Source organism: Cryptomeria japonica, chromosome 5 (assembly GCF_030272615.1).
Source record: "Cryptomeria japonica chromosome 5, Sugi_1.0, whole genome shotgun sequence".
Classification (NCBI taxonomy): Eukaryota; Viridiplantae; Streptophyta; class Pinopsida; order Cupressales; family Cupressaceae; genus Cryptomeria; species Cryptomeria japonica.
The window spans coordinates 535167342-535239430 of record NC_081409.1 but is presented as its reverse complement, the minus strand read 5'-3'; positions in this window follow the sequence as shown (position 1 = coordinate 535239430).

Sequence of the window (72089 nt, the reverse complement as noted above, 5' to 3'; positions counted from 1 at the left end):
GACAAACTTGGATAAGGGGCTTGAGAATGATTGTAGAGTAAGAGAAGCCCTCTTGTGTGCACTTGTAGATCAGCAAATAATGGTATTAACTGACAAATCATCTAGAAAAGCTATATGGGATAAGTTGGAGAATTTTAATGAAGGTGACCCTACAGTGAAGATTGCTAATCTTGATGGTTACCGAGTGAGATATGAAAACCTAAAGATGGAAGAAGATGAAAGGATTAGTGCATTCATGGAAAGGGTAAATGAGATTGTTATGGGAATTCAATGTTGTGGTGGAACTCTGAGTGAAGATGAAATAGTTTCTAAATTTCTAAGAGCCCTACCACCAGCTTACAAGAGGAAGGCTACTACAATTAATTAATTGAGAACAATGGCTAATACTATTGTCAATAGAGATACCTTGGCTGGGAAATTATTTTCTTTTGAGCTTGAAGAATTCGGATCTTCTAGAGCTATGAAGTTTGAACCTGCTTTTCATTCATTTGCATCATCAACTGGTAAGAAAGATTGGAAAGCTTTATATGCAAAGGAATTGGATGATATGAAGAGAGAAGATGATGAGTTTGAGAAACTTGAAGCACTATTTGCTAGAAGAGTACCCAAAGGACTGGTAGGAAGTAAGTATGAAGGATAAATACCTTTTAAATGTTTTGCATGTAATAAGATTGGTCTTTTTGCATCTAGATGTCCTGAAAGGAATTCAAGATTTGAAGAAAGAGTAAGAAGATATGTTAAGCCTAACCTTAGATATTAGAACAAGTATAAGTATAGGAAAAAAATAGATAAATCATGCTACATAGCAGATGAGGAAGGTGTTACTGATTCTGATGATGAATTGGCAGAAGACTCTACTAGTGGTTTCGACAATGGGAAGGAGTGGGTGTTCCTGGCTATCAAGGAAGATGTTTCGACACTGGAAGAGAATGTACCTAAAGAGAAGGCACTTGCTACTAAAATTGAAGAAAAGGATGAATGGGTAATTGGCAGTGGTTGTTCGCATCATATGACTAGAGATAAAGGGAAGTTTCTATCTTTGCAAGAATTTGATGGTGGTCTAGTTAGATTTGGAGATGACAAAGCATGTATGATCAAAGGAAAATGAACTATATCATTGGATGGTAAGAAAAATACTGATAATGTTTATTTTGTTGAAGGTTTGAGCCATAATATTTTGAGTGTAGGACAATTAGTGGATAAGGGATTTCAATTACAATTCAAGGATAGAAAATGCAAAATCAATAACAAATCTGGTTTGTAGATTGCAACCGGTACACAGACAAAAGGTAAAATATTTCATTTGAATTCCGGTGAGAAGACATGTTTGATTGCACAAATTGATGAGAGTTGGATATGGCATAAGAGGCTATGTCATGTGAATTTTGATTGCATTGTAAGGAGAAATTCAACTAAGGTAGTTAGAGATATACCTAAGATTGTGAAGCCCTATAGTCCGATATGTAAAGAATGTCAAATGGGTAAACATGTTAGAACCTCTTTTAGGAGTATACAAGATAAATCTAATGATGTTCTTGATCTTATTCATACTGATTTGTGTGGTCCTGCTAGAGTTAAAAGTTTTCAAGGTGATAGATATTTTATGCTAATCATTGATGATTATTCTAGAATGATATGGGTTACTTTTCTACGGGAGAAATCCGAGGCTTTTGAAAAGTTTAAAATATTTAAAGCTAAAGTTGAGAAAGAGACGAGATTGAAGATTAAATGTTTGAAGTCAGATCATGGTGGAGAATTTACATCTAGTGAGTTTAATAACTTTTATGAGAAGCATGGTATAAGGAGAATTTTCTACTCCCCAGACACGTCAGCAGAATGGAGTTGTGGAAAGGAAGAACATAAATATCTTGGATGCTACTAGAACAATGATGATGGAAGCTAGTCTATCTCATATCTATTGGAGAGAAGCAATGAGCACAATGATTTATACATTCAACAGAGTACATATCAAAGGAGAAACCAGTAAGACACCTTATGAATTATGGTTTGGCAATACACCTATGTATTTCATAATATTTGGTAGTAAATGTTATATCGAGAGAGATGATATCATTGACAAATTTGATCCTAGATGTGATGAAGGCATATTTCTTGGTTATTCTAATGAAAGAAAGGCATATAGATGTTATAACAAGAGATTGCAGAGAATTGTGGAGAGTGCTAATGTCAAGGTGGATGAGTTGAATAGAAGTCAAATTGGAGTTTATGAGCAACAATTGGTGGTGGAAATGATTATATCTGAACTAGTAGCACCTTTATCAGAATAGAGTGTTGAACTAGTTACTCCAGTAGTATCAAAAAATTCAACAGTAACTAAAGAACTGAGAAGAGGAACAGAGAGTTAGAAGACTCCTAGGTATGTGAGATTGAATCATTGGGGATATGAAAAATGGAGTGTTGACAAGAAGAAGACTGAGAACTAATGAGGTATGTTTAATTTCTCAAGTTAAACCGGTATCAGTAATTGAAGCATGTAAAGCTAAATGTTGGTTGAAAGCTATGGAAGAAGAATTAGATAAGATTGAGAAGAATAACACATGGACTTTAGTTCCTCAACCTAAAAATAAGAATGTTATTGGAACTAAATGGGTTTTTAGGAATAAATTGAATGAGGATGGTCAAGTTGTAAGGAATAAGGCTAGATTGGTTTGTAAAGGATATTCTCAGAAGGAAGGAATTGATTATGGTGAGACTTTTGCACTTGTAGCTAGGATTGAAGCTGTAAGATTATTTCTTGCCTATGCTGCCCATAAGAACTACAAGGTTTATCAGCTGGATGTTAAGTGTGCATTTTTGAATGGGGATCTTGATGAGAAAGTTTATATTGAGCAACTTGATGGTTTTTCACTTTTAGATGATACGAACATGGTTTGAAGGATAAGGAAAGCTTTATATGGATTGAAACAAGCACTTAGAGCGTGGTATGCAAGGTTGGATAAATATCTTTTGAAACTTGGTTTTACTAAGGGTAAAGCTGACAGTAATTTATATTATAAGGTCACTGATGATGATATATTAGTTATTGAAGTATTTTTTGATGACATCATTTTTGGAGGTGAAGATAAGTTGTGCATGGAATTTTATAAAAATATGGAGAAAGGATTTGAAATGTCTATGATTGGGGAAATGAAATTTTTCTTAGGTTTGCAGATTACTCAGATTGATAAAGGTATTTTAATTTGTCAAACTAATTATGCTAGGGAATTATTGAAGAAATTTGGTATGGGAGATTCTAAACTGGTAAGTACTCCTATGGTTACAAGTGAGAAATTGACAAGGAAAGATGTTTCTAAACTGGTAAATATTACAAGATATAAATCTGTGATTGGAGGTGTGCTTTATTTAACTTAAACTAGGCTTGACATAATGAATACTCCTAGAGAAAATTATGAGAGTGTGGTGAAAATAATCTTTAGATACTTGCAAGGTACATCTGAATGTGGTTTGTGGTACCCTATGGATGACGACTTTACTTTATGTGCATATACAGATGTTGATTGGGCTGGTGATGTTGATAACCAAAAAAGTACTTCTGATGGGGCTTTCTTTCTTGGAAAGAAGTTGGTTTCATGGATCAACAAGAAAAAGTCATGTACTTCTTTATCTACTGCTGAAGCTAAATATGTTGTTGCCGCTACTAATTGTACACAAGTTCTATGGATGAAGAAAATGTTGAAGGATATCAAAGTGCATTGCGCTGGACCGGTAGTTATTCACTGTGATAACTCTGCTGCTATTGACATATCAAAGAATCCAGTATTTCACTCTAAGACAAAGCACATATCTATCAAGTATAATTTTTTGAAGGAGAAGGTGGAAGGAAATAAAGTTAGACTAGTTTATGTGAACACTAAACAACAGATTGCAGATATTTTCACTAAACCTTTGCCTAAAGAACCATTTGAGTACCTAAGAGACAAGTTAGGGGTTTCTGCCTCTTTGACAGAGAATCAATTGATGCTTTTTGACATCAGTCTGGTACGTATTATCAGAGATATTATTCATTCCGACACTGATGTGGGGATGCTACTGCTCGGGGGGAGTAGTTAGCCTTGTGATTCAGTGGTTTATGTTTTTGCTTTGATATTTATGTCAGATTTATGGGATTGATGTCAAAGGGGGAGATATATGTGTAATTCAGAGCTTTATAGAGATATTATTCAAAGGGGGAGTTTGGTCTTTGTTTTAGAACTTCATTGCTGGCTGTATTTCATTGGGGGAGACTTGTTTGGCATTTCTTGGTACTTAGATGTTTTTCACATCTAGTGTTGCCATCAATGCCAAAGGGAGATTGTTGGCCATTTGGAGGAATTGATTATGTGTTGCATTGATGTTTTGTTATTGATGTCAACACTAGCTATTTTAGATTCTTTATCGACACCCTTCTGGTCTCGGTAGGTTGTGTGGTTTTTGGTTGGTTTGGATCTGGCATGATCCAGTATGCTCCGGTATGATTTTGTTATGGAATTGGCTTACTCATGTTCTTATTCACTTAGTTGGTTTTGGTTTGGTGATCAGATGCTATCTTGTTTGCTTGGAAGCTTGGTTTGTGGTTCCAATGAGGGTTTCATTGGTAGAGGCTTGATGAAGATCTTCGATGATATGCATAAGTGGTTTTGGTGTAGCTTCTAGTGGAGATTCAGGATGTTGATGGTGATCATGTGTTGAGACTTGGCGGATTTGGATCATTGCTTTAGTGTGTGGACCTATATTGGGTCCCGGTTGATCTAGGTTATGGACTGATTTAATGTAATGTGTGGATTGGACCTCTCGATGTGTTTTCGGGATGTCTTATGAGTTGGATATTATTTGTTTGGTCTAAGGCCAACATGTTTTGTAATTATATGATTGGTTTATTATCTGGTGGCCGACCTAATTGTTTATGGTCGAGGGTTTGTATATAAATGATGTAAGATCTCATTGTAGATCATCATGGAATGAGATATGGATATGTAATGTGCGAATAATGTAATATCATTCAAGCAGAGGATTTGGTCGATTATTGGAGATCGAATTGAGTTTATATAAGAGGATTTAGTCCTCCAGTATTGAGCTTAACCGAAACTGTACTCAGGCATAGGAGATGCTATCTTTGCAGTTCATTCATTCTTCTGGATTGTAGTCTGGATTTCTATGTAGTTAGTGAGACTCCTTTTGTGATAAGTAGTGTGCTCTAGGATGTTGACCTTCCTACAAGTGCAGGCCCCTATATTTTTTAATATCTCTTCATATGGCCCATGGATTGATATTGTGGGTCACAAATCCCACCATGGTTTTTCCTCTTTGAGGTTTTCCACATATAATTCCATGTGTTATGGTATTCATTTGTGTGATTGGCTTATTGGTTGCTTTATTTCTTTCAATTCTATATGTACGGGTATACTAGTTGGTGAATGCATGTTTTAATAAGGTTAAAATTAATCATTCTAGTAGAACACCAATTCACCCCCCTCTCAGTGTTCTTAGATTCCAACAAAATTCCCTAACGTGATCACGGGGATCACTCTTACCATTGTATTTGTCATACTTTGGTATATCCGAGTTTGGTGGAAAGGGTACCATGTTTAATCTTCTATCAAAAGGATAAGGACCCTTCAAAGAGTACCTTGTCGTGGACCCTTGTTGCATATCCTGCATTTGTCATTGAAGTGCTTGGAGTTGTTGTGTGATGTTGGCTAAGGGAATATTTTCTTCGTTGAACCTTTGATGATTGTAATCCCCTTGTTCACTAATGTTGTTGTGATTTTGAGTATTTAATGTGTAGGTCCTTGCCCTTGTTCTTGGGATTCTTTCATTGGTATTCCTTGAATTATCCATGTGAAAATCCTTGGGAATCTTGACTCCTTTACTATTTAGCATGAGGAGGTATTTTTGTTTGTCTGATTCTATAAGCCTTTCCATGAGCTTTTGGAAGGTGGCACTTTGTTGGCATTGTTGGATGAGATCCTCAGTGATATCCTCTTCCCTTATATGCATGCATTCATAAAAAGGATTGGAACCCCTATGAATCATACTTGATTCTTGTTGTGGGTCCCACTCTTTGTTTCTCTGAGATTGAGTGACAACGGGCATTAATATGCTTCTGAATAAGTGAGTTCTTCTTCTCTTAGTGGGGTTGATATTTCATCCTCTCTTATTGGAGTTGGTGGTTTTGGTAGAGCTTCGTTGTAAGTGATGAAAATGTTTGGAAAGAAGGTGGTATTATTTTTCCCCCTTTGTTGAGATGTTCGTTGAATGCTGACTTCTGAGTAAAAGTCCTACTTCTCAAAGGATCTTTGTCAAACTCGTTGGTTTTCCTTGAAGATATAATCACGTGATGTAAGAAGATACAATATGATATAAAGAGTTGACGGTTAATGTAGAGAAACATTCTCCTCTTGATAAGTTCCCTAGGACTAGGTTGTCTCTTCTTCAACTTAGTCTTTTGACGAAGACTTCATCTTCTGAAAATATAGGGAGTGGTCATGCAAATGATCAAAATGTTGATGTTGTTGGTTGATAGGGATCATTCATTTTGATAATCAAGCTTACCAGTCCAAATAGAGGGTTTGTTCGATAGGCCCCTATGACAAAGTACATCAAATGATATGGATTAAGTTTCCTGATGTGGAAACCAATTTTGACAAACTTGAATACCTAGCTAGGTATTGTTGTTGAGATAGTTTGGATGATAACTTGTGATCACTTGGTTTGGTACTCCTCTAATCTTCTTGGATGATAACTTGTGATCACTTGGTTTGATACTCCTCTAATCTTCTTGGATGAAATTCTTGCCTAAAGATAGTTGAAAAGTTGATAACCACCTCCAAAGGTTCTTTGTTGGATTTGAAAATCTCCTCCACATATGATTTCTCTTTGTTTGAACTGATTTTTGAGTTGATTGATTGGTATTTTTGCAAGATGTTTTAACATTTGTGACAAGAATACCTAGCACACATGAAGACTATGGTCATCCTAATGCTTAACATTTAGTGTATGTTCTTTGAGGATGTGTTCAAATCCCTGATGTTTTCACTAGTTTGGATACAAATAAGACACACTAGGTAGACTCTTTATTCAAGGATCATTGACAATACCATAGCCCATTGATCAATACTGCTTCAGCTCAAAAATCCATGTCACCCCCTAGAGGGTGCCTATTTTTTTGCCTTTTTCTAGAAATTAAACCAAAGTGGATTGCTCCTCAATTGGGTAGTTATCTTAGGAGTGGTGAGTGATATTGGGGGCGGATTCTTCCCCACCCTTCCACTATATTATTGTCAATGTATGGCAAATGACTCGGCTCAAAGTTTCTACTTCTATGGTTCATAGTAAAGGTTCCATTCAATGCAACAAATGATAAACTCAATTAAGAGGCTTCTCAACCTTTAAAGCAAAGGCTTTTCACATCACAAGGATACTAGGAGAAGGCTATCAAATACACACTTCCGTTGGAGGGGATTTTCATCAACCTCCACATTTTATTATAGTGGGTTGGTAAAATTTGATTTAGCTATTGCCCACTTGGGTCGTTCCCTTCTCACTAGGCCCCTTCTCAGTAGCCCCCTCAAGGCTTCGGGAAGGTAGGCCCTCTAAAGGTTTTAATAGATTGAAAGTAAATAAAGCATGAAAAGAATGAGAATGGATTTTTGGTCACCCAATTAAGGGGAGAGCATATACCTAAGACTCAAAACAAAGCATACAAAGTTCTTTTTACCTTTCAAAGCAATGATATCTAGGTCCTAATTGGAGATGTTGCTCCAATCAAACAGGGTGTTTATTTTAGTCCCACATAGCAATTATTTTCTAACTAGGAAAGTGAAATCCTGGTCAACAAAATGAAAGCACGTTTCTATAAAGTAAATCAATTTTGCAAAAAGGGACAAGTTGATTATTCTTTTTAACTTGCAAATAAAGATTGATTGTGAATTTTACCTTTGCAAGAAATGAAAGATTTGTTGTTCTTTTTAAGCCCAAATTGAGGTTTTTTTGCTCCTAACTTGCAAGAAACAAAGTTTGATTTGTGATACTTTTTACCTTTGCAAGTGATGTTCTTTTTAGAGCCCAAAAGACAAGTTTGATTTATTTTAGAGCACCAAAATGAAATTGTGAGGTTATTTGTACCAAAAAGGACATGCGAATTCTTTTTAACCAACTTTGAAAAAGCTAAAAAGAAATTAAAAAAACTAATTTATCTCCTCCAACTTGCAAGAAACTGTTAGAAACTTCTAAAAAAGAAGTTAGTGAAAATCCCAATCACTTGGTGGGCTAGACAAACATAATTTGCCAAACAAGATTATAAATTTTTTGCCTCTATGACAAATGCGCTATTAAAGAGTGCAAATATGTTAAAACAGAGAGTGGATGTGCTACAACGTACTACAAATGCGCTAAACTATCTAGAACTAGAAAAAGATAGAAGATGCAAATGTGCTTAAACAAAGAGTGAATGCACTGTTCCATACTTCAAATGCATTGTAATAGGGAGCATATGCATTATAATAGAGACCAAATGTGCTGCAATGTACCACATATGCGCTAGAAGATTCTGGAAAATTTCTTGGCTGGACTTGTGCAAATATGTTAAAAATTTGATCAAATTAGGGGTCTAGCCCCACGATAGGTACCAAAAATGTGTGCTGAGAAAGTATGGAATCTGAAAAAGAGAAGAAAACAACATCAAACACACACATGAAACATTATGTTAGATTTAGAAATACAAATAGAAACTAAACTAAGTTAGTTTAAAAATCAAGAACCCCAAGTGTGTCTCATATTCCTCTATCTCCAAGGATCTTCAAGACTCAAGGTGGCCCTCACTTGGAAGAGCACTTGATCTTTTAGATGTCAACCTAAAGAATGAGATTAAAGGATATGCCAAGATCAAAATGAACCCAACTAATATCCTAGCTAGATGATCAAATGATATGAAAAGATGAAATGCAAGATATGAGACTAAGATTGATTCCAAATTGAAAGCTTAGATGTGCTAATTAAACTAATATTGTAATGCCCACCAAAATACCCTAGAGAAACTAAGCATCTAACATACTAATGGAGATAATTCCTTTTTTAACATCCTTCAACAATTAATGCAACTCATATCATCTCCAACTAATTACATTCATTAACCAATTAACCATTATGAACATGAATCATTACACATTTCATTAATTTATGCAAGCGAAAATAAACAAAAACAACATTAATCTTTCCCTAGGGTACTTCAACGTCATTACTTAATTAACTATCATAATGATATCCTACTGATATGATAATCACATTCCATTATAACTTAGTGCATTATATCCATTTCCTAACCTTGAGATATGCAATCTACTATGATGTTTATCCAATATGATATGCATACTATTATAACATCTTTCTAGCATGATACATTTAACCATTTCAATGCAAGACTAACCCCCTTAGATCTACATTCTTTTAATGCACCAAATCCGAATGTGTCTTAGCCCAACAATTCCTATCTACATGCTCTTTATCCTTTTCCATGATAATGCAATCCTAATGCATAGGTATATTCCATATTTACTAATCCATTTAAACATACTTGAATTGCATCTAATTCCCTAACATGACCATTTATTTTAACATTAATTCCAAATGCATAATGCAAGATTCTTAATGCAATCTTCTTACTTAACAATCCCTTACATGCAATGCATAATTTCCTTTCTACCAATGCATCTACATGAATGATTCATCTAATCATATTATCTAACATTCTCATTAATAGTAATCCATTCATTAAGGTTCCTTCTCATTTCAATCACATCCTAATCATTTCATAGAATTCAATTTCAACCATTGCAATTAAGCCATAATATAAATCCATTGCATTTCATATACCAATACAGTTAAGGACTTTTCTTCCATTCTATAAGTACAATGTGATTCATCATATAGTCTTATTACAATCCATGACATAATTCTAAATTCCATCTACTACCTTCTTACAATTACAATTACATAAAATATGTGATGAGCATAGCTCTTCCTATTAAAAGATCCCAACTACTACATACAGGAATATTACATTACATGAATCCCATCATATTCATTACATAAATCTGCTACAAGGTGCATCCATAATCACCATGAAGAAGAATCCACATCCAGGCAAGAAGAATCCAAGAGAACATCCCAATGGCTAAAAAACACAAACCTCCCGACCATGTGGAACCAAAGGAACCACCCCCCGTGCTAGGAGATGAGACAAGGTCCCAATACACACTCTAAACCTAAGTTGGTACCTATAACCAAAGAGACTAATCACACAAGGACTCTCATATAAGAACCAACACAAAACAACAAGAATAAAATCCCAGATGCATACAACTCAACAAGATATAAATGCAACCAATAAGGCTTAATCATAAATCATCAAGCAAACACATGTAGGGGTGGAGTGTCATCACATGCCATCCTCAAAATATAACAACGTAAGGCACTAGCCTGATGGACATGTGGAGCCATCTCAACCTATGAGAAATCAAGGGAGAATGAAATGCCATAGCAATGTCCTTCTCATGCTTATCCTCAAACATCCTCCCTAGGATCCAGTCATGAGGCTCACATCAATTTTTATCTTTATTAATGAATCTAACTACCCAACCCATTAATTATTAGGTTATCACTTATTTATAAATCATGGTAAACTCCCAATGTGTCCTGGTGGTCTAGACTTCATTCATCCCTATGAGGAACCTCATGCAAGCCTATCTTTGTTGGCATTCTGGTGCATTTTTGTATGACCGGTGAATGATATGGTTATCATTACTGGCAACATCATCTCCCAAGTATTGACAGTCTATCAGAAATAAGTAAACCAATATACTAAGGTTAACTGGCTAAGCAATGAGTAAATAGGGTAAGCAGGGAGTAGAACGACACACAGGAGATCAACTAACAAGTGATGAGTAGACTGAAGCACAGAAGAGGTCAATCGACTAAGTAGAGAATAGATTAGTATACAGGAAGAAATCAACTAGGTAGATTCTGATCGGTACATAGGTAAAGTCTATAATTAACAGACTGGTAATGTTCAATTAGCATTCAGTTAACCAACAATCTTCTCCAATCAACTGACAGACTTATTGGTATGATCGACTGTCTTGACAAAGATTCCTGAAATGATTTCAAGAGAGTGATTTAAGGCATGGTAACATAATTTTGAATAGGATGTTTTGGAGGGAAAGTTTGTGACAAATTGATAGGAAAATAAATTCACATAATTCATTCTCGACAATGTTGTTGTTCATGTGAAGAGTGATAATGTAAAAGTGAACATAGGGGGAGTATAATAGAGTGTACAATCGAGTGAGAGATGATGGAAAGAGTGCAGAGCCGAAGGTCAGAGAATCGACATAGTGCAAAGCTGAATATATAAGTAGGAAACCGGTGTTGTATAAAGAAGATACAACCAGTGTAGATAGAGTTTATTTTTAGTGTGATCTGATCAAGCTATTGGTAGCTACTCCAACAGATCATCCTTCTGTTTCTTTCTAACCATTGCAACTAAAATCCCTTATTAGGGTGGACTTTAATAGGTCCCATTGTATAAATCCCTTAATAGGGTGTCATCTTAATTGATGATCTTAAGACCTTTGATAAGGCTACCTTTAACAAGGTAAAAAGCACTAACAGGCCTTAGACAAATCCCTTAATCGGGTAGCACCTAACAGTGTCCTTGTAATCTGCTAACAGGGATGGCTCCTCACTGGGTGTACTCCAGAAGAGTACAAATTTTGTGAGTTCCTACTCACATCATGGTTTTCTCCCATTTGGGTTTCCACAAGATAAATCTTGGTGTCACTATGTATATTTTCATGCATGCTTATTCCACTGCAATGGTTATTTATATTGATGAATGTTAAGTTAGTAAAAACTTGAGTTAATATTTTTAATTGAGTAAAACCGGTAAAGTTTTAATTCAACCCTCCCCTCTCAACACCGGTTGGGACTAATAATTGGTATCAGAGACAAGTTCCTCTAGAGTAAAGCTTGACAACTTGAGGATAAAGATCATGGATGAATACTGGTATCAGAAGCAGATTAATGAAGCAAATGAAATTATTTCTGAACTGAAAGAGATACAGAGAAAATTTCTTGCAAAAAGAAAGGAAATAGCTCAATAGCTAAATGAGAGTCAGGACATCATAGATCAACTCTCTGAATAGAGTGGATCTGAAGAAGCTGAAGAAACAACCTTAGAACTCATGGAAAAGAACAAGAAGCTGACCGAAGAAGTCACACATTTGAAAAGAGAACATGAAGGTCAGGCCCTAAGAATGAGTGAGATACTGGAAGCCAGCAGAAGTGCTAATGAAAGAAAGAGGGAGGCAGAAGAAGATCTATCAAAAGCTAAAAGAGCTAGGAGGCTTGCTGAAGATTCTCTGAGAGAAAATGATGCAATTATGATTGAGAAAGATGAATAGATCCAAATTCTCACTCAGGAGAATGAATATATACATAAGAATCTGCATGACAACACAAAAGAAAATGCGAAGATGATGAAAGAGATTGAACAACTCAAGAGTTAGTTGAAAACTAAAAATGAGAGAAATGAGAAGTTGAGGAAATTCAATGCAATCTCTTAGAAGGTAGATAAACAGTTGAAGGCTCAGAGAAGAACAAAGGAAACAACCGGTCTTGGTTACCTTGGTTCAGGTCCTATGGAAATTGGAGAATCATCTAAATCCAAAAAGATGAAGCATGATAAAAGGAACCATTCAGAAGTGAAAGGTATGAAGTTTTCCAGATCCTCTTGTAATTATTGTGTAAATCGAGTCATAAGACTAATGACTATAGAAATAAACCAGTTAGTCAAAAGAAGATTTTCACCTTTGATGGTTACCGTCATAATTGTCATAAGTATGGCCACACTGATTATAAGTGTAGATCTCAATCTAACAGTATGTGAAATAGAAAAAGATTCAATGGATATTGCTTCACATGTAATAAGTTTGGACATAAATATGAAGAATGCAGGTTCTAGTTAAATGGATCCAGATCACTGTTCAAACCGGTCAGTCCTAACAAAAGGAGTAATCAGTTCAATTCCACCTATTCCACATGTGGTAATTTTGGTCATGTTGCAGAAAATTACAGAATGAGAATGGACCAGAGAAATAACTCAGGACCATGGAGGACAACTGGTATGGCATGTTTCAACTTCCATAAGATCGGTCACTTAGCCAGAGAGTCCAGGAGCCGATCCTACAACCGGTCTGAAGACAAGAACCGGTTTAGCTAGAATAAAGAGAAAAATGACCTGAAAGGAAAGAAGACAATTGAAGAAGTAAGAAATGAAATGAAAAAAACGTGGATCAAGAAGGAAGAAGGAAAAGAACAAGAAGGTCATTCTAAAACCAAGTCATCATCCATCGGTGATGACAGTTCCTCTTCTAACTAGGCATACCGATGCCCAGGGGGAGCACATATGGTAAGATTACTTTTGAAACCACTTAACAAATATAAGGATATGTCTATCTACATAGTTGTGATGCATAAAAGCTAGTCTAAAAGTTCCTGGTTGAAGAATGTCTTGTGAGTTAGTTGTTTGTGTATCGATATTAGTAACAAACAACTGGTAAAGTCAAATCGGTGTACCTTAATTTGCAAGTTTCAAAACTAACTGTTGTATTATAACACCAATAAATCTCAATGGATAAATAAGGAAATGTCTTGAGCTCCTGTGCGATCAAAGGTGATTGGAATCTTGCTAAGTAATATTTGTGCGGTAAGTTCAAACAACGTGATAGTGGTGTTTGGTATTTCTAAGGAGAAGGTATTCAACTTCGTCTAAGAAAAGCTTGTTTGAAGGACATCATGGTAGCGCCAATATTGACTCCTGTGTTGGTTGAAGCTATCAAAGAACCCCAACCTGAGTTCAAGCTGCATCTGATGAAAGCCAGTGAGATTGACATGACTGGTGCTTTATCATCTGTGCCCTCTAGTGTATTGTTGGTAGAAGACATTTTATCCTACATTCATCGCAAGATCGAATAACTTGGAGACAAGTTCATCCAAAATGAGTTTAAAGGGTTCTGTGTTAATGATCAATTGAAGGCAGAATTTCTATCTCTGAAGACCAAGGGTTTGGATAATATTGTTGATTTTCCTGATCAGTTTCATGATGACTGGGTTAGGTATGTACTAAGCAAGGTTTAGGACAAATTTTTGTGGTTGGAATCTCAAGCACCGATCAAGATTACAAAGGAGGTGATTCAAAGAGTAACAGGGTTTAGTGCAACCAGTGAAGCATTAACCCTAAGAAAGATTTCATCATCTGAAGTCATCTAGTTAACCAAATCCTGATGTGATAGTAGAGAAATAACAATCACCCATATTGATGATGCTGAAGTAAGATTTGCCTCTACAGTGCTTGGTTACAGGGTTTATCAATCAAGCCAGATGAATAGTGTGCTTAATGGTGCCATACATGCTGGCTATCGACTTATCAAAGAGGATGCAACCTATGATATTCATGAGATGATTAAAAGTCAATTTATGGTAAACATGGAAAGAATTAAGAAGGACAAGAAACAATCCTTCAAATATGGCTCAATTCTGGTATGTATATTTTTCTATGTGCAAAACTTTTCCCCCAATAAGGGTAAGGTAGTATGGTTTGAAGATAAACCTATCATGGTTCATATAGGTGAAATGTCTAGGGATTTAGGAGATAAGTTTGGTGAAACAATGTGGGGATACTTTAAGGAATTCCAAATTAGGATACACAAGAGGGAAATAATTCCAACCAGAATAATACAAAAAGACAAAGACAACATTTGTTTTCTTGTAGACACATATTATAGTATCATTCAAGAAGTTCAACCAAAAACCTTTTGGGTTCCACCTATGGGCTATGAGGTTGCAGCAGATATTGTTAAAATTCATGTCAATATGCTACTGTCCAAACTAGTAGACTCAAAGGCAAAGAGATTTGGAACCTATGAGGAGGCAAGCTCCAAAATAAAACATGAACTTCAGGTGGCAATTATGAAAAGAAAAGTGAGAATTATGATTGATACTCTTGATAAGAAATATGGACGTGAAGCATTCGGTGCCACTACCTCCACCGATGCTAGTGTAAAATCCAGGGTCAATCCTAATAGAGATGAAGGACTAACAGGTGAAAAGAAGAAAGTGATAAAGACAAAACCCAAGGGGACTGTAGCAACCAAGCCTGTAACATATACAAAAGAAAAGGATTTAGGTAATCCTGTATCTTCCCCAAGTAAAGATATACCGGTAGGAGTGACATATTCTAGAAAGAAGAATAGTGAAGGAAAGGTTGATACAAAGCTTAAAAAGGATGAAAAAGAGGGTGACATCTCTGAAACCCAATCAGACGTGGAAATCAAGGAGGTTAGAAGAAGTGGAAGGAACAAAGCCCCAACAATTGATGAATCAGTCCATGGGATCAAACAATTTGGAGGTCTCTCTGGTGTTGGGAGAACATATTCCCTCAATAATGAAGAAGACAAAAGGAAAATTGAAGAAGCCTTGATCTAGAACTTGCACAAGTTTTGTAAAACTCCTAGTGAATTATATGGCATAATCCCATCAGATTTGCAAGATCAAATTGAAGGGATATGGAAAACAATTCTACCTATTGAAAAGGAACTCATAATAAAAGCACTCATGGAAGTGCAACATGAATTAGACCTTGATCAAGCTTCACTAGTGGCTGAAGAATGCATTCAACATTTCAAAATAAGGAATAGAACTGAGAAAGTGGTAGTAGGTGAAGTTGGAGTAGTGCACGGTGAAGGTGTTGCCTTGTGGAAGAAAATTATGGATCAAAAAAAGGAAGCTAAAGAAGAAATAGAAAAGGAAACAAAATAGGACCAAGGTGCAACTGTCCTTGAAAAAGAAAAAGGTAAGGAAAAAGACTCTTCTGAAGGTTTTGATGTCTTCTAAGTTAATGAGATTATAGGAAATGTTGTGTCAGACATTCCCAATCTAACAAAGTGTGTCGAACAACTGGTTTACACTTCACTAGTGAAGGAATCTGATCATACTAATCTTCCCAGTTAAGATGAAGTGGTAGTTGAAGACATTCCTTATGAGGATACACCTCACAGGACTTCATTGGCACAAAATCCTATTCTATCTAAAGAAGGAAAAGAAGAAGAGAAGAAAAAAGAGGAAGGAAAAGAGGAAGATAAGAAAGTAGAGGATAAGAAAGCAATGATGGATACTCCTCTGGCAAAGAGGAAGTTAGATTTAGAAAATGAGAGTGAGAAGAAGAAGGTAAGAATCATCACAACGACTAGTTCAGAAGTTGAGACTATAGAAAAGGAAGATGAAACAGTGGAGGAAGAAGAGGGAGAATCGGTCATTGATATGAAGAAAATGACTCCCAAGCAGCTGATGAAGGTCTCAGAAAAAATGAAAATGCAAGCTTAAAAGGCTAAGTTGAGAACAAGGAAAAAGAAGACAAGAATTATCAATTCTGCCAAAACAATTCTTTCTGACCTAATAACTGACATTGCTGTTGATAATACTTCTGATAGGGAGGCAGTGCAAGTGGAATGCTCAAGTGACTTATATGTTCACTAAGTATAGGACCTTACTATTTTCAAGGATTTGTTTCTGTAATCAAAGTGCAAAGGTTCATAGACCATCTCAAACTTCCTCTTGTTTCACCTCCCTAAGTCAAGACCTCTTGTATGCTGAAAGGCTTCAACCCCATAAGCACTCTGGCATGCTAAAACTATGTTCTTGGGGTCTGTCCCACAAAAGGTGTCAAATTCATGTGAGGACAACTTTTTTCAACTGGCATTGATGTCTTTTGTGCTTTTCATTCACCATTCGTGTACCCGATTTGACCAAAATTCAATTTTTAGGCCTAAAAAGGCTACAAGCAATTAGCCCTCCTTTTGGGGTTTTGTACTCACCCTGTTCAAGCGATGGACTTCCAGACTGAAAGGTTTATATTTTTGGATACCCTTTTGGGAGTTCTTGAAGATTCATCAAGTTTGGGGGTCCCTAAGTCCTTCTCCATGACTGTCCCAAAAATGGGCATAAAAGGAGGGTTTGTTGTCAAAAACCACATTTAAAGCTTGGGAACCTCAAAATAATTCAAAGACACCTATTTCTACCTTTCTATTGGCTAACAAGACCATAACCAAAAAGGTTTAAACCTCACAAAGTGAAGACCAAGATTTTCATGATATGCATACAAAGGAAATGCAACATTTGACAATTTTACACTTTTGCCTTCCACAAGCACTTTTTTTTTGCAAAATTCCAATTATAACAGAAGCATATGAACATAAACAACATTAGAGACAAGAAGGAATCCAATTTTCCCTACAAACAAGGCATTAGGAAAGTACAAATGGTAAATATCTCACTATCAAGTAAATGGGACTGCACTTTTCCTCTTTTCACTGTTTTTCCATTTTGGACCTGCACTTTGCAATGTTAAAACACATATTTGAAGGTTTGTTTGTGCTCTATAAGAAATTCTCTATCTTCTTCATACATGAAGTCCTTCATACCTGCAATTTGAAGAGGAGAAAATCCATTTACAACTTCAACAATATGCAAAAATCAGTCATACTTGACTGTGGCAGCCTGCTGGGCATTTTACATTTTTTTTTTTTTGCCTAAGGAGATCATTGTTTGATCTTGGCTTTTACATTACCCAAGAGTAGGGCTTACTCCTTTATTTTACTTTTTTACAAGCAAACAAAGTATGGATAGAGGTTTTCACACCAATGAATGGTGGAGAGCAAACTAGGAAAGAAAACAACTACCAAACAGTGACTCACTGTTTTGGCTTACAATTCATGAAACTGAAACATATAACCTTCCTCTTCCAGACTTAGGAAGTCTCTTTGATTTCTCACAACACTTAGACAACACATATGTCTGTTCACCAAAAGGATGCAAATGCTATGGGAGAGCAAAGCATCATACTTGTGCAAAGACCCTAGCCAAATGGCTTACTTGCCTAGGGCTCCATGGGCACAAAACACCTTGTACCTGCACTCTTGAAACCAAAACTCATATTTAAATAATGTACAAATTGACCAACTGGTTCTTGAGAAGCCATGGACACTTTAAGACTCCAAGAAACCAAGTTGGTCAAGCATTCTTGCCCAAATTCCTAGACTGGGCAGTGAAACTGTGAAATCAAAACAATTTTGCTACAACTTCAAAACTTAATCAAATTTAATGCCACCAAAGGGAAAAGTTTAGGAAAACATGTTAGAATCAGAAAATACAAGAATAGTATGGACAAGTACAACAGGTGTATGGACTGCTATTCACATGGAGCCAAAAACTAGAGAAAACCAAGTAAAAACTAGTGCAAGTTTGCAAAACTTCTCATAACTTTGAATGATCAACCCTTACAAAAGTTAAAACAGGAGTTTAAATACCTCTCCAAGTTGGTTAACCTCCTATATAGACAGGTACATGTCCAAAGGCACTTAATTTTGACATTTTGATGCCTAAATGACAACTTTTGGTGCCTAGAAAATGCAAGATTGACCTCCAAAACTAACCATCATCTAAAAACACTTCTTATACCTTAAATCCAAACATAAAACATGTCTAAAACCTTTCAAAAACAAAAACAAACTAAAAACTCACTTTTTACAACATTTTGCCAGGCAACACCAAAACTGGCAATTTTGAGCAAAAGTTGAAAACAGGAAACCAAAACCACACAATGAGTTCAAAACTCATCCAAACAACCTAGAACAACTTCAAAAAGCATGCTAAACAACTTTCCAACTTAAAACAACACAAATCAAACCTGAGATGAAAAAGAAGCCGAGAATGAGCTAGGTGCTCCTGCACCAACTTCCCCCATCATTGATCAATTAAATACTCTTGTTACAATAATCAGTTCAGAGGCAACTGACCTAGAGAAGGTTGCAGTAAGATAATATGAATCAAAGAGAGGAGATAATTTAATGGAACAAATATTAGTTGAAAAGGTTGCCCTCTCTACCCTAACAAAAGAAGTCAGAAATATACTTCAGGAAGTTGGTCAATTACTGGTCAAGTCTTCAAGTTTTACCGATTTCAGTAGAGATCTAGAAGACAAAAGAAATCAGAGTCAAAAATAAATTCAAGATCTGATATGTTCTTTTGATCTGCTCACCAATTCAACATGAACTTTCATTGGCAAGGTCAAACAACTCAATTATGAAATCAAAAGGTTGAAAGAAGAAGTGGACAAATGAGGTCTTTTCTTGTTAGAGCTATAGTGCTACCTGGCACCAATTATTGACTTCATGCAAATGAACATTAAAGAAGCCAACCACCTCATAAGTGAACCTGTCTGCAAAACAATTGATGATATGGAGGTTTTTATTGCAGTTATGCATGGGCACTTCACAACCATGAAATAGGTAAAATCTTCATGGGAATCCTCATTAAAAGTTGCCCAAGAAAATTTCAAGGACCTTTTTGGTTTACTTTGAAAAATTATTTTGTATAGTCTTTTCCATTGATGCCAAAAGGAAGAATTTTGGAGACTTGTACAATGTGAGTTACAGGGGTCGGAAACAAGGGCCAGAACCAACACAATTTTTTTAATTTTGTAGTGTTTGCCACCAATGCCAAAGGGGAAGTTTGTTGGCATTTTTGTGTATTTTTGTATGATCAGTGAATGATATGGTTGTCATTGTTGGCAACATCATCTCCTAAGTCTTCATAGTCTATCGGAAGTAAGTAGACCGGTATATAGAGGTTAACTGGCTAAGCAATGAGTAAATAGGGTAAGTAGGGAGTAGACCAACACACAAGAGATCAATCGACAAGCGGTGAGTATACTGGTTCACAGAAGAGGTCAATCGACTAAGCAGAGAACAAATCATTATACAGGAGGAAATCGGCTAGGTAGATTCTGATTGGTACATAGGTAAAGTCTATAACTGATAGACTGGTAACGTTCAGTTAGCATTCAGCTAACTGACAGTCTTCTCCAGTCAACTGATGAACTTATCGGTATGATCGAGTGTCTTCATAGAGATTCCTGCAATGATTTCAGGAGAGTGATTTAAGGCATGGTAACAAAATTTTGAATAGGATGTTTTGGAGGGAAAGTTTACGATAGATTGATAGGATAATAAAGTCACATAATTCATTCTCGACAATGTTGTTGTTCATGTGAAGAGTGATAATGTGAAAGTGAACACTAGGGGAGTATAACAGAGTGTAGATCCAAGTGACATATGAATGACATAGTGCAGAGCCAAAGGTCAGAGAGCTAGCAGAGTGTAGAGCTAAATGTATAAGCAGGAAACTAGTGTTGTACAAAGAAGATACAATCGGTATAGACAGAGTTTGTTTTAAGTGTAATGTGATCAAGCTATTGGTAGCTACTCCAACAGATCATCCTTCTACTTATTTCTAACCATTGCAACTAAAATCCCTTATTAGGGTGGACTTTAACAGGTCCCATTATATAAATCCCTTAACAGGGTGTCATCTTAATTGATGATCTTAAGACCTTTGACAAGGAAACCTTTAACAGGGTAAAATTCACTAACAGACCCTAGACAAAATCCCTTAACTGTGTGGCACCTAACAATGTCCTTGTAATCTCCTAACAGGGATGGCTCCTCACCGGGTGTACTCCAGAAGAGTACAAATTTTGTGAGTTCCTACTCACACTGTGGTTTTATCCCATTTGGGTTTCCATGAGATAAATCTTGGTGTCACTATGTATATTTTCATGCATGCTTATTCTAGTGCAGTGGTTATTTATATTGATGAATATTAAGTTAGTAAAAACTTGAGTTAAAAGTTTTAATTGAGTAAAACCAGTAAAGTGATGATTCACCCCTCCCCTCTCAGCATCGGTTGGGACTAACAATCTCTCATGACATTCATCACAAGGAAGCCCACTCCCCCTAACATGGCCCAACAATAAATCACAAGAGGCTCTAAACCATAATGAAATTTGAAAATCTAACATTCATATGCAGCCAAGAACATCCACACATACTTTTACAACATACACAAGGCTACAACAATATCAAGTATAACAATGAGCCTCTTGGCCAACAAAAGGGCATAATAAAGTTATTAAATTTGTTGTCAATCATGAAAATAAATCCATAGTAAGGCTAACTCACTTGCTGGTCCAAAACAACAACATATCCAACTCATCAACCATGGCATATCAACATGGAGAGAGTGCAAATATAACCACAATAACGTAGGAAGACAAATAAGCATAAAACCATGCAAAAGCATCAAATCCGATCAAGACTAATTTTGGTAGTCATCAACAAACCTTAATAAACCCTTTGGTGCAAAAATCCAATCGGAAAAATTAATCAAAATAAGCAAAATTGTGAAAAACACTTAAATCATATAGGGTCACGCATTCACATAATAGGTTAGTGCATTTACACAATAGTTTAGCACATTTTAACAAATGAATCTAAACATACTCAAATAAATCAACCATCTCTAAAATAATCACAACACCAAGAAGACCAATCTGACTAACTGACATGGCAAATTATGCCAAGATGTCGACGACTCACATTGAACAACTTAGACCTAGAGTATGTGAAGGGAACTCATGAAATCTCCCAACCACATAATACATTGGAATTAAAGACATGCTCATACCTGTGAAGTGATGTGGAGTCGATGTTTGGTACCTGTAAAATCCTACAACCACAAAACAATGATACAATATATGCATATATCTCATAACAGACAAGTGATAGGGAATCACTAAGGCATATCCCGCTCGCAATGAGTGATGTGACATCATCCCTCTCACGAAGACAATCATACACTAGTCAAAGACATCTCATAAAGATATCATCATATGTAATTATGAAATAGGGTTAGTGAAATCATAATCATCATCAAAACCATGATAAATCTAATCTATCAATAATCCATCACATAGTAAGCATATGGAATCCATCAAGCACATATATCCATAAAATCACATGATCAATAATGATAGTATCAACATCCATATAGATCACCAAAATAGCATTTGTCCAATAGTGTCTAACATCAATAATAAGTAACTAAAACACATGAGTAATAATCATTTAAATCACTAAATATAGTCTAGATAAGTCTATCAAGCATGAAATAAAAGTCAACTCTAGTCAAAACAAGTCAAGTCAAGGGGAAACTACATCCTTCCCCTCTTTGCCTAGGCTTACTCCTATAAGCCTAATAATAAATAGGGGTTCAACTATCTCAGCCATGCTGCATCCTTCCATGTAGCTGTAGAATCATCATTCAGATCCCACTGGACTCTTACCTGCTTGATACCCCGACCTCTGAGGGACATCTCTCTGTACTGAAGAATACGCATGGGTTCCAAAGAAATATACCCATCCTCAAATTGCAAAGCATTCCAATCGAAAACATGCAAAATATCGGGATGATATAACCTCAAAATTGAAACATGAAAGACATCATGGATGCGAGACAAGCTAGGTGGAAAGGCAAGGTGATAAGCCACATGACCAATCCTCTCCAAAATCTTGAAAGGTCATACAAATTGTGGCACCAAATTAGAGCCTTTTCTATAATAGATCAGACTCTTTTGTGGGTGAACTCTCAAAAACACCTTGTCGCCAACTGAAAACTGCCTGTCTACTCAGTGTGCATCCACATACTTCTCCTATCTATCCTGTGTGGCCATCAATTTCTCTCTAATGCGAGCCACCTACTCCTCCATATCCTGTACCATCTCTAAACAAATACACACTCTATCCTCCAAGTGGTCCCAACTCAGGGGTGTATGACATGGCCTACTATATAATGCCTGATAAGGAGACATACCAATAGAGATGTGGTAACCATTATTGTATGCAAACTCAATGAAATAGAGGTAATCCTCCCAATGAGATTGCTGATCCATCACGTACATCCTTATCATGTCCTCTAAAATCTGGTTCACCCTCTTTGTCTGTCCATCTATCTTAGGGTGATAAGCTGAACTAAAGTTCAACTGTGTCCCTAAATCATGTTGAAGAGTTGTCCAGAATGCTGATGTGGATACTAGTTGGCGATCTGATATGATTCACCGAGGAATACAATGCAACCTCACAACTCCCTCCAAGAAAACCCAAGCTATTATCATTGTTGTATATGATGATCTGATCAGGGAAAAGTGCACTACTTTGGTCAACCTGTCCACAGTGACCATAATTGCATCATGACAACGTGAAGACATGGGAAAACCAACTATAAAATCCATGGAAATAATATCCCATTTTCATCCTGGAATCAAATGCGACTGTAATAATCCTGCAGGATGCTGATGCTCTTCCTTCACTTGCTGACACTCTAGGGAACATGACAAAATCTTTAATATCTCTCCTCATACCAGACCAATGATACATGTGTCTCAAATATGCGTGCATCTTCTTGACACTTAGATGTGCCGAGTAAGGTGCACGATGTGCCTCTAACATGATCAAATCTCAAAGACCGTCTATGTTGGAATCTAAGAACATTGAGAGGGGGGTGAATCAGTGTTCTAGCAGAATGATCAATTTTAACCTTATTAAAACATGCATACACCAACCGGTATATCAGTACATATAGAATTGAAAGAAGTAAAGCAACCAATAAGACAATCACATAAATGAATACTATAACACACAAAATTATACATGGAAAACCTCAAAGAGGAAAAACCATGTTGGGATTTGTGACCCACAATATCAATTCACTGGCCATATGAAGAGATATTACAAAATATAGGGGCTTGCACTTGCAGGAAGGCTTATAGCCTAGAGCACACTGCTCAATCACAAAAGGAGCCTCACTAACTACATACAAATCTAGACTACAATCCAAAGAAATGATTGAACTGCAAAGATAGCATCTTCTATGCTTGAATATAGTTTCAATTAAGCTTTGTATATTTTGGTTTGAAACCCTAAACCCTTTACCAGAATACCCCTTACATAAATATCATCACATACATGATCTCTCTCATATGTTTCACATCTCCTTCACTATTTCCTTCCTAAACCATATTCACATGATATATCAAAATGATTTAATATACTGACCTATATACCCTTACAATTTAGCATGCCTTATGTCGACTTACAAAGATAAATACAATATCAATATACATGTCGGCTAGCTAACATAAATACATGAAAATAAAAAGCAATTGCCGATGTCGGATCAAAAAGATGCCGACCTCCAATAACGATAACCTGATTCTAAACTATGTCAGCCTGCATTGCCGGTAACCAAAGAATTCCTTTCAACCTGTCAGTGCCGATGTTGGTGCCACTGAAGTGTTTGTGAAGTGCCTGCCGGTACATAACTAACCCAAAATATGAAGTCGTAATAAATTACCATGATGCCATCAATGACAACATAGTGAAACCAACCAAATGAGTGTCAATTGCCAACAATCTACCCCTTTGGCATTGATGGCAACACTCATGTGAAAAATGTTGGCAATATTACAAGGATATTGAGAAGGTTGTTGATGATTATGGACATAACTGATTAAAGATGTTTTACTGTCTTGATATTATTATTTTGTCATTGATGTCAAGAAATTGATTTTCTAATTCAGTATGATGTTGCCATATCTTAAGTAATATGATATGAAGATTATAAAGAAGTCAGTAAAGACACAGGAAATAATATGATGAATAAAGGGATAAGTTATTCAATGGGCAACTCTACCGATTCAGACAATGATGAGATCTTGATGTTTTAGATTGTTCTAACATCATACATATGCTATAAAATGTAAAGGTCAATACTATACTATGTTATCAAGAAAAGAACCTAGTCGGTAAACCCTAAGGTTATCGCAGTCGATTAATGAAGACAGAATGTCTACCGAGTAAAGTTTAGTATTCACCGAGTTGTAACCGAGCTATAATATAATGCATTAAATGTTTACATGTGATATTTAATGAAAGATGCTGATGAGCTGGAGCGGATAAATGATTGGCAAGCCATAGAAAAAGTTTGTTAATGAATCTAAAGCAATGGAAAGTTGGCAAGAAGATCTACAGCTCAGATTGAACCGCATTACCCTAACACAAGCTCCAAGATGAATGTGCAAGTTTCGAGGCCGGGTAAAATGTTTTCAGATCGAAAGATACAATGAACCTGGAAAAGATTGAAGATCTGATGGCTATGATTGATCATGGGAAATGTGATCAAGGAGATTAAGCAGTTAGAAGATTGTCTATAAATAAGGAACTGTTGATAAACAATGTATGCGGGCAAGTGTATGCACAGGGATGCTACATAGTGATTACCGAGCACAGAAGCTTGAAGACCTATTAGAATAATAGAGTATTGATGCCTAGCAGATAGACAAGATTAGTTCTATGTCTAGATTGTATTGAACAAATAAGAATCTGCTTTAGCATTTAGATGTGAAGTTGCAGATAGATTGTATTACTATTATTTTGTGAAAGTGACAGGAAATCTCTTAACCGAGTGGACTTAACAGTCTTATATGTAAATCCTCTAACAAGGTGACATTCTAAATGAGTGTTTGAAATCCTTTGACAAGGTCACTTCTAACAAAGTGAAGATCCTAATAGATCTGAGGGAAATCCCTTAACTGGGTCACATCTAGCAATGTGTTTTGTAATCTTTAACAGGATTGGGTTTTAACTGAGCATACTTTAGAAGAGTATATTTCTTAGTGGGTCCGAAATCCCACAATGGTTTTTCCCTATTTTGGGTTTCCATGTTAAATCTGGTGTTATGAGGTTTATATTGTTCATATGCTTTTGAGTTTGCATGTTTGACAATTTTTGATTATATGATTGATATATGTTACCGAGGTTGAATTTGATGTTTTCATTGATGATTAAGTTTGTATGATTAACCCTCCCCTCTCATCTTATTGGCTATTGGATTTGTACTTATATTAAGTATCGGAACTATCAATTGGTATCAGAGCTTTGGACTCCAAAAGGAAAGTTTAAAGGCACTTGAGTTAAAGATCCAAAGATGTATAAGAGGGATGCACCTAAGCTGAATAAGTCAAGTTTCTCTACATGGTAGAAAAGGATGAAGCTACATCTATTAGGAATTGGAGAATATGCTTTATACTATCTGGAGAATGATTTTGTTGCACTGAGCACCTATCCATTGACTATGGAAGAGATAAAGGCAAAGCAAGAACACATTCAAGAAATGATTGAAATAACATCTGCATTGACCGATTCTGAGTTTAATGATCTTGAAGGCTGCAATGATGCAAAGGCAATGTGGACTAAGCTCATATCTGTATATGGAGGAGATGAACATGTTCAAAGAGAAAAAGTTGATAGTCTAAGAGGACAACTTTAATCTATGAGGATGAATGAAGGTGAGAACATAACCCAGTATAGTACAAGACTAAAGGAGATTGTAAATCAAATCAAAGGAGCAGGAGGAACTATTGAAGAAAAGGATGTGACAAGTATGTTGTTAAGAACCCTTCTACCTGCCTATGCAATCCGGGTCTCTGCAATCAATGAATTGAGGTCTGTACCTAATATGCCAGTTTCCTTGGATGCCACTATTGGTAAGCTACATGCATTTGAGTTAAATAATTTTGATAACAGTGGGTCATCAGTAAATAAAATTGAATCTTCATTTAGTTCTTTTCATCTGAATGAATCTAATGATTATAATGAGAGAATGTATAAGTACTCTGAAGGAGATCACAGTGTGGCAAGTGAAAGATTTCGGAAGAACATGGAGGAGGTATATAAACTGTATGAAGAAATCAAAAAGCAAGAAGAATTTGAAGTACTATTGGCCAAAAGTTTACCAAGAGGCAAAGGTAAGTATAAAGGAAAGCTACCTTTGAAATGTTTCAATTGTGATAGAACACTGATGATTGAGAAGAAGGTTCCACAAACATTTTGGAGAGAAGCAATAAGCACAGCTGTTTACACCTTGAACCAAGTTCAATTGAAGAAAGGTACTTTGAAGACACCTTATGAAATCTAGTATGGCAAGAAACCTAATGTAAGTTATTTTAAGATCTTTGGAAGAAAATGCTATGTTCATAAAGATGATAGAAATGGCAAGTTTGATCAGAAAAGTGAAGAAGGAACATTTCTAGGATATTCTTCTAGAAGCAAAGCATTTAAATGTCTGATCAAATCATCTAACAAAATAGTAGAAAGTGCAAATGTGAAAATTGATGAATTTGCAGAAAGAACTGATGACAGGAATTCCAAAGAACAAAAAGACTATGATGAATTTGTCTATGTGCAACTGAGAAGTCCTACCGAGATAACTGTTGAAGGAAATAAGGAAGATATCTAGTTACCGAGTGATGAAGAGTATCATACAAAGCCTACTGAGCCTGTATTAGCCAAATATGTTAGAAGACACCATGCACCAAGTCAGATTATAGGAGATACAGATGATCCAGTGATGACAAGGAACAAACTGAGACAAAACACATGTTTGATATCTGAATTTGAACCGAGAATAGTGAAAGAGGCATTCAACAGTGAAGATTGGATAAATGCTATGACTGAAGAGATTGATCAAATCAAGAAGAATGACACATGGACACTGGTCCCAAGACCGAAGGACAAAAATATAATCGGTACAAAGTGGATCTTCAGAAACAAGCTAAATGAGAAAGGTGAGGTCATTCAGAACAAAGCAAGATTGGTTTGCAAAGGTTATTCCCAAGAAGAAGGAATTGATTATGGTGAGACATTTGCACCTGTTGCTAGACTTGAAGGAGTTAAAACATTGTTGGCATATGCTACTTTCAAAAACTTCAAGATATATCAAATGGATGTAAAATCTGCATTTTTGAATGGAATATTAGAAGAAGAAGTTTTCATTGAACAACCTGAAGGATTTGTTGAACACAATAATAAAGATCAGGTATGTAAATTGAACAAAGCTTTATATGGTCTGAAACAAGCACCTAGAGCATGGTATGAAAGATTGCACTCTTATTTGATTAAGATTGGTTTTATAAGGACAAGTGAGAACAACAACATGTACATGAAGAATGATGAAAATGGAATAATAATCTCAGCCATATTTGTTGATGTTATTATATTTTGTGGAAATGACTCTTTATGCAAGAACTTTGGAAATGAAATGAGCAAAGAATTTGAGATGTCATTAATTGGCGAGATAAAATATTTTATAGGCTTATAGATACTACAAATGAAAAATGAAATTTTCATTACTCAATCCAAATACATAAAGGAGATCTTGAAGAAATTTGGAATGGAGGATTCAAAACCAGTAAGTACTCCTATGACTACAAACTGCAAACTATCAAAGAATGATGAATCTGCATCTGTTGATGAGACACTCTACCGATCCATGACTGGAAAACTACAATATGTTGTTCACAACAGGCCAAATATAACACATGCAGTAGGTATTGTTGCAAGATTCTCTGCAGATCCTAAAGAAATACACATGACAACAATCAAAAGAATTTTCAGATACTTGAAAGGCATTGAAGATTATGGCTTAGTATATCAGAAAGGAAATAATTTTGATTTAAAAGTTTATACTAATGCTGATTGGGTAGACAACATTGATGATAGAAAAAGCACAAGTGGAGGAGCTTTCTTCTTAGGAGAAAGACTAGTGAGTTGGCTTATCAAGAAACAAGGATGTGTTTCTCAGTCAACAACCAAAGCTGAATATGTTGCTGCAGCACTGAATTGTACCAACATTGCATGGATCAAACAATTGTTGGAAGGTATAAATGAGAAAGTTATCGAGCCAGTAACTATATTCTGTGACAATACTAGTGCCATCAATATTTCAAAGAACCTTGTTATGCACTCTAAAACTAAGCACATATCTATCAAATATCATTATTGTAGAGAAGAAGCTTAAGAGAAGAAAGTGGTGTTGGAATATGTTAACACAAAGGAACAAATAGCTGATATCTTCACTAAGCCACTACCAAAGGACACTTTTGAATATCTCAGAAGTAAGTTAGGGGTCCCACCCCTATCTTTTACTCACTGACTGAGATCAGTGAAAGCATCACTTCGATGACTCTATTGAATATCTTTTAGGGAGCTGATGCTGGAGTGATACACTTTAGAATGTTTTTCTGAAAGTGTACTGGAAATAATGTGAGGCCTCACCTCGACTCAGTCTGACATTTAGTGGATTTTATATTTTAGATTATTATGGATACTTTATTTTGATGCATTTTGAGACTTAGAACTTATATGATTCCAGGATTTGGATAACATTTCTATGATTTGATGATTTACTTACATGCTTTATGAGATAGAACACTACATGATTATTAGATAGAATGATATTGCAATGATAGATGTCGTTATTGAATTTGCAGGACTTTACTCTGAATATAGAACTATGATGTATGTTTAGTTTATGTGAATTGGGATGAAAATTGCTTATGTGAAATTGTTTGATAAAAGATGTATTCAATCTGTGCAGATGAAAATTGTATGCAAGTAATGATGTATATTGTTATATTATTGAATTATATTATATATGGATATTTGGAAGTACTAATGTGTAAATTGAGATGCGCAGGAAATTTACCATGTGACCATGGAAAATTATGGAAAATCAAACCTAGACTTATGTACGTTCGTAAAGCCAGGGTTTGTCTATTTGGAGAGACAACACCCCGTTTGTGTTGTATTTTATTCGTAACAGTATATGCTGCATGAGTGTTAAGTGTTATTTAAATTATTGTGTAAAAACCTCAAGAGACAATTTCATGTTTTATTTTTGTAAAAGTGTTTTATTTATGTCACTTGACACGCGTGTATTTAATTTAGATGTTTTATTTTGTCTCTTGGTGGGAAAGTGTTTAGTTTTAGTTTTCTTAAATAAATTAATGTGTTGTCATAAATACTTTGGGAATATAATATTTGGAGTGGTCAACTTATGTTTGACCCGAAAATAAACTTCAGAGGGGTTTAAAATGGGTTAAATGAACACCTAGGGGTAGTTTAATAGGGTTTCCTAATGCCCATAAGGTATACCTAGGGGTTAGGGGTAATTTTAGGCAAGTTTCTACTTTATTATGATCTTTTTAACGCTTTAAAAATTGGTTTTTTTGAGTTGAGCGAAAATTGAAAATTAGAAGTTAAATCTAATTAGGATTTTTCATTTTGGAATGAGAGTCTTTTTGCATTTTTGCTTTCTTCCTTCTTTTTTGGTTTTTTTTAGAATCCTGTGAGAACTCAGAGAGTGAGCTTCTTAAGGAAGATTTTTGGGAATAGCAGGGTAATCACCCACTCTCCATTTTTGGAGACAGAAGAAAATTTGGAAAGAAAATAATGTTATGGAATAGAGAAATTGAATAAGGGTAGAAGGAAAAAGATTTGTGGATTGGGCAGCTCTTCATCAGATATCATAATAACCTTTGGGCAGATTAAGGTTGGTTTCAATTATTATTTGTAATGTCTTCTTCTTGTTTATGTATGGAAGTTGTTTGTATAAGAAATCTGTGTTCTTGAAAGTTTATGTTTGAAAATCTCTTGGTATTTTTGCTTTATGAAAATGTTGTGTTTTGGGAGTTTTCTCAAGATCTCTTACTCTTGGGAGAGAAGAGGATCTTGAGGGTGGTAGCAGTGACAGCCCTCGAGTGAGAGACTCTCTTTTGAGAGCGATCACAAGGGATCTTTGTGTGACCCTTGCTGCATGGCCTGTTTGTGCAATGGGGGTCATAAGGAGGGATATAAGGCTAGAATGCCTTTGGGGGGCATAAGGAATAAGGGGTGGAGATTTCTTGATATTTTTATTGTGCCGTGAGGTGGCTTCTTGTTTATTTCATACTTGCAGTTCTCCTCAGGGTATTGGTCCACTACCACCCTTTGAAAATGTTCATCACTAGAGTGTGGTGCTGTGAAAGCCAAGTTGGGAATGTGTCTGAAAAGAATCTGTATGCAATGCTTTCTATGTGTTTGCCTGTTTGTTACCCATCTAGGAATTGGTTCTTCGAGCTCGGGGGTGGCTACCAGTTAGCCTAGGCTGGGAGGTGAGCACTCCGTGGTCATATTTGTGTTTTCTATTATGCAGGAAAATCAGAGGAAAGAGAATAGGAACCATGAAAAGACACTGAAGATTATTTGGAAGATACTTAAATTCAGTTGCAGTTGTTTGTTTAAAGTTGTTATAGAAATATGCCTCATTCATAGTAAAGAGAAGCAAGTTGTAATTTGTGAAAGTAGACTTGAAGTTTTATTGTTGTGGCTATTCAGAGAAACTTCCTGTAAATTGGTAGAATATCTTAGAGTTGTTTTAAAAAAAAAAAAGAAAAGCTTGTTTATTTCTACTTCCGGTTGATGGTAAAATTTAAAGTTATTTTGTGTTGCATGCAAAAGCTTCTTGTATTTTGGAAAGAAATAAAGGAATAGATTTCAATTAAATTTCATCTGTATTTTTACTTGTGGCAAAATAGAAGTTTATTTATGCTGAAGGATTTTAAGTAATTTAATGGAAAAAGATGTTTTATGTAAATATTTTATTAGAAAAAAAAAAGGAAAAAAATCAATGAAATTCTTTTTATTCCAGAAAAGTATATTGTATCTTTTTTTAAAAAAGTATTCTAAATTGTTTTTTTTCCGTTATCATTGATTTAAAAGGCTTATTTTATATATATATATATATATTTCCGATTAAACTTAATGTTTTTCCCTTTATTATAATAGTTAAAAAAAATTCGCATGTAAATCTTTAAAAAAAAAAAAAAAGAAATATATATATATTCATATTGAAATATTTTCACCATTTTTAATTGTGGATATAAATTTATATAAATATAAATATATATATATATATAAATTTATATTTATATATATATATATATATATATATATAAAATTTTATATATTATATATTTAAAAAAAAAAAAAAAATTTTTTAAAAAAAGGGAGAATGTGTTAGGGTCCTCGCGGACTCCACTGTGTGTATGCACAGTGGAGGGCCGCGCGGTGCCCACTGTGTGCACACACAGTGGAGCCGCTTTCGGCTCCCACTGTGTGGCCACACAGTGGGGAGCCGCTAGCGGCGCCCATTGTGTGGGCACACAGTGGTGCCGCGGCGCCCACTGTGCGTTCACACAGTGGCGCACGGCTCTCTCCCGCCTTCAATCTCCCGTGACCTGCACAAAAAAAAAGAGATTTCATGGCCGCCAAGGGTTTCGGCCTAGCAAGTTAATTCCCTGTTAAAAAAAAAATATGGATTAAACCCTAGCCCGGATGGGGCTAGGGCAATTTGGTTTTAAAAATAAATATGTTAATTAGTTTAGATAATATATGTGTGAGAAATTAGAACCCTAATTAGGGTTGGGGGGGAAAAATGGATTAAATTTAGGATGTTAAAATGGTTTTGAATTAGAATTACAATATTTAACATATATGTAATATATATATATATATATATATATATATATATGTATCCATATATATACATATGGGTATATATATATGTATATATATGAATTTTGATCATAATTTTGGGTAAGTATTAAATTATAAATATATATATATGTATATACAAATATATATATATATATTTATATAATCCTGGTTTTTATTTGGAATAAATAATAAAGAGAAATTTATAAATGGTTGATTAGGCTATATAGACATATTGGAGGTTAAATTAAATTTCCCCTCCTATTTCCTTTAGCTTGATTAATTTAATAAACTTAATGACTGAGTATCTCTTGGAGATAAAATTATACCAGTTAGTTTTTCCGCAATTAAAGTTAAACAATTTATCGATGCTTAGTTCGTTTCAGAATTAGCTCGAATTTAATAATGGAAATTTCATTAACGCTTGTCATGAGAGGGAACCTGTTAATTAAATTAGTATGTTTTAAAAAAAAAAATTGTTCCGTATTTGCCCTAAATTTTGGGCATGACATTTTGGTATCAGAGCGAGGTTTCCACACTAGGAGCCTTACTCACTTACATTTCGCCTTGGAATATTTTAAATTATTTTGTTAAATGAAATTTTGAGTTTAATTGAATTTAATTATAAAAGAAATTAATTAATTGTTTTGTCTTTTTTTCCTCTTAGGATGCCTCCGTTGACGCGACAAGCTCGCAAGCGCGGACGGGGTCCTAGACAAGTGCGCATAGCATGCGATGAGGTAGAGAGAGAGGCATCGGTTCCAGAGGAGAACCCAGGAGCACCTCTCGAATAGCCAAATGAACCTAACCGTGACATTTTAGTAGCCATTCAGAATCTTATTGGCATTGTTCAGGAAAGGATCCCAGCAGAGAACCCTCAGGTTAGGAGTCATGACTCTAGGAGTCATAGATTCGTTGATAGAGAATGAAGCAGGAGCCCAACTCCGATTCTAGTAGAGAGTCAGGGTGGTAATGAGCCAGAGTCAATGCATATGCCAGGACCACCTCCTGTGGTGGAACCAGTTTATTTTGAGAGAGGACGTCGAGATCCTGGGGATCTCATCAGGGAGGTCATGCGCCTCCAACCACCATCCTTCAGAGGTTCTACAGATGGAGTAGAGGCCGAGGCATGGCTTCTAAGTCTTGAGAGGTGCTTTGCGTTGCGTTCATATGAGAGCAACTTGAAAGCACGTGTTGCAGTTCATCTTCTGAGAGGGACAGCCTCCACCTGGTGGAGACAGGAAGAGTACAAATGCAGATTAGTTCCTGATACACTCACTTGGGAGATATTCACAGAGAGGTTCCGTGAGAGGTACCTATCAGAGCACTTCAGGCAGTGTCGTATAGACGAATTTCATGATCTCCAACAAAAAGGCTTGTCAGTAACCCAGTATGAGAGTAAATTCTTTGAGTTGTTGCCATATGTAGATTATCTAAAGGATGAGAAACTTCTTGTAAACCACTTCATCAGAGGATTGAATGCCGGTATAGCCGGGCCTGTTAGGATGTCCACTCCAGAGAGCCTTCGGGTTGCTGTAGAGAAGGCACTGATTGCCAAGGAAATTCAGGTTAGACCACAGGACAATAGGGATCGGTTTCAAAACTGAAATCCCGCACCTCAGACTTATGGATTCCAGAAACCACATTGGAAGGGGAACAACCGAAATTCTCAGGGGTTCTCCAAACCCCCTCCTCCACAACAGACACCACAGAACCAAAGGCAGAAGCCTCCACAGTATCCGCAGGGCTCCAAGCCCAAGCAGTGGCAGACTCAGGGACAGAAACGTGATCAGAGAGCACAGGGACAGTACACACAGCCGGCGGGGACTCAGCAGTCCTCCAGGGGTGGGTATAGCGGATCCAGTAGATCAGGAGGTCAGGCTTTTTCTAGGCCTCAGGGTGCCCAGTTCCAGGCACAGGGTGCTTGCTTTACATGTGGAGCCATGGGGCATATGGTGAGGGATTGCCCTCAGGGACAGGTAGCAGGGAGTCAGCGGATGGCCGCTTCAGAACCGACAGTTGGTGATATGGGCAGGTCCCATAGAGTATTCGTAGCGGTTGACAACCGCCAGGCTGATCATCAGGCCATGGTTATCGAATCTTCAGGTATAATCAGAGGTAACAATGTATCTATTCTGTTTGATTCAGGAGCTACTGACTCCTTTATATCTCCATCGGTTGTGGAGCGTTGCGGGCTAGTGGCAACTAGGCAGGATGTTAGTTGGGAAGTGGAATTAGCTTCAGGGGCTAGAGTGTCAGTGAAATCAGAGGTTATGGCATGTCAGCTGCAGATTGGCAAGACCACCACTTTAGTAGACCTTAGAGTGACTCCACTTGGATCTTACGGAATCGTACTTGGCATGGATTGGTTTTATGCCCACAGAGCCAAGATGGATTGCCGCCTGAAAAGGATCGAGTGTGAGGATGATCATGGTTCACCCATAGTTATCTGATGTATGGGGTAGAACATTTCAGCATTTCAAAATCATAGCAATCCGAATTTTTAAAGGTCAAATCAATTGGTTTTGCCATCAATGCCAAAGGGGGAGATTGTTGGCAATATTACAAGGATATTGAGAAGGTTGTTGATGATTATGGACATAACTGATTAAAGATGTTTTACTGTCTTGATATTATTATTTTGTCATTGATGTCAAGAAATTGATTTTCTAATTTAGTATGATGTTGCCATATCTTAAGTAATATGATATGAAGATTATAAAGAAGTCGGTAAAGACACAGGAAATAATATGATGAATAAAGGGATAAGTTATTCAATAGGCAACTCTACCGAGTCAGACAATGATGAGATCTTGATGTTTTAGATTGTTCTAACATCATACATATGTTGTAAAATGTAAAGGTCAATACTATAATATGTTATCAAGAAAAGAACCTAGTCGGTAAACCCTAAGGTTATCGCAGTCGGTTAATGAAGACAAAATGTCTACCAAGTAAAGTTTAGTATTCACCGAGTTGTAACCAAGCTATAATAGAATGCATTAAATGTTTACATGTGATATTTAATGAAAGATGCTAATGAGCTGGAGCGGATAAATGATTGGCAAGCCATAGAAAAAGTTTGTTAACGAATCTAAAGCAACGGAAAGTCGGCAAGAAGATCTACAGCTCAGATTGAACTGCATTACCCTAACACAAGTTCCAAGATGAATGTGCAAGTTTTGAGGTGGGGTAAAACATTTTCAGATCAAAAGATACAATGAACCTAGACAAAATTGAAGATCTAATGGCTATGATTGATCATGGGAAATGTGATCAAGGAGATTAAGCAGTTTGAAGATTGTTTATAAATAAGGAACTGTTGATAAACAATGTATGCGGGCAAGTGTATGCATAGGGATGCTACATAGTGATTACCAAGCATAGAAGCTTGAAGACCTGTTAGAATAATAGAGTATTGATGCCCAACAGATAGACAAGATTAGTTCTATGTCTAGATTGTATTGAATAAATAAGAATCTGCTTTAGCATTTTAGATGTGAAGTTGCAGATAGATTGTATTACTATTATTTTGTGAAAGTGACAGGAAATCTCTTAACTGAGTGGACTTAACAGTCTTATATGTAAATCCTCTAACAAGGTGACATTCTAAATGAGTGTTTGAAATCCTTTGACAAGGTCACTTCTAACAAAGTGAAGATCCTAACAGATCTGAGGGAAATCCCTTAACCGGGTCACATCTAGCAATGTGTTTTGTAATCTTTAACAGGATTGGCTTTTAACCAAGCATACTCTAGAAGAGTATATTTCTTAGTGGGTCCGAAATCCCATAGTGGTTTTTCCCTATTTTTGGTTTCCACGTTAAATCTGGTGTTATGAGGTTTATATTGTTCATATGCTTTTGAGTTTGCATGTTTGACAGCTTTTGATTATATGACCAATATATGTTACCGAGGTTGAATCTGGTGTTTTCATTGATGATTAAGTTTGTATGATTCACCCCCCCCTCTCATCTTGTTGGCTATTGGATCTGTACTTATATTAAGTATCATAACTATCAAAAAATGATCATGGTTTCATCTACCGGTTTCATCCTGAACCTGCTCCCCCTGAGCTGAATATCCATCAATACAAAATACTTCATACTTCCATAGTTTTTCATCTATAGTCCCCCTAATGTATAAAAATCCCTTTTTATTTTTCACATCTATATCACTCCCCCTTTGACATCAATGCCATCAAAATTTCTAAAAAGAATACCAAAAATCCAAAACTGGGATGAAGAATGAAAGATACTGTACAACAAATATCCCAAAAATACCTTACTAGAGATTAATATTGTTGGCATATGGACACTCCAATGAGACATTGTGTGTGATTGAAGCTTTTTTCATTGATGGAAACCTTGCAATCCTATGGCACTGGCAAGACATTATACCAGCAAAACATTACACAGGCAACCTTGCAATCCTATGGCACCGGCAAGACATTATACCGGCAAAGCATTACATAGGCAACCTTGCAATCCTATGGCACCGACAAGACATTATATCGGTAAAGCATTACATAGGCAACCTTGCAATCCTATGGCACCGACAAGACATTATATCGGCAAAACATTACTCAAACAAAATAGTGCACCGACATCAACAAAATCAATCTACACCGGCACCGACACAGAAGATGTACACAGGCACAGAAGGAAATATGTATACTGGCACAGAGGCCGACAAGATTTTTGATATGTAATATTTTGTTTATCAATGTAAGCCGACTTGGAAAATTGTGAAATGACTCTTTTATATAAAAGAGATCATTGTAGGCATTTGTAATATATATGGATAGAAAGCAATAAATAAATTATAAGGCAGACCTAATGTGCAAATTGTAGGTCAAGGGTATATGTAAAGAACAGAGCAAGAACCGGTACTGAATTTGGCATTGAAGATGCTATTGTAAAGCAGTATAGAATATTGGATTTGTGTAAATCCTCATTGTAAGTCAGTGTGACTTCTTGTTGAGCAGTGAGCTCTAGGCAGTTGGCCTTCCTGCATGTGCAGGCCCCTATTGTAAGTAATATTCTCTTATTGGCCAGTAAGTGAATATTGTGGGTCACAAATCCCACCGAGGTTTTTCCCACACCGGGTTTCCTCGTAAAACATCTTGTATTATGGTGTTCTTTTCATGTGGATGTTTTTGATTTTGTTATTTGCATTAATTCTTGCATACCGTTATACTGTTACTTTATATTCTTCATATTCAGTTTTAAGAAAATTTCATAACCGGTCAAATACTGATTCACCCCCCCCTCTCAGTATCTGTGGGAACCCTAACAATTGGTATTAGAGCTTGGTCCTCTATTTTCAAAAGCCTAACAGCTTGAGGAAGATCTTGACACTGGTAAAGATGGAAAATCTGATGAAGCAACTTGAAGGAGCTCTTACTGACTATGATGCAGAGAAGTTGAAAAATATCAAATTAGAAGATGATTTAAAAGCAGCTTAGGACATTATTCAGGCACTTCAAGAAACTCTTACTGTTACAAGAAACAAGAGAAGAGAACTTTGTGAAAAATTGCAAAATGAAAATGATGAAAAAGAATCATTAAATGATATGATAAGCATATTGAAACAAGAGATCATGACAACAAAAAATGAAATGTAGGATATGACTATGAGATTTTGCAAAGAGATTGAGGACAAAAAGATGAATGAAGAAGAATTGACCAAAAGAATAAGTGATGTAGCAAATGAGAACACAAGACTTAGCTATGAAAATGATATGTTGAAGACAGATCTGATGCATACTCAAAATGACTCGAATGAACTAATGAGACAAAAAGAGATCTTGGAAAGGGAATTGGAAACTACAAATCAATACAAATAAAAATTCAAGAAAAGCTCAGAAGAACTTGGTACCTTATTGAAGAATCAAAAACCCAAAGGTGACACTTCTGGAGTTGGATTTGAAGTTGGAGAAAGCTCTGGTACTGCAAATACCCAGGATCAAAGCAAACCGGTAAGACCCTCTAATACTTACAAATTCAATGGAAAATGCTTTAACTGTAATAAATATGGTCATAGGGAAAATGAATGTAGATCTAGGAAATATCAGAACATCAATCCTCCCACCGGTCAATGCACCAAATGCAACAAACTTGGTCATAACTCTGAAAATTGCAGAATGAATGTAAGATGTTATGTTTGTGGAAGATTTGGTCATTTATCAAATAAATGCAGAACACAAACCAGCATAGGTTATGGGAAAGCTATTCAGAAAAATAATGTAACTTGTTATGCATTTAACAAGATTGGTCATATTACTAAATTCTGTAGAAGTAAAGGTACACCGGTAGATAACAAAAGTACTAGCTTGAAAGGTAAAGAAAAAGTTGAAGAGGTTAAGCAAGAATTTTCAAAACAATGGATTAGAAAAGGTGATCTAAATATTGGGATTACTCCTCCACCGGTAGAACCAACAAATGCTTCACTGGCAGGACAATATGATGCTCCACTGGCAGGATAGAGCAATGCTCCACCGACAGGATGTTCTTCATCAAATTGAAGAAAATTATCTTGAGGGTTTGGCAATTTACTGAAACATGTGCTATTATTCCCTCGGTTAGAGAAAAGAAGTTGAAAATCCTTCATTATCGGCAAATAAAGTTGAGTTAATACATTGCCGGCAAACAATTAATGTGGTAGGTGGTAGAAAAGACTTTATAAAAAAAGGTTTTTGGCTCCATTTCATTTCACCATGAATTCAAACTTTCAGAGAGTGCGAAGATTTCCGAGCTAAGGCATTCTGAGCAAAGAGGCAAAGCACTTCAGTAATCAATCCATCCAAAGGTAGAAAAAGGTATTTATCATCATGGCATCCTCCTCTGCACCTGAATTCATAGCAAACCCTACAGTAGTCAAGGTTATAAAACAACCTAGGCCCGTGTTTGAGCTAGTTCCCGAGGTAGCTAAGAAAGATGACAACACATGTGCTTTTTCCCAAATTCCAAAGGGTGTTGTTTATGCAGAAGACCCTAGAATGTATATTCATTGCAACATAGAAGAATTAGGTGATGAAGAAATCAAAAACATGTATAAATTTGTTATATGTGACAATGCCAGAAATGTGAAACCTAAACATAAAATTGTTGAAACCCTAGGATTCACTGAAATCCTCTGCATTCCTGAATTTCCCAAGGAAGTAGTTAGGATAGTTCTTAGCAGGGTACATGGCTCATTCTTTTGGCTTGACTCAGTGCATAAAATTACAAAGGTAGCTGTGAAAGCAGTAACAGGGTTACCTTCCGCTGGTACCAGACCCGACAAAACCAAGAAGGTCTCCAATGACCTAGTAATGAAATTAACTGGTGCAACATCCGACAAAAGATCATTGAGGGTTAATGATGTGACTGATACAAATGTGAGATTCATTAACATGATTCTAGGTTACAAAGCAACTCATGCAAATAGGCTTAACTCTGTTTCCAGTTTATGCATAAAGAGTGCTCATGACATGGTTAAGGACAATGTGAAAATTGATATCTGTGAATGGTTAAAAGATGAGTTAATTGACAACTTGGAAAAAATCAAGAAGGATAAGAAAGGAACCTTTAGATTTGGAAATTTGCTTGTATGCTTAATGCTACATATAACCAAACAAGCTTCCGGTATAGGCTATAAGGATTTTGGATTTGACATACTGGTAGGAAAACAATTGTCTGACTTGTTCAACAACATGGGTGAAAACAAAGATAAGAATATCCATGAGTATTTTCAAGCACTAAAGGTCAAAATGAATAAGAGGATCAGACTATCACAGGAAATCGTCAACAAATATAAGGATGACATATGTTTTGTAATAAAAAAGGATGAAATCTAGATGGAAGCAGTCATCCCAAGAACAATCTGGGTTACAAAAATGGGGTATGAAATAGATGACCACATAGTGGAAACTTATGCCAAAGCACTTCTGGAAGCCCCCAATGAACCAAAGGAAGAAGTATTTGGTAGTGCTGAGCACATTGAAGGTCAAATTCAATCTAAAAAGAGAGTAAAGAAAGTTGAGGCATGTGTGAGGAAAGGAAGCAGGCAAGCAAAAGCCTTAAAAGATGATGTATTAAAGAAAACCGACATAACAGAAGAAGAGTTGGCAGCCCAATAGCCTAAAACTCATCTATCACCGGTAGATACCTCCTCAGAAGGAGATATGCTAGCAACTTTCAAAAGAGTTGTTAGGAAAAGAGACCCCTCACTGGTATCCATTCCTTCACCTAGAAGGACAAGATAGAAGCAACAAGCTGTAAGGTCTCCAGTCAGAAAAGCCACACCTAAGAAAAAGCTGACCCCCAAAAAGAAGAAGAAGATAGACACTGACTTGGCCCCTTTTGACATATTACTGAATGAAATCATAGAGGAAGGTAAATTGAAAAACATAGAGAAAATCTATGACACCCTATCAGAAGATGAGAAAGGACAAGTTGAGGAAAGTGTTATACTACACATGGACATGTATAAAAAGTTTTTGATGCAAGTCCTAAATGAAATTCCTGATGAATTATATAAAAGACTTGAGGCCAGAAGGCAAGGAATAATTGAGTTGGATAAGAAAATTAAAATAGAAAAATTACTTGCAGTATACCCTATCAACTCACCTAAGGAAATTAATGATTTGATAGCTCAGGCCAACCAGATAGTCTTTTCCACTGCACACCGACAAATATCATTAATGTCAGGTAGAGTTACTAAAGTTTCAACTGAAACAGAAGATGGTTGGGATATATTCTTGGTTGAACAAGAAAAACAAGAAGAATATATGAATCCCAAGCCCATTCTGGTATATCAAAAGGACAAAGGGAAAGGTAAAGTTGGTAGACCGCCAAGTATCAAGATTAGAGACAACTTACCCCCACCTCCTCCACCGGTAAAAACAACTACAGAAGATCAACCGACAACTAAGAGCATGGACACAGAGGATAACAATCCTAATCCTGAAGTCCTATATACTATGAATGTTGATACTCAAAAAATCAACATAGTGGTAGATAAGGATACCACAGATAAATCTGATAGTAAAAAGCAACCGGCAACAGGAAACCAAGAGAAACCGACAGTAGATTCAGAGAAAAAGATGGAATCTGGAACACAAATAGAGCAACCAATAGAGCTAAAGGCTCCAGAACAGATGCCACTGGTAAGAATAGATGCAGGAAAAACTGTGCTTAAAGAAATGGAGACACAAACAAACCTACCAGAGGTTAATACCAGCATGGTCCCTTCCAGCGGCACTCAGTTTACTGGGTCACCATCAAATGTAACAAAGGTATTGCTTGATTCTATCAAGAAAATAACTGATTATAGCTCACAAGCCTATAAAGCAATAGATGATTCAATTCCAGTTTTGAAATTAATAGCTCCAAATTCTAATATAGCCAACAAAGATTCTTTAGGCCAGTTGGATACACTTTGTAAATATATTTCTGGAAATTTTGAGCAAACAAAGATAGAAACTATAAAGGAAAGTGTAGAAAAAGAGAAACATAAATTCTTTGAGGAAGGAATAAAGAAGTGTAACAGGGAATTTGACACACTTCTACCGGAACTGTGCAATTTATTAAAAGAGTACAAAACTCTGTATAAAGACACCTGTAAGATAAAATTTTTGACCACGAATGTAGACAAAAAGATGAGCAAGGTACAAGAAGAGATCAATAAACTTGTTGATAATTTTGTTAACTCACCTGATACATTATCAGTTTTTGAGGAAAAGATAACAAATTTTGAGGAAGAATTGCTCAAATTAGAAAGAGAAAAAGAGAAAATAATAAACAACGCAAAATTTTTGAGATCTAAACTAAGTCCAAGATTGGACTATTTAGCATCTCTGCGTAAGGAAATCTCAGAGGCACTAACACAGGGTAGCAAAACACCGGCAGAGCACTTGCAGCATCTCACCGGTAGAGTACACAGAACTGAGATAGCAATAAAGGAGAGCAAGAAGTTTATGGATGGTATAAACTTAATTTTGGGAGATATTCTTCAGTTAATAACTACCCAACTACAAGGTTGAGGTTATAAATTGGTACAACTGCAAATCTACTAACCTTTGTCATTGATGCCAAAGGGGGAGTAGTAGATGAGAAAATTCAAAACACAAGGATCACATGCTCAGGGGGAGCCCTCATATTTTTGGTAACATTTTTTTTGGACTACACATTTTTGGATACTTTTTGAAATTTCTCATGAGTGTTGCCATCAATGCCAAAGGGGGAGATTGTTGGCATATGGACACTCCAATGAGACATTGTATGTGATTGAAGGTTTTGTCATTGATGGCAACCTTTCAATCCTATGGCACCGGCAAGACATTATACCGACAAAGCATTACACAGGCAACCTTGCAATCCTATGGCACTAGCAAGACATTATACCGACAAAGCATTACACAGGCAACCTTGCAATCCTATGGCACCGGCAAGACATTATACCGGCAAAACATTACTCAAACAAAACAGTGCACAGACATCAACAAAATCAATCTACACCGACACCGGCACAGAAGATGTACACCAGCACAGAGGCCGACAGGATTTTTGATATGTAATATTTTGTTTATCATTGTAAGCCGACTTGGCAAATTGTAAAATGACTCTTGTATATAAAAGAGATTATTGTAGGCATTTGTAATATATATGGATAGAAAGCAATAAATAAATTATAAGGTAGACCTAATGTGCAAATTGTAGGTCAAGGGTATATGTAAAGAACAAAGCAAGAACCGGTACTAAATCTGGCATTGAAGATGCTATTGTAAAGTAGTACAGAATATTGGATTTGTGTAAATCCTCATTGTAAGTCAGCGTGACTTCTTGTTGAGCAGTGAGCTCTAGGCAGTTGGCCTTCCTGCATGTGCAGGCCCCTATTGTAAGTAATATTCTCTTATTGGTCAGTAAGTGAATATTGTGGGTCACAAATCCCATCGAGGTTTTTCCCACACCGGGTTTCCTCGTAAAACATCTTGTGTTATGGTGTTCTTTTCATGTGGATGCTTTTGATTTTGTTATTTGCATTAATTCTTGCATACTGGTATACTATTACTTTATATTCTGCATATTCAGTTTTAAGAAAATTTCATAACCGGTCAGATACTGATTCACCCCCCCCTCTCAGTATCTGTGGGAACCCTAACGAATATATTTGAAAATTTCTAGATAGGCCTTCTTCAAAAGCTCTAGATAAGTATACCAACTAGATTTGAAAGTGCTGGAAATAGATGCAAGTCCATTTAGCATATGGGCAAATGACTCTTTCTCATTTAATTCTGCCAGTGTGGGCTTACCAACCATATCTATACACTCATTCTTATGTACACTAAGTGAATCCAACTGAGGACTCACCAAACCTCTAAGACTTCTAGCTCTTCTTATGATTTTATCTTTTTCTTTCTCAAGAGTAGAAACTTGGGCTTCCAAAACCAAATTTGACCGTCAATGGATGTAGTCAATGAATTCAATCCATCAAAAGAATGGGCTATACCTAAAATTTTCTCCTGAGATTCCTTAATCCTCTTATCCAAATTAACTGTAAGTAAATCTATGTTACAACATATTCTGTAAATATTTGTACTCAACTTTAAAGAATTGTGTATCAATTTCAACTTTTCATTAATCTTCTTCCTCTCAGACTCAATCACTTGATCAAATGTAGCTCTTTTTGCCTGTGTGAACTTCTCCAGTGCTTGTCACTTTGAAATTTGCTACAAGGATTGAAAATCCTTTGAAATATGTTTAGTGATAATCTTAAGCTTGTCGGATGGGCTTTCTTCATTGCCAAACTTGCACTCTGGGACTAGTCTATGCAAAACAATGATAGACTGATCAATAACACTTTTATCCATAGATCCCTCCTTCATCATTTTTTGTGCAGCCATCATCATGAGTTTAGTAGAACTCATCTCGGTTATGCTTTTCTTTTCAACCCGCGAGGTGTCAATTGATAACAATGATAGACTCACTATCGGTTCCCTACCGAATTCCTCTTTCTTCTCCTCTGATGATTTAACCTTTATAGTTTCCTCACTTGCACTAGTGGCTTCGCCACTTGGTACAGTCTCAGTAATTGTCAGTTCCTCTGTAGGAACTATAACCTCATCCTATACATTTGTATCTGGAGGACAGTTGTCCTCAACATTAGTAACCTTTACATTATCAACCTTTACACTCTCTGTATTTTCCAGTATCTCAACATTTGTTTGTACATTTGTATCTACCAAGGGCTTAATTTCCACTATCTTAATATTTTTTAAAATTGAGAGTGAAGTACCCATAATACCCTTTCCTTTCCCTTTAACCGGGATGTCTATAGTATCTATCTTAGTTTCCAATGAAGTATAAAAACCATGGTTCCCTTCAATGAACTTAACCCATGCCTTGTGGGTCTCTTTAATTATCTCATTTACTCTCCCTAACATAAAACTGATTATTCTATGTTTATTGTTAAAGATTTTCCTATCTGCAACCTCAAGTGTCTTATCCATCTCCTCTGGAGCAATATAAATACAAATAGATAACAACTCTTGTATCTTTATATGCTTGTCCTCTTGCATTTCTAATAGTCGTCTAGCATCTAACATATCATACAACTATGCCGGTATTTGGTTTTCAATTTCCATCAAGGCTTTCTTATAAATATCCAAATACAAAAAAAATGCCTCCTCTACTTCTCTTTGTTCATCATCCTCTAAATGTTCGTAGTAAAACTATACATTCTTTAACATACCATATTTAGTAATCTCATCAACTAACTCTGCACAAGTCTTTGGTGGAATGATAGTTACATTACCAGATTTAAATGCCAAATCAATGTCATCCTTCTTCTTTCTCCTTCCAGTACTAGATGGGGTTGAATTTGTTACTTTTGTTGCTTTCTTCTGTGCTGATACCTTGATAGTGAATTTTCTAACTGGTTTCTTCTTCACCTCTACCTTAGCTTCTTTAGTTTTCTTCCTTATTACCCTTTTGAATGCCAAGGGTGTGTCATCCTCAGATGTAGACTCTATAGCAATAGGCTCAATGAATATTTCTGGTTCTTTTCTCTTCTTGCCTTTCTCTGGGACAACATCAATCAATGCTTTGATGTCCTGAGAAACCTTTTGAACAACCTTAATTGCCTTTCCTTCCCACTTCTCTCTCTTCTTCTAGTTGAACTCAGTTTTAACCTCTTGTGTCTTCTTCTTAGAAGTACCAAAGGTTTTTATAGTTTCATCTACCGACGCATCAATTAACATCTGTGCATAAGCATCAAGAATCTAAGCATCAACTTCATAACCCATCTCCTCAATCCAGATCTTTCAGGGTTTGACCGCTTCCATGAATGTTTCATCTTTCTTAACCATGAAGCATATGTTAGTTGAGTACTTCTCAACAATGTTCTTAGGAACCCTCATCCTTGAATTCATAGCCTTTTGAGATGGTTTAAAATTTCCCCATACTTTTTCATCTCTTTGACTACCTAATATAGCAATAGACTATTTCAGTTGCCTCCCTACCGGGATATCAAATGCCTATTGTCTCTTCCCAAAACCAAGAGCCTCATTGATGAAAAATAAAATAAAACAGACAATTAGGTTACCATACCGGAAAGTCCCTTTCTTTTCTCCTTTAATCTTTCCTAGGTTTATCAATAGTTCATCCAACATCCAACCACATAGATCTATCTTCTCATTCTCCCTCATCATTTTATAAGCTACATAAATACAGGAGCTAGAAACATAATTCAGTTGGTTTGATTATGTTACCTTGTAACCGATGACCATACTTCCAAATCTGATATTATATCAGTGATAGTACTGATTCTCATTGACTGCCCATCTGATGTTGCATCAGTAATCTTGTTAACCTGATCATTTAAAATTTTCTTCTTCGGACGTTGTCCAACTAGTGGTAAACTGGTGATTTCCCTAATGGCCTCCTTTGTAATATTATATAGTCTGTCTAACTAGATAAACTCTCCATGTACTCTGCTCAAAACATACCTAATAATTTCTTCTTCAAATTCTAGAATTTCTAGAATGCCGCTAAACCCTAGATCAACAATATGCTGGTATTCAGGTTTAATCTTTCCATAATCTCCCATTAGCTCATTCATGTATATGCTCTTGATATTAGTCATTCCCAAATCCTCAATATGATAGTGGATGTAAGCTCTTACAAGTTCGACATACACAACTCCTTCAGGGACATAGGAAAAAGCTCCAACCGAATCATCCAGGGTAGCCACATGCGGATATCTCTTGAAAATCAACTTGGGACGGTCCTTGAACTCAACTATAGTCGGATTTGCAACAAAGATAGGTACAAATGATGATACCACTTCCATGATTGAAGATAAATACTTGTCAATTGCTATCGGTGAAAAACCCTAAAGATCTCTTCCAATTACTGGTGAAATTGCTCAAGAAGATATTTGATCGCACTAAATCGCCTTTAGTTGCTCTGAATTGCTCTTAATCACTCTGAATGCAAGGTGATAAAAAAAGAAGTAGATTCAACCTTTTATCCTTCAAGAAAAACCCTAATCCTTTATTGACATCAATGAATTCTGGTGAAAGATACCAGATCTCGAACAAACATTTCCATGTCGGATAAGCATCTCCAATGTCTGGAACATCTTCATGAATTTTTCCTACCCCTAAGGCATCTACCTTAGTTACTGGTTGAGCTACCTACCGGTGTAGAAGCAACCTCCTCTATTGGATAAGTAACCGGTACATTACCATTTGCAGATTGATCTTCAGTTTTCCTGACCCATCTCTGGGTATGATCTTGCTAGATTTCATTAACCTTTTCTTTCCCTTTCTCATTTGATCCTCCATTACCAACCAGTGGATTTCTGCTTCCACAAAATTTAGCAATATGTCCAACCTCATTACATGCATAACATGTAACATTGTTCTTTTGAATTGCTTTGCTAAAACTGGTATAATTGCTTGACCTGCACTGATTAGCCATATGTCCAAATTTTCCACATGCATAGCATTTTACATTCTTTCTACAATCTTCTATTTTATGACCATACTTATTACTTTTAGAACATTGATGGGGAGCAGAATCAGAGTTCTGATTTGCTTTGTTTCTACATTGCCTAGACATGTGACCAAATTTATTACAAACAAAACATCTACCATTAAATTTACAAGCATTAAACTGCCTTACCAGTGCCTTATGGTTTTGATTTTCATTTGCAGTACCAGAACTCTATCCTTGTTCAAATCCAAGTCCACTGGAATCACAATTCTACCTTTGTCTATTCAATAACTCATCTGGATGTGCTAAACTAATCTTGAATTTTTCTTTGTACTCACTTGCAATAGTCAGATCATCTCTCAGAATTATCATTTGTCTCTCAAGCTCTTGTTCATTACTTTGGGATTGTACTAAATCAATTCTTAATGTATCATTCTCATGAACCAACCTACCACATTCTTCAATTTTTTTCTTGAAAGATACAACAATATTTTCTTCCTTTTTCTTTTCGTCCTCAATCTCTTTAGACATCCTCATAGTTACAGCTTGCATTTCATTTCTCATAACCATGTTTTCCTGACTCAACTTTTGACACTATTCCTTAAGTGCATCTTTCTCTTCATCATCCTGATTTTGCAAAAGTTCTTTCCTCCTAGCTTGAACAAATGACAACCTCTATTGTAGGACAAGAATGAATTCCTTAGCAGAATTCAATTCATCTTGTAGCTTTAAGCTCTTCATCCTTTCATCATCATAATCTTCAAGTGTCACCTCAAGTTGCTTCTCCAAACTCATATGCATGGATTCCAGATTCAGGATCTTCCTCAAGCTGTTAAAATTCCTCTGAGGCACAAGGCTTTGATACCAATTATTGGAATCCAAGAACACTAAGAGGGGGGGTGAATCAGTGTTCTATCATAATGATAAATTTTAACCTTATTAAAACATGCATACACCAACCGGTATACCAATACATATACAATTGAGAGAAGTAAAGCAACCAATAAACCAATCACATAAATGAATACCATAACACACAGAGTTGTATCTAAAAAACCTCAAAGAGGAAAAACCACTGTGGGACTTGTGACCCACAATATCAATTCACTGGCCATATGAAGAGATATTACAAAATATAGGGGCATGCACTTGTAGGAAGGCTTATAGCCTAGAGCACACTGCTCAATCACAAAAGGAGCCTCACTGACTACATATAAACCGAGACTACAATCTGGAGAAATGATTTAACTGCAAAGATAACATCTTCTATGCCTGAATACAGTTTCGGTTAAGCTCTATCTTTTTCGGTCTGAAACCCTAAACCCTTTACCAGAATACCCCTTACATAAATATCCTCACATACATGATCTCTCTCATATCTTTTGCATCTCCTTCACTATTTTTCTTCCTAATACATATTCACATGATATATCAAAACAATCTAATCAACTGACCTATATACCCTTTACAATTTATCATGCCTTATGTCGGCTTACAAAAAAATACAATATCAATATACATGTCGGCTAGATAACATAAATACATGAATATCAAAAACAATTGTCGATGCCGAATCTAAAAGATGTCAGCCTCTAATACCGATAACTTGATTCTAAACCATGTCAGCCTGTATTGCTAGTAACCAAAGAATTCCTTTGAACCTACCGGTTCCGATGCAGGTGTCAGTGAAGTGTCTATGAAGTGCCTGCTGGTACATAACTAACCCAAAATATAAAGTCAAAATAAATTGCCATGTTGCCATCAGTGACAACATAGCGAGACTAACCAAATGAGTGTCAATTGCCAATAGTTTGATGGTGGAACATAAATGTGTCCCAAAAGTCTAAGAAGTCCACCTGACTCAACTGAATAACCTGCATATCTTCCCTCAAGGGCTCTACCTATATGAACCTCTACAATAATCTCCTGGAGCCACACATCTAAAGGAAGGGAACTGAGAATACAACTCCTCAAATCCACAATAAGAGACACCATTGAAATCTCATGCCTCATGTGGCTCAATGCATCTGCTACCACATTCTCCTTACCTTGGATGTATCTCACCTCAAAGTTGCACTCGCATAAAAACTCCATCCAATGCCTTTGCCTGGTATTCAAATTTGGCTGCATGAAGATATACTGCAAACTGCGGTGATCAATGTGCAACTTGAATTGATGCCCAAGAAGAAAATGCCTCCATCTAACTAAAGCATGAACCACTGCTGCTAACTCTAGATCATGGGTGTAATAATTTTGCTCATGAAATTTAATTTTTTGTGACTCATATGCAATCACACGACTATCCTACATCAACAATAGTCCTAGACCCTCCAAAGAAGCATCTGTACACACCACAAAATTCCTTAAAGGGTCTCGCATTGGTAGAATAGGTGCACTAGTCAAATACTCCTATAGGATCTAAAATGCTATCTCACACTGTTCTGTCCAAACAAACTTCTTCCCTTTCTTTTGAAGAGAAGTGATAGGATGAGCTATCCTGGAGAAACCCTAAACATATATGCGATAATATCCTACAAGACCCATGAAACTGCATACCTCGTCCATATTAGTGGGTGCTGGACAAACAACAATTTCCTATATCTTTGAGGGATCAACTATGATACCCTCTCCTGAAATCACATGACCAAGATGTAGTACCCCTACTAGTTGAACTCATTAGACTCATATTTTATTATTGGTTGTTTTTTAGTGGATACATTACCATGACATATTATTCAGATTTTTATGACATTATGCTTTATTTGGAGATGAGATGTATAATTTATTTGTAGTATTTCAGTACTTGTGATTTATGGCATTTTATGTATTATTGCAATGTACTGACATTTTACTTTAATTATGCAATGTGGAATTATATGTTGTGTGTTTGCGAGTGTATTGGATGCAAGGAGACGATTTTCCTTCACTCATTTCGGTGAGACAGGGAACGTCGCGATTCTCCTTCATCGGTGTGTGTGCCGTGTTTTCTATATTATATATATGTATGCATGTGTGGTTCGGTGATGCAGGATACTGCAGGTACAAGTACCTGGTAGGTACGGGGTATCGTCTCCACCTGGCTTCACAAGTCTGAGCGTGCCTTATATTTTCTGATGGAAGTGGAGGAGATAGTAGTTGACCCTATTTTTACTCAGTTACACTCATATGAGTGTCGTTAGTTAGTCGTTTTGTCAGTTAGTTCGGTCTTCGTATTTTGTCATTTTATCTTTTATGGGTAATTGCTTGAGATTTGTTTAATTTGAGTGTTTTAGTGGATTTAATTAATTAATTAATTAAGTTTATGAAATTATCTCATTATTGTATTGTTTATGCATTGAGATTATAAATTTAGTTAATTAAAGAAATTATTAAATTAAGCTACATGGTATTAAAAATATATTTTTATTTAAAAATAAATAAATAAGATTAATTGTATTTATTATTTTCAAAAGTTATAATTAAATAAATGAATAAAAGGATTAATTAGAATTAAAGTATTGTATTAATTCTTTATTTAGAAAATTAATTAATTAGAATTAAAATATTGTATTAATTCTTTATTTAGAAAATTAATTATTTGGAATTAAAGTATTGTTTTAATTCTTTATTTAAAAAATTAATTAATTGGAATTAAAATATTGTATTAATTCCTTATTTAGAAAATTAATTAATGTGCATGAGAAAAGTAATGAAAGAATAATGTTTTAATTTATTGCATGTGATAAATTTAGAAAATAAAATAAAATAAATTACTATTATTCTAAATTTAGGTTTTTGTGAAAAAGCTATTGAACCTAGAATTTTAGTTTAAATAGGGGTTAGGTCTTTATTTTAAAAAACACAGACAAGAACACACAGGATAGGTCAAGAATTTAGGTGAAGAAAATTTATTGGAAGTTATTGAAGGGATTAGGGCTCTTCTACAAAATTCTTCCAGGAAAGCTATACCAGGTTGGATGATTTCTTAGTTTTGTGTTTTATTAAAAATATTTCTATTTTTCTCTGCTTGATGTGTGTAAATTAATTGTCAAATCCAAAACTCTCTTCTAGTGAATTCGAGTTGTGTTTGAAAACTCATGCCTGATGTGTATTTCTTGTTTGTGGAAAGAACATAATTTTGTGAAAATTAGGAAAATTATTATAGAAAGTTGGCCAAGTTTTTATGGTGCATGGAAATTGCACGATTTAGGAGAAAGGGTACTTACCTGAGAAATGGTTTTAATTACCTTAAGAAAATAAATTTAATTACACATTAAATTTATTTGAGTTAATTAAATTTAAAAAAATGATGAAGAAGGATTGAAATTTTGTTAAAATGGAATTATGGGAAAAATATTGTTTTTTGTTATTATAGTTGTTAAAATTTTATTAAAATGAAATTATTAAAAAAAATAAAATTGATTAATTATTTTTCTGTTTAAAAATATATAAAATATATATATATAAAATAATTATTAAAAAAAAAAATAAATTAAAAAATAATAATAATAGTTTTTTTTTTATTACCCACGGTAGCAGTGCTACCGGCGGTAGCAGCTACCTGCGGTAGTAGTGCTACCGGACGATAGCAGTGCTACCGGACGGTAGTACTAGCAACCGGTGGTAGCATGGGCTACCGTGATAGACCTTTTTGCAATGATTAAAGTGGTTTTTATAATTTTAATTAATTTTTAAACCTTGTCCATTGTTTCGGGTTTCGTACCCAGGGTATTAAATAAGTTAAATATTATTATATGTATGTATATAAATAAATATATGTATATCCATATATGAGTTTATATATATATATATATTTAATATTAGATATATTTCTTTTGGTAGTTATTATAATATTTTAATTGTTATTTAAATTATTATTTAATTACAGTTTGAAATGTTAATTTAAATAAATATGTTGAAAATATTTTAGGAGAATTATTTGTATTTTTAAATCTTTTTGGACAAATGACAAAGTGAATGTTTTTGGTATTAAAAAGTTGTAAATTCTTGTTATCTGGAAATTTGTAAATTGCATGTTATTTATGCTTTGGTTGTTTTTAAGGAAAGATTGCCTATAATAGGATCTTGCGTATATTGTGTTCTCAGTCAAGTGTTAGTTCATTGTAATTTTGGTTAAATTGTCATTGTGTCCTATGTTATTATTTCTCCTAGACCAGGTGTTGTTGTATAACCTATTTGATATGAGCCATTGTGTGTCTTTGTCCAAATGGTCATTCTTGGGTTGGTATTTGTGTATCCATCACCTGTGTTTGTCAGGATTGTTTATGGTTGCCTATTTCGCCATAGAGTTCTCGTAGAGAGAAACATTTCCTGTTAGTGTCCTAAGAGAGAGAGTGGCTTTCGAGCAGGGCCTGTGCCCAAAGTGGATGACAGGATAACCCGTCGAAAGTTAGTTAAAAAGTGATAACCTAATAATTGATTAGGGGGTGGGTAGATTTAAATATTAATTAAGATAAATGTGCCTTGTGCATAGATGAGTGCTTGTACAGGGCTCATGATGTTACGAGAAGGCCTGGAATGGCAAACTTACCACCTTGTCTTCACGAAAGGATTGGTAGGGTCCGCATGAGACTTAGTTGGAACCGGAGGCTCGGGAGACGTTACCAGGAGAAACCTGAGTATGGGGGCTGGGACCTATGGAGGCTGTACCATGGTAACCATCAAGCTATGTGATGACACTCTCTTCTTAGAGTCACTAGTGTTTTGTGAGTTGTGTTACATGGATGGTTGCAGAGTCTTGTAGTCCTTTTGTACTTGTCTTACTTTGCTTGCTTGAGGGTTTCTACTATCTCCTAGCATGGTGGGGTGGTTCCATTTCGGGATCACATGGTCGATGGTAGTGCCACTTCCCATCGGATGTTTAGGATTGTATCTTTAGGCGAGGAAAGGCTTCACTGGTGTTTCTTGGATCGTGGTTTATGTACCAGCTCTTGTTTGAGATCACTGTTCAGTTGAGACCTTGTGGTCATTGTATCAGACTTTTATGTAACCTTGATATTGTATCTTTGTAACTAGTGATATTATTGGAAGCCATGTATTTATGGATATTGTAATATTATTATGTCAATGAAATGAATGTTATTGTTTTGATCTTATGTTTGAATGGTTTATGGAAATTGGATACATTGGAATACTTTTATTTCTTTATTATGAAATTTGGATGTATGTGTAGTTTTAAACTTAAGAGTTCAATTTATTTAATTAAATGGATTAACTGTGGTGTTAATATAATCTATGAAAATTAATCTTTGTTGGTTACCCTTAGGAAAACTTATGATAGACTTCTGCTATGTTGATAAATGTACAATGATTATAGTTAGTACACTTAGTCTTTAACAAAAAAAATAAAAATTATTTCACCCTTTAGTTGCCTAGTTGTGTTGTTTTCCTTTAGGGTTATTGGCGGGACATTACACAGGATATCTCACCTTTGTCTAGAAGAACTTACACTTTGCCAAATTTAGATATAGCTGATTCTCCCTAAGACACTACAAAACCTGTCTCACATGATCCTCATGCTTGTCAATTGATCTCGAATAAATCAAAATATCATCCAGAAATACCAATACAAATTTGTCTAAATACAACCTAAAGACACCATTCATCAAGCTCATGAAAACTAATGGTGCATTTGTGAGACCAAAAGGTACCATTGTGAAATCATAGTGACCATATCTAGTGCAAAAATTTGTGCTATGAATGTCTGCCTCATGAATCCTCAACTGGTGATACCCAGACTTATGGTCAATATTGGAGAAGAACTTTGCATCCTTAATTTGATCAAACAAGTCATCTATCCAAGGAAAAGGATACCAGTTCTTCACTATCACCTTATTAATCTGCCTATGATCGATGCATAATTGGAGAGATCCATCCTTCTTCACAAATAAAATAGGTGCACCCCAAAGGGACACACTAAGACAAATAAACCCCTTCACCAATAAATCGTTCAACTAAACCCTCAACTCACTCAACTCTTGTGTGGTCATCTGATAAGGAGCCTTGGAGATAGGCTCAACTCCTGGCATCAAATCAATCCTGAAATCAATATCTCGCCAAGGGGGCATACCCAAAATCTCACTAGGAAAAACATCTGCAAACTCCTGAAGAATGGTATGTTGCTACCATAAATAAACCAAACTAACTCCCTCATGCACATCCTTCACTCAAACTACAAATAGTTGGCAACCCTTATGCACACACCTCTTCATCTGCATAGAGAAAATCATGTGAAGAGAGATAGGTCTCTGAATACCTACAATCTCCACACTCTTCCCCCTATCATCCACACACTACACTCTCTTACCTCTGCAATCTATTTGCGCTTGGTGAGATCAAGCCAATCCATACTAAGAACCATGTCATAAGATCCCAAAGACATAACATGAAGATCTATAGAAGTATGGAAATCTCCTAAAACTAAAGGACAACTAAGCACAAGGGAATCCACTACCACCTTGGACCTCGTAGCTAACTGTACCTACCACCTATCATCTTTCTTTACCATAGAAAGTCCACATCTATCTACTAGAAAAGGAGAAATAAAAGAATTTGTTTCTCCCAAATCAAATAACACTGAACAAGACATACCACCTATCACATCTGATGTCTCCACAATGGTAGCCTGATGATCAGCCTGACAGTTATCAACCACCACAAATACATGATGAGACCTTCTTGTATCTCCAACCATAGGCTCAGAAGTAGCTAGCTTCTTCTGCCCTGACACCTGCAAAGTACACCAAGGAAAATGAATGACAATATGTTTTGGCTACCCACAAGAAAAGAAATCTCTCCTATCAAAACCTCTACCCGCTAGAGTAGCACTCTACTACTGCACACTTCCTCTACTAGAAGCTGGTTGTGAACTCTGCGCTAGCTGATGTTGAGAAGGAATAGTCCTCCTATCATGCTATCGACTACGACTCCTATCAACCTGAAATCTGGCACCTCGTGCAAAGTTCTGCCCCTGAGAATGCTTCTTAAACCACTGACCATTGCGGAAAGAAGAAGGATGGCTCCTATAAAACTCAAAGACTGCTGCTAAGAACCTATCACAACAGATCCTGTAATAGGTGCACTAACTGTCTGCCCTCTTGTTGCACCTCCTGACACTAAGAAAATATTCTTCTCTACTATCCTCGCCTTCTCCACAAATACCTCCAAGGTCTTAGGTTCGTGCATCTGAACCTCTCCACTGATATGATCACTGAGACCTCTCACAAAGTGCTGAATCAACATTGACTCATCATATGTAATCCTAGCATATTGTCTAAGATTGAAGAACCTGCACTCATACTACTTCACTGTCATCCTCTGCTATCTCAAATCGTGGAACTCATTGGCCTTCCTCTTCCTTCAATTATCTAAAAGAAATCTAGCACGAAACTACTCCAAGAACAACTCCCAATAAATTGTCGCTATATCAAAATGCAACTTTTGTTCGTCCATGTACCACCATGTCATCCCAAAATCACAAAGGTGCATAATCATGCATTTCTCCTTGGTGTTACTGCTACATGGGTGCATAATGAAACACCTACCCAAGTCCAATAACCATGTCTCTAGCTCCATGCCACTACCTCAGCCATCAAAAGTAGGAGGGTGAGTCCTCATCAGATCTCTCATGTGACTAGCTGCGAGTGCCTCCTGATCCACCTCAAGTCCCCTCCTAGGAGAACATGAACACTCTCTCTCTTGATGCTCCAAATGATGAGATCCCTCTTGCTGGTTCTCCTCTTACCTTGGTTCTAGGTGACCAAGAAACTCCTAAAGCACGTTCACTAACTGCGGAATCACATCATCTCTAGGCTGATCCTATTGTTGCTCCTCATGGTGTGATTCCTCAGAAACCTTAGGAGGAGGATTCTTATGAGTACCCATGTGACCAACATGACAATGATCTCTACCCCTAGTAGGCATCTTGTCTAAGAAAAACACAAAAGAAAACTATAAGATAACCACCTAGGGCAACTATAACAAGAAAATAAATAGCGGGGACAAAACTATTGGGTTGTTAGAATCAATGACAGTCTCAAAGACACTAAGAAGGGGGGGTGAATCAGTGTCTAACTGGTTAGCAGAATATTTGAACTTATTAAGAACTTTGTATCCCAAAACAGTGTACTAGTAAATATGAATTAATGCAGCAATTAAGAATAATAAAGACACCATAAAGAACACACCATAACACAAGATATTTAACAAGGAAACCCGATGTGGGAAAAACCTCGATGGGATTTGTGACCCATAATATTCACTCACTGGCCAATGAATAAATATTACTTACAATGAGGGGTTTGTACATGCAGGAAGGCTAGCAGCCTAGAGCTCACTGCTCAACTACAAAATAGAAGTCTCACTAACTTACAAAATGGATTATTAAAATCCAATATAATGTACTACTTCAGATTAGACTAACCTATGCCAGGTTTAGTACCGGTTTAAGCTCAGTTTATAACCAAAACCTTTGCTATCATATATATCACCTTATACAAAATTGCCTTATACTTATCATCTATATTTCTCTCTCTCCTATCAAAATGACCTATAAGATCTCATACATGTATGAGTCTTTTACAAGAGATAATTATATTATAAAACAATAAACAAAAGTTTATTCCATGTCGGATTGAGTGTCGATATGCATTGTTGCCACTGTTGGTGAAGTGCCTGTCGGTGTATGTAGAAGTCTATTGCCGGTGCTGGTAACTGTCGGTAGGTTACCAGATGATTGCCAGTTAGTTGCTAGTTGGTTGTTAGTTGGTTGCCATCAATGACAACATCAACTATTCTCATAAGAGTGTAGAATACCAACAATCTCCCCCTTTGGCATTGATGGCAACACTCATGAGAAAAATCCAAAAACTATTTCCAAAAACTGAAGTCCAAAAAAGTTTCCAAAAAGATGTGCTCCCCCTAAGGAAATGATCTCCTCTGAATAAGCATTTTTCTCTCCACTACTCCCCCTTTGACATCAATGACAAAGGTTGTCAAAAATAGTCAAACGAGTGCAAAAATTTCACCTCAAAGTTTGTAACCGGTTGGTTACAATCTGAAAAAATCTACTAAAACTAGATTTAGAATTTGCATAAACCTTTTGCTGTCATTCAAGGTTGCCTCAGTCTGTTGGATCATGTCGGTGAGATAGTGCATGTGTTCTTCCAGTGATCACTCTCCTTAAAGTAAGGCCTTAGATATTTTAATTCTCTAAGAGATAACATTGTCCAACTTGGGACCAAGTTTATTTTTAAGTTCCCGGGCATTTGACCTTATCCTTGCCTTTTTATTTTTCAAATTTCTCTAATTTCTCCTCAAAACTTGCCATTTCCTGCTCAAAAACTGATATATGTCTGGATGAACCAATTATATTATCAGCAATGTCATCTATTTCTTTCTGTGTTTTACTAATCTCCTTATCTATTTCCGTTGTCAAAAGGTGAGGTTTGCATGTTTCCTTATATAGCTCTTTGTACTCCAAAATTGTAAAGTTAAGTACCGGTAATAATGTATTCAAGTGGTCTATACACTTCATTATGGTGTCTTGAAAGAATTTGTTTTTCTCTTTTTCAACTCTCTCCTTAATTATGTCCTCATTCACCTTGTCAATGGTTATCACATTGTCAGCAATAAATTTGGACAATGTGTCCAATTTGCCTAAAGAATCCTTAATATGATCTATGTTACAATTTGGTGCAATCAATTTAAGAGTTGGTAAAGTGTTATCAATTACCTTGTAGGCCAATGCATTGCAATTTGTTATCTTCTTGATTGAATCCAAAAGTACCTCTGTAACATTGGTAGGTCTGAATTCACATATAGATGTGCCAGATGTATGACCAATTACCTTTATTACCTCTGTGCTTCTAACATGTATAACCACTTTTCTTGTATTTTCCTCTGGTGGATCAATCTGGGTTTGCATCTCAACCTGCAATGATTTCTCATAGTGTTTTAATGTCTCAATGATTGCCGATTTCTCTATCTCAATGTATACCTCTGCCTCAGTTTGTTTTTTTGAAAGTTCAACTACTGGTATCTCTATCTCTGGTGGCCCTATGCCAGCATCTATATCTTTAGTAGGCTTTTCAGTTTCTGACGGTTGCTCTGTTTGAGTTGGGATCTCAAATTCGATAGTTTCTACTGGTTTCTCTGCCATGTTGCCATTGTCAACATTATCTGCCTTAACCTTTGAATTATCCTTATCCACAACAATATTTACTTCCTGAGTATCCACATTCATGGTAAAGAGTATCTCAAATTCAAGATTTGTGTCATCATGTCTAATACCTTCAGTGTCAATAACTGGTGGATCTTCTGATTGTACCGGTGCATTATCCAAAGGTGGTGGTGGTAGATTGTCAGTAATCTTGATGTTGGAACTCCACTAATATTTCCTTTTCCCTTGTCCTTGTCCTTCTGATACACTTTAAATGTCTTTTTAGGTCAATTCTTTTCCTCTTGTTTTTCCTTCTCCACAAAAAATATATTCCAATTATCTGTAGTCTCATCTGCAATCTCTTTCACTCTTCCTGCCATTAAGCTTACTTTCCAGTGCCCATTGGCAAAACTAGATCGGTTAGCCTCAGAAATCAATTCATCAATTTCTTCTTTTGAATTAACAGGATGTATAGCTAGAAGTTTTTCAATTTTCAGTTTCTTGTCTAATTCCATCACTACTATCCTTTTTGCTTCCAATCTTCTATAAATATCATTAGGTAAATCATCCACAACTTCAATTAGAACCTTCTTATATATGTCTAAGTGTAAAATAATACTATTCTCAATGCTTTCCCTGTCAGAATCATTAAATGTATTATACAGTTTGTGTACATTAGCCAAATTGTTGTCATTAGTTATTTCATTCAACAAATCATTCAAGGAAGGGGTAATCGGTTGCTGTTTCTTCTTTCGTGTTAGTTTCTTGGGTAGTCCCCTTACTGCCTGTTGTTTCTTTCTCAAGGTCCTTGTTCTCTTAGGTAAAGGAGAGGGTACCGGTGAAGGTTTTATCTTCCTTCTTTCAACTCTTTTAAATTTTTCTTCCTTCTGACTGTCAGTTCTAGAAGATGTGTCAACTGGTGAAATATGTACCTCTGGTTGAAGTCCTTCAAGCTCACTAGCCGATATGCCATTGATGTTCATGACATTTTCTTTGATTTCCTTTACTTTCTTCGTATCATCTCTAATGAATTTTTCTCTTTTCTTTCTTTTCTTCGATAGATTTACATCACTCTCAATAGTCTTAGCACTACCAAAGACCTTTTCTGATGGTTCTCTCGGTGCTTCCAGTAAAGCTTTAGCATATGTTTCTAGAATAGTAAGATCTACTTTATATCCCATCTCGGTCACCCAAATAGTCCTAGGGAGTACTGGCTCCATCCATGTCTCATCTCTTTTGATAACAAAATAAATCTATTTGTCATATTTATCTACTACTCTGTGGTAACCTTTCTCTAGCTCTCATCTTAGCTTGGAAAGTTTTAGAGTAGTCTATTATGTTGTTGTCTCTAGTAGTTCCCATGCCAGTAAAAGCTTCCTGTAGTTGTTTTCCTACCGGTATATCATAACCAAAGTCTTTGGGTCCAGTACCGAGGATCTCTTTAGCAAAGTACAACATCAAGCATACCAAAAGGTTTCCAAAGTGGAATGTTCCTTTCTTGTCTCCTTTAATCTTTTTCAAATTGTCAATAAGCTCATCTTTTAGCCATTCACACACATCTATCACTGCATTGTTGTTTACCATCTCATAAGCACTGTGTATACAGAGACTAGATATAGAGTTGAGTCTATTGGTATGTGTGGCCTTGTAACCTAGCACCATACTTACAAATCTCACATTGATGTCCTTAATATCATTTACTCTTAATGATCTATTGTCAGATGTTGCTTTGGTTAGGCTTATCACTTTGATGTTGGGAATATTCTTTGTCTTATCAGGTCTACTACCGATTGAGGGTAAACCAATAGATGCCCTAATTGCTTGTCGGGTTAGTTTACAAACAGAGTCCAACCATAAGAATTCTCCATGTGCTCTACTCAATACAATCCTTACTACTTCCTCTAGAAATTGAGGGATATTCAGTATCTCCACAAAACCTAGAGTTTCCACAATTTTATGTTCGGGTTTAACAACACCATGTTCATCACAAATGACCTTAGTAAACATTTTCATTAATTCCCCAGAACCTAGTTCTTCTATATTGCAATGTATATAAATCCTAGGGTCTTCTGCAAATGATACATCTTTAGGAATTTTAGAGAATGCCCCTACAGAGTCATCTTGCTTCGTAATTTTAGGAATTATCTTAAACATGGGCCTAGGGCATTTCATATTTTCCACAATGGTAGGGTTCAAAGTAAATTTGGGAGCAGAAGAAAAGGCCATTAAAAAATACCTTTTACTTCCTGAAAATATTTTGAATGTCTGAAGAAATCACTTCGTACCTTCGCCTTGAATGCCTTCGCTTAGTTTTCACGCTCTCTGATAATTTGAATGTCCGGTGAGTCAAAAATGAGGGAAATCAACTGATTTATAATGATATTTTTTCCACCAACCACATTAAATGCTCACTGGTTAAGTGAAAACTTAACACATCTGCTGATAAAGAATAAATCTATCTTCTCACCATCAACCAAGGGTAATCTGCATGATTTTCAACTTGCTGCAATACCCCCAGAAGGTTACTTCTTAGTTGGATGAATAATCTCCTACTGGTGGAGAATTACTCTGTTCTACCAATATAGAGATAGTTTCATCAACTTTCTGATCTCTCTTCTTAATCCATTGTTTTGAAAATTCTTGCTTTACTTCCTCTACCTTTTCATTGCCTTTCAAATTAGATCCTTTATTGTTTGTCGGTGAAGTTTTGCTTCTACAAAATTTTACAATATGTCCAATTTTGTTACAAGAATAACAAGTCACATTATTCTTCTGAATAGCCTTTCCATGTCCTATGCCAGTTTGTGTTCTGGATTGATTAGATAAATGCCCATATCTTCCACAAACATAACATTTCACATTCATTCTGGAATTTTCTGAATTATGACAACCTTTGTTGCATTTGGAACATTGACCGGTGGGTGCATTAATATTCTGATTATTTCTAAATCTACACTGATTTTCTCTATGACCATATTTGTTGCAATTGAAACATTTGCCATTAAACTTATAAGCATTAGGTTGTCTTATTGATTTGTTTTGATCTAGATTGTTTGCAGTACCAAAACTTTCTCCAGCTTCAAATCCAAGTCCATTAGTATCTCCATTAGGTTTCTGACTTTTCAGCATGTCATCAAGCTCCTCTGAACTTTTGTTGAATTTTTCTTTGTGTTTGTTTGCAGTAGCCAACTCATTTTCCATAATTCCCATTTGTCTCATAAGCTCAATTTTATCATGTTGCATGTGAATCAGATCTGTCTTCAACATATCATTTTCATGACTACGTCCTAGATTTTCATTTCCAACATCATTGAGTCTCCTAGTCAAGTCTTCTTCATTCTTCTTCCTATCTTCAATGTCTTTACATAACCTCATAGTCATATCTTGCATTTCATTCTTCATATTACTGTTTTCCTGTCTCAACTTGTTTGCAAGTTCTCTAAGAGTTTCTTTTTCATCATCATCTTTCTGCATATTCTCATGAAGTTCTTTTATTTTATTTTGTGCTATAGAAAAGTTCTCCTAAGGTCCTTTAATGATTTCCCATGTAGACCTTAGATCATCTTCAAGTTTGATATTCTTCAATTTCTCTGCATCATAATCTACAAGAGCTCCTTCCAATTGTTTTCTTAAGTTCTCCATCTATACCGGTGTTAGAATCTTCCTCAAGCTGTTAGGCTTCTGAAAATAGAGGACCAAGCTCTGATACCAATTGTTAGAATCAATGACAGTCCCAAAGACACTGAGAGGGGGGGGTGAATCAGTGTCTAATCGGTTAGCAAAATATTTGAACTTATTAAGAACTTTGTATCCCAAAACAATGTACCGATAAATATGAATTAATGCAATAATTAAGAATAACAGAGACAACATAGAGAACACACCATAACACAAGATATTTAACGAGGAAACTCAGTGTGGGAAAAACCTTGGTGGGATTTGTGACCCACAATATTCACTCATTGGCCAATGAATAAATATTACTTACAATGAGGGGCCTGCACATGTAGGAAGGCTAGTAGCCTAGAGCTCACTGCTCAACTACAAAATAGAAGTCTCACTGACTTACAAAATGGATTATCAAAATCCAATACAATGTAATGCTTCAAATCGACATCAACTATGCCAGATTTAGTACCAGTTTAAGCTCAGTTTATAACCAAAACCTTCACTGTCAACTATATCACCTTATAAGAAATTGCCTTATACTTATCATCTATATTCCTCTCTCTCTCTCTCCTATCAAAATGACCTATAAGATCTCAAACATATACAAGTCTTTTACAATATGCCATGTCGGCTTTTACAAGAGATAATTACATTATAAAACAATAAACAAAAGTTTATTCCATGTTGGCTTGAGTGCCGGTATGCATTGTTGCTGCTGTCGGTGAAGTGCCTGCTGGTGTATGTAGAAGTCTATTGCTGGTGCTCGTAATTGCTGGTGGGTTGCCAGATGATTTCCAGTTGGTTGCCAATTGGTTTCCAGTTGGTTGCCATCAATGACAAAATCAACTATTCTCATAAGAGTGTAGAATGCCAACATGGGCTACCCCACACTAAATTCTAACATGCACAATAGGCTCAAATGAAACCAGAGTATCTAGTGTTTGAACATGGGCTTTGATACCACATGTAATGCCCAAAAAAATACCCTAGAGAAAATAAGCATCTAACATACTAATGGAGATAATACTTTTTTTAAACATCCTTTAACAACTAATGGAACTAATAACATCTCCAACTAATTACATTCATTAACCAATAAACCATTATAAACATGCATCATTACACATTTCATTAATTTACACAAGTGAAAATAAACAAAAATAACATTAATATTTCCCAAGGGTACTTCAACATGATTACTTAATTAACTATCATAATGACATCCTACTGACATGATAATCACATTCCTTTCTAAATTAATGCATTATGTATGGAATCTACTATGATGTTTATCCAATATGATATGTGTACTATTATAACATCTTTCTATCATGATGCGTTTAACCATTTCAATGCAAAACTAACCCCCTTAGATCTACAATCTTTTTATGCACCAAATCCAAATGTGTCTTAACCCAACAATTCCTATCTACATGCTCTTTGTCCTTTTCCATGATAATGCAATCCTAATGCATAGGTATATTCCATCTTTACTAATCCATTTAAACATACTTGAATTGCATCTAATTCCCTAACATGGCCATTTATTTTAACATTAATTCCAAATGCATAATGCAAGAATCTTAATGCAATCTTCTTACTTAACAATCCCTTACATGAAATGCATAATTTCCTTTCTACCAATGCATCTACATGAATGATTCATCTAATCATATTATCTAACATTCTCATTAATACTAATCCACTCATTAAGGTTCCTTCTTATTTCAATTTCATCCTAATCATTTCATATAATTCAGTTTCAACCAATACAATTAAGCCATAATATAAATCCATTCCATTTCATTTACCAATAAAATTAAGGACTTTTCTTCCATTCTATAAGTACAATGTGATACATCATATAGTCTTATTACAATCTATGACATAATCCTAAATTCCATCTACTACCTTCTTACAATTACAATTACATAAAATACATCATGAGCATAGGTCTTCCTATTACAAGATCCCAACTACTACATACAAGAATATTACATTACATGAATTCCATCATATTCATTACATAAATCTTCTACAAGGTACATCCATAATCATCATGAAGAAGAATACACATCCACACAAGAAGAATCCAAGAGAACATCCCAATGGCTAAAGAGAACCAAAGGAACCACCCCCATTCTAGGAGATGACACAAGGTCCCAACATACACTCTAAACCTAAGATGACATTGATAACAAAAGGGACTAATCACACAAGGACTCTCATGCAAGAACCAACACAAAACAACAAGAATAAACTCCGAGAGGCACACAACTCAACAGACATAAATGCAACCAATAAGGCATAATCATAAATCATCAAGGGAACACATGTAGGGGTGGAGTGTCATCACATGCCATCCTTAAAACATAATAACATAAGGCACTAGCCTGATGGACATGTGGAGCCATCTCAACCTATGAGAGATCAAGGGAGAATGACTTTCCATAGAAATGGCCTTCTCATGCTTATCCTAAAACATCCTCCCTGGGATCAAGTCATGAGGTTCACATCAATTTTTATCTTTATTAATGAATCTAACTACCGAACCCATTAATTATTAGGTTATCACTTATTTATAAATCATGGTAAACTCCCAATGTGCCCTGGTGGTCTAGACTTAATGCATCCTTATGAGGAACCTCATGTAATCCTATCTCTCGTGACCCCGGTGATCACAAGGAAGCCCACTCTCCCTAACATGTCCCAACAATAAATCACAAGAGGCTCTAAACCATAATAAAATATGAAAATCTAACATTCATATGTAGCCAAGAACATCCACACATACTTTTATAACATACACGAGGCTACAACAACATCAAGTATAACAATGAGCCTCTTGGTCAACAAAAGGGCATAATAAAGTCATCAAATCTATTGTCAATCATGAAAATAAATCCACAACAAGGCCAACTCACTTGCTGGTCCAAAACAACAACATATCCAACTCATCAATCATGACATATAAACATGGAGAGAGTGAAAATACAACCACAATAACGTAGGAAGATAAATAAACATAAAACCATGTAAAAGCGTCAAATCTGATCAAGACTAATTCTGGTAGTCATCAATAGACCTTAGTCAAGCCTTTGGTACAAAAATCCAATCGAAAAAATTAATCAAAATAAGAAAAACTATGAAAAACACATAAATTAGACAAGGTCGCGCATTCACACAATAGGTTAGCGCATTTACACAATAGGTTAGTGAATATACACAATAGGTTATTGCATTTACACAATAGGTTAGCGCATTTACATTAACAACACAAATACAAAATTTCCATAGAAAACTCTCCGCAAAAATATAAAATCAAGTCTTTAACAAAAGGGCTCAAAAATAATATGAAAAGAGTTGCCCATAAACAAGGAATAAGAGGGCACAAACGAAATAAAATATAACCAAGTATAAACCAAGATATATTAAAGTTTTCCTCATGATAAAACTCACAAAGAAAACCAGAAAACTCTATAGAAACTAAAAACAATCTAGCAAAACACACACACAAGATAATCAGACTCAGGAAGGGGATTTTTAAACACCCCAAGAAACCAAATAGATTCACAGAGAGAAAATAAGATCTGATAGAAACATATATGCTCATATAATATAAAGTTCTCTCCCCAATATTACTTTGGAACAAAGCTCCAACCTGTGTGCAAGATCTAGGCTACAGGATGCTAGATCTGATTATGGTTAGTACAACTTGGCTCTGATACCATGTTAATTATAATACTTTCCAGTTGATATAAACTCAAAAATGAAAATTTAGTTACTAATTAGTTTGATTATTTGAAAGATTTAGAGAATTCCAGATTTAGTGCTAACATAGAAATGAACAAAAATGAGAACAAGACACAGTTACCTTGGGAAAACCTCCTAGGAGAAAAAAACCTAGCTAGAAAAGATCCTCAAATCTGATTATGGATTATAGTCATATAATTATTACAACACTTATCTCAAGTATTTGAAGATGCAGATGTTGCTGTCATAAGAAGGATGGCAGATTTAGGTAGTTGTCTTCAAGATTAGCTTGCTGTCAAAGAGATGATGATTGCAACCACTTAGATGATGTTTGCTGCACCTCTAACCTAGTTCACAGTCCTTCAAGAGTGTTTGTTGTGCCTTCAATGGAATTCAATGTGCATCTACTAAAGTTCACTAACTACTAATGATGGTTCGCTGCCTTCTGAATATGATTCACTGAACACATAGATGCTTTGTTGTAGGATGCCAAAGTATGAAAGTAATTGCTTCTTTAACCTTCGCATTTAGCAGATATACATTTTGCATAGAGAGAACTTGTGAGTGAGTAATGAATGTGAGGTTGACATTTATTTATATGTGAAGCGAAGTCTTCATTATGTCAGCTTTACTTTGTAATTAACTTTATTTATTATTTTCCCTTTTTATCAAATTGCCTTGATGAATAGGGTTGGCCCTATTTATGAATGACACATTAACTTGCATGTGGCGTGGAGTAGTGTGGGGTTTTTGTGAGATGCTGTGAGGTATAGGGCCCAACCCTACACATTGGAGAAGTGGCTGGCCCCTTGGGTGAATTCCAATATTGCCCAAGGCAATTGGAATCCGTCATCCCTAATTACAATCAACACTCCCTCTTAATTAGGGAGGAGAAACATAACTATAATCTTCCATCTTGCACACAAGCAAAGAATGGATTACATAATCTGAATTGTAGTCTTCCATCTTGTACATAAGCATACAATGGAACTACATAATATAATCTTCCAACTCGCACACAAGAATAGACTGGATCCACCTTACATTGCTCGTAGAGGGTGGAGTGGATCTTTTCTACATCTTACATTGCCCGCAGAGGATGGTTAACAATTACTCTTCTCCTTGAGAAGATTACAATACCACCTTACATTGTCCACAGAGGGTGGTTTGATACAACACAATGTATCATTAAGGTTGAGATTCTCTCTCAATTAGGGTTTCATTTTCCAAAACACCGAGTCTATCCCTGAAGTACACAAACATCACTTGGGACAGAGTCTTGGTTAGAATATCTGCAACCTGCTCATCAGTGTTGACATACTTTAGCTGAATGGTGCCTCTTTCCACCATATCTCAAATAAAGTGATAATGAGTTTCCACATGTTTTGACCTGTCATGAAACACTGGATACAACTCTGATTATCACAATGAATAATTGAAGGATCCCAAGGCTGACCAACCAGCCCAGCAAGAAGCTTACAAAGCCACACTGCTTCTCTAGAAGTTACGCTTGCTGCAATATACTTAGCTTCAGCAGTACTTAGTGCAACTGAGGATTGTTTTTTGCAAGCCCAAGAGATCACTCTAGATCCTAAGCTGAAACAAATGTTGGAAGTGCTTTTCCTATCTTTGACACTTCCGACCCAATCTACATCTGAATAACCTTCCAAGGTTATTGAAGTGTTAAGTGGATACTTCAACCCATAACCAACTATGCCTCGCAAGTATCTTAGGATGTGCTTAGTTGCAACAAGATGAACATGTTTGGGCATGCTCATGAACTGGCTGAGAGAATTTACTGCAAAGCATATGTTAGGTCTAGTATTAACTAGATACATTAGTGATCCAATCAACTGCCTATACTCCGATGGATCTACAAAATCAAAATTAGTTGCAGAAACACTTACTTCTTTAAGTTAGATTCCATAGGAGTAGACATAGGTTTACAATCCATCATTCTAAATCTTTTCAAGATATCAATAGTATAATTTCCTTGACTTAGAAAAATTTCGTTAGATCTTTGTCATACTTCTAGACCTAGGAAATAATGCATTAGACCTAAGTCCTTCATTTCAAATTCTGAATCTAGTTATTTCTTACATCTAATAAAAAGTTCATCTTTGCCAGTAAGAAATAAATCATCCACATATAGAACTAGAATCATTGGATAACTTAAAGTAGATGTTAAAGTCAACATCATTTTTATAAAATCCTAAGCTTAACAAGTATTTATCAATTCTTTCATACCAAGTGTAGGGCCCCTCCCCAATCAAGCTTTGATTAACTTAGTTGATCATGGTTGACCCTATTAATAAATGTTATAATTCAATGGGATGGGCTATGATAGACAGATAGATTGGGGAGAAAAGTAATTGAACCAAGTTATAGAATCATTTCACCTTGTGGTGTACATTTTGATGGGTTATGAATTTGAAACCCTAAATGATCCACTGATTGGGTAATCTTGATCTGACGTATGTCAGCTATATCTGAATTTGTAGAACTTTATTATGAAGTTAGAAAAAAAATGAATGCATGTCTTATGAATGGTTGAATTTATGAGGATCATGATAATGTTATTCAGTAAATTGGTTTATGTGGATTGCATTGGATATATGGTAAGTTGATTTGTGTGATGGCAATTGTATGCAGAGTGATTGATTTGTATTCCTCCTTATATGATTTAATTTATATATGATTATTTGGGAATTACTAATGTGTAAATTGAGATGCATAGGAAAATTATCTATGTGACCATGGAAATATTATGGAGAACCAAACCTAGACCTATGTATGTTTGTGAAGCCAGGGGTTGTCTATTTGGAGATACAACACCCCGTTTGTATCATATTTTATTTGTGAAAGTAAAGATGCATCTGTGTTAAATTGATTTTATTAAATTGTGTAAATCCAACAAGAGACAAATTCCATGTGTAATTTTTATAATGTATTTTATTGTGTCACTTGACACATGTGCTGATTTGTGTCATTGATTTTGACTTGTCTGTTAGAGGGAGTTTGTTTCTACCAGAGCCCATTTCAAACATTTGAGTGTGGTCCCAAATTTGCCTTGGGTAGGGAGTCTTGGGAGTGGTCAACTCAGGTCTGACCCGTAGGTTAACTTCAGTTGGGATTCTAAGGGGTCAAATGGACTCCTAGGGTTAGTTTTAGGGCTTTTCCAAAGGTCCAAAGGGTATACCTATGGGTTAGGGGTATTTTTAAACATGTGACTACTCCCATGTGACTGTTTAGTCACCTCAAAAAGTGGTTTTTCCAAGGTGAGCGAAAATTCAACTTAGAAGGTTTCTCCTAGGATAGATAACTTTCCCTTTTGATGTCAGACCCTCTTCCCCATCCTCTCTTACCTTTTCTATTTCCAATTTTAGCAGCATGTAAGAGGTTGGGAAGACCAACCAATGGGAACTCTCACTCTATCCAAGGGGTTGGGAAGAGTGAGAGAGGCCTTCTTAGGCAAGGATTAGGAACTTAGTGAGTTAATCACCCACTCTCCATTGTTGGAGATTATGCAATTTTGAGAAGAATAGTGGTAGGATAGAATTTTTGCTAGGTGTTGGTGCCAAGATTTTGTGGATTTGGGCTGCTCATCCCCAACTAGATCTAGCAAAACCTTTGGACAGATTTAGGTTGGTTCTTACTCTCTTTTTGTTATGTTGATTATTTGGGCTGCTCATCCCCAACTAGATTAGCAAAACCTTTGGAGAAATACTTGGTTGAAAGAGTTGATTATTTGTATTTTACTTTGTGAAAGAATATGTGGTTTCCCCTTCATTTCTTTTATGCATTATCTTGTATTGGGAGTATCCAAGACCTTCTACTCTTGGGAGAGTAGGATGGTCTTGGGGTGGAAGAAGTTTGACAGCCTTGGGTGAGAAGCTCTCATTAAAGAGAGTGATCTCAATGGTGTTCTTTTGTGACCCTTGTTGCATAGCCTTGTTTATGCATTTGGGGGTCATAAGGAGAGATGATATGGCTTATATGCCTTTGGGGGGGCATAAGGATGTGGGGAAGGAATTGTGTTGTATTTGGTTGCCATGAGGTGGCTTGAGATGTTCCATGCTTGCAGTCTCCCCAATGGTACTTGGTCCACTTCCACCCATGGAAAATCATCACAATTAGTGGTGAAGTTTAGCCTTGGTTGGGAAAATAGTTTGTGTTGTGTATATCCCTTGCTTGTTGTTTTTGCATGTGTGTAACTTGTCTAGTGCTTGGTTCTCAAAGCTCGGGGGTGGCTTCTAGTAAGCCTAGGCTGGGAGGTGAGCTCTCCATGGTCATAGCCTTAAAGTTTGTTTTGCAGGATTGCTTGGAAAGAGAAGGAAAGAAAAGAAGGCTATGAGTTGATCCTAAATTTCATTTGTATTTAGTTGCAAAATGTATATGTTTGGGAAGCCCTCATTTAGTAGAAATGAGAGGCTTAGTTTGAGATCTATCTATTGTAAAAGTTATCAAATGTATTAAATGTACTTATTTGTCTTAATTTTAATTATGAAGTAAAGATGTAAATTTACTTGAGCATAATCTTGCAAAGAAAAGAAATAAAGGAGTAGAGATATTTCCTTACAGATATTCGAGATAATTTCTATGTTTACTTGTTGCAATGTATTAGTAAAGAAATTTAATTATGCCTTATTAAGTTTTTGAAAAGAAATGAAATAGGTAAAAGCTAGTGGTGTTGTTGTGCAAAAAGAAAATAATAGTATAAATCTAGATGCTAATAAAGCAATCTCTTTTGAATAAGAAATGAAAATATTGATTTAATGATATTCAAAGGGAAGTTAGTGGCAGTTAAAATAAATCTGTTTCTGTCATATTTCCTAATGCTAATAATATTGATTTAATGATATTTAAAGAGAAGTTAGTTGCAGTTAAAATAAATCATTTTCTGCCATATTTTCTAATGCTAAAAATACATGTTAGTGGGAAGTAAACAAATCTAGATCTAATTATTTTAAAGCAAAAGGAAACTATATGTAATAAAAGAAAAATAAGTTTTATTCTCTTCTGTTTATTTGAGATTAGCATGCTCTACGCTATAGAAATGCAGCTTTAACCGTATAAAATTATATGTATAGATATTTTATTTAAGAAAAGGCAAAATGTTTTTAAATGAAATACTAAGCTACTGTATTCTACTAAGAAAATTAATGCATTAAGTTTGTGCATGTATCTTATTTAATTAGATTAAATAAATTTGTCTTAATATTGACCTTTAAATCATATTGAACAAGTGTATTGAATGTTATATTATTTGTTGGAGCAGGCTGCTTTATTCATACATACATATATATATATATATTTACATTTAACTGTTCTTTAAAAAAAAAAAATTGAAATAATAAATTAATTAACAAAAACAAAAAAAATAAAGCTTGGGGACTGCCCCTGTTGGCGGGCTGCAGGGCTACGACCACCCATAGCCGTGGGCTTACCCCTGCGACTGTGGGGAGACCGCCCCACAGTCATGGGGCCAAGGCCCCACGGACTATGGGAAGGCATCCCCACAGCTGCAGGGGCAACCCTGCATCTATGGGCGAAGCTGCCTCCACGGACCTTTTTCCCCCTGCAAACTCTGTGCGCCTCCCTGCCTATCGACGTCGCCGCTCCCTTCGGCGCCGCCCTGCCTATTGGTGTCGTCGCTCCATTCGGCACTACCCTACCATTCAGCATCGCCACTCCCTTCGGCGCCACCTGCACCCTTTGACGCTGCCACCTCCCCTTCCTCCGCTCTCTCCCTCGTACTCTAACCCCACCAGCGAGTATCGATCCGACCTGCAACACAAAACAAAAATTTCCCCATGAAAATTCCTTTGTGATGGAACCCTAATCCGACATAGGGTTAGGGGAAAGGTAGTTTAAAAAGGAAGTAAAGAGAAGATAGATTAGGGTAAGGAGAATGAAAAGAATAAGAAAAAAAAAGAGGGACTCATAAGGATTTTAAATAAAAATCTAGTTAGGTTATATTTAGAGTTAATAATAAAATAAAAGTTGGGGGGAAGGATTTCCCTTTTAAAATTTGAAATGGGAGTTTCTCATATTTGTTTAAGTTATTATTTATTTGGGTTGGCTTTTGTGTTGGGAATTTAATTATTGTATAACAATATTAATTTCATAATTGGGTAAATTCATTAAGGAA